The 72,089-nt window shown below is 41.3% G+C and overlaps 1 gene segment (V, D, J or C); it reads left to right on the top strand.

The window, feature by feature from the left end:
• Positions 1 to 19,534: 19,534 nt before the first annotated feature.
• LOC125081784 (immunoglobulin lambda variable 1-40-like) lies at positions 19,535 to 42,122 on the top strand. The segment is given in 3 exon segments: positions 19,535 to 19,657; positions 19,770 to 20,092; positions 41,949 to 42,122. Coding segments are annotated over 3 exon segments (558 nt in total).
• The last annotated feature ends 29,967 nt before the right edge of the window (positions 42,123 to 72,089 follow it).

Raw genomic sequence — 72,089 nt, 5'->3', positions numbered from 1 at the left:
ATAAATAAATAGAATCTTAAAAAATAAAACAACTTGGTACCACTCATGGTTTGAAATGCTACAGTATCCATGACCATCACAACTGATTGTGCCCACATCTTACTTATGTGTTTGGTGTGTGTGTGTGTGTGATAGAGAGAAAGAGAGAATGAAAGATAGAAAGAATAAGAAAATAGTATGCTTTTCTGAAGATTTATTTATTTATTTATTTATTTTTTTGAGAAGTTGTCTGTTCACAGTCCAGGGTGGCTGTGCAGATTCCCACACCTCCCATATGACACCTTCTCAGAACAGACCATCATCAAAGGATCTTTCAATCTCGTAGACGACCCATGTAATTTTCTGACAGTCCCCATGGGGATAGAAGAAAGTGTGAAACTCCCTTATTTATGTCACTCAGCCCTGCTCAGCCTCCCAAGGTCCATTTTCAGGGTCTCTGGGAGTGCCATCCCCTTCACTCCTCAGTCTCTCCTTCCACTGGGGTCCCAGCACCATCCTGACCCTTTGCATTCTTCATGGAGACCCCTCCCTTTCAGATTAGACCTTCACCACAGGTCCTACTTGGACAGTTGTGCAAGAGGGGTCATAGGGAGCTGAACTCTGTCTTTCTGATGGTACAGAGCAGCCTGTCCTCAATCCCTTCCTCTATTGTTCTTGTTGTTAGACCCTTGCCTCCCCACCAGGGTTGGATGGGAAAGGAACAAAGGGATAGGCCAAGGGTCTGAACATGCATCAATGGAAAGTGAGGACAGAGGATGGAGTAGCTCCCTAGCCTTCCCAAATAATTTGAAGTGGCTTTATCAGGCCTCTATACTTCTTCAGTCCTGACAGCTAGACACATACTCTTCGGGGGCCATGTCTCTGGGCACCACCCCACAGGAAGCCACTCTAGGAAACAGAGAGATACATGTGGTGAGGAAGCAGAAGTCTAGTGAGAGGTGAGGGATCCATCCCATTTGTGAGAAGGGGGCAGTGGAAGTAGCAATTGTCAGAGAGGATCTGTGCCTTCCCTGGCAAGATGCAGACATAGTCTTTCACATGTAGTGCAATGTGCACCAGGGTCAGCAGGTGGTGCTGTGTTCATGTGTCTGAGCCATGTAAGTGAGACCTGAGGGGTGGACACAACACCTGACTGCTTGGCTGGTGTCTTCTGTTCAGATTGGTTTCTTTTTTCACAAGGGCTTAAATGTTCCCGCAGCAGAATTTCACCAGCCTTATACCTTCAGAATGCAAACTCCAAGGTAGAGGGAAAGTATCACTTTTGATTGCTTTGATTTGATTTGATTGATTTTGATTGATTGATTGGGGAAGTCAGGGGGGGTGAAGAATAATCTGAATAAAGAGTCCAGCACCCAGCAGACCGAGGGAAGGGATAAGAGAGGTTTGGACATCCCTATTGTAGCTGGGAGTGGAGGGGGCAGAGAGAGACCTGTTAGTCCTTGCTACCATGCCTAACACTACTTTTCTCCTCACCCTTCTCACTCATCATAAAGACCACTTGGCTCTGGCATTAGCAGAGGTTCTGTAGGATGATACCTGGACTTTTCCTTCTCCTTGTTCCTCATGTGCTCATGGGCTATGGGCAGTACCCTGACTCTCTCACTCTAATGTCTGCCCTTCATTTCAGGGTTCTGGGCATAGTCTTTGGTGACACACCCATCATCAGTACTGGGGACACTGGATGAGATCTCCAAAACCTACTGTCTGAGTAGCAGGAACACTATCTGATCACATGAATGAGTTCAAGCTCTTAGTGCTACTGTTGTCAAATACCAACTCTTGGACGTACCAGCCCCACAGGGATCCAAGATTGATCATCTGACTCAAAGTCAGATACAAATTGATCATCTGACTCAAAGTCAGAAAATGATTGTCATTGTCTCACAGATGACAGAGATGCCAATGCCCATACAGTGCTGTGTCCCCAGGAGTGTCTGAGACATAAAATAACTCTGGGGCCCTTGAGCAGACCATCACTGCCCTGCAATGGCCACCATCCTGTTACCAAGACGTGTGGTTCTGAAACTTATCCATGCATCTATTGATATGAGAGTGCCACCTCCATGGATCCCATCCAGGCTTGAGACTGAGACATTTCTTTGATCCTTGCTCTTCCTGGCCATGTTCACACAGTCAGGAGCTCAGTGTCTCTTGAAGACAGAGGTGAGGGAAACAGAGGTGGTGAGTGGTCAATAATTGTGAAGATTCTTGGCCATGCACTGGAACTGAACAATGCGGTCAGTGATCACAGATGCTGAAAACAAATGTTCTCTATTCAGCAACAAAAGTTCATGCTTTGTGAGGGTCTCAGACTCTCCATAATCAATGATGTGTCAGACCTGTCCTTGTAGTTCTTATTATGACTACAAGTTATTCTTCATCTAGAGCTCTCAGAACGTTTTGAAAAATAAATATTTATTACTTACAGGACCTAGGAAGAGCACAGCACACCTGGGGCCCCAGACTAAGGTCATGGGTAGAGAATGAGTGAGATTGTGCCTTCACAGACAAGAGTGAGGGCATGGTTTCAGCCAATAGAGGAAGGACTTTAGGGTGAGAGACAGAGACAAAGACACACAGAGAGAAAAATCTCAGGTCCCACACAGAGTCCAAGGGTGCAGGGGGCACTGAGACCCTTGTCCTTTTGCCCTCTGCACTAAAGATGGGATTTGGCCCCCAATATCACCCATTAGAAACAAAGCACTGGAGCAGTAAAGACATCTGGAGACAGTCCTCAGTGAGGAGCCACAGCTGGTAATTCTGAGATAAGTGAAACCATGAAGCAGCTACCTAAGTAAGGCCCAGTTGTGGCCCATTGTCTATGAAGAGTAGGCAGGGGGGGTGGCCCACAGTGATAAAGGCAGGGTTAACTGTGCTTTGGGCTCCTGACCCCTCATCTCTGTCAGGGGACCAGGGCTGAGCAGCAGGGTCACTGTGAGTCTGTCCCTAGGTTCCATGGGGCTATGGCAGCTAGAAAAGCAGCCTCTGGCCTAGTCAGGGCCCAGTTCCCAGCTGCCTTCACCCTCAGGCCCTGAGAGTTAATGTGGGTCCCTCCCACCCACTCCCCATGACAGACACCAAGAAGAGGACATAGGTGTGTGGAATAGTGACCAGGACGCAATCTCCACCCTCAAATGGCTGAAGTGGATGAAAGAGAGCCTACAGCTCTGCCTCCCTGTCGTTAGAGTCCTGGGATGTGCAGGTGGAGTGATAGCTTTGGGTTTTTCTCTACCGTCACCTCTTCATGACACCCACTCTCCCAAGTACTTCAGCCTTACCTTGACCACTGTACCATCATGTACTTTCATGACCTTTCTTGAGAAGTCAGTCTCAGGTATGAAGGTTTGCAAATTTCTCCACCAAAACCTTGTCCAAATTCTTGAGAACTCCCTGTAACATTTTCTCAGGAAGCAAAATAAGGGTGGTTCACTCCTGCATCCTACACCCAGCTCTGCACTAGACATCCTGAGCAGAAAGAAATATGTCAGTAACATACATGCTAAAGAGATGATGAAGAGACTGAACATGAAAGCCAACCTGCACAGACAGAATCTCTTTCTGAGGTCCCATTACCCATTTTCTACAAGGGGATTGTGTCCAGCATTTTGTCGCAGACTCCTGTCTCTGTTACACTCCCATACACACGTACTGGGGACTCCTCAACCATATTTGGACCCAAGATTGCTGGCCATGGTCCCTGATTGCTGCCACACAAGGTTAAGTTTCACCATTTCTGGGCTTGTAATTCAGTATTTCCAACTGCTTATCAGATGCTCCACTATTTTGTGGGTAGTCCAATAGCCCTATTTTCTACTGCATTAAATATACATAACTCCTGCCTATTTTTCTAAACTGAAATATCAAATTCTTAATTCACTTGTTATGTTTTATTTCTCAGAATTCCTTGTGGCCCACACTCCTTTAGATTCTACCTCTGAGACTGGCTTCAATGCAATTCCTCCTCTTGTTTTCCCTTCTAAAGTCTCCTTTCATATGACATCTTCCCTAAGGCCTGCTCTGCTCTCCTTACACTCCTGAGTGACAGTCTTCCTATGTCACCCATGGCTCTGCCAGTGTGTGAGATTATCATGTCCTCCCATGGACTGAGCATTGCCACTTCTGTTGTCATATCCCTTCTTTTCCTCCAAGTGGAAAACACCCTTGCTCCTGCCTTCAACTTCAGATGCCAAAATATCCCAGTAGTAAGAGTGTCACATGTTTATGTGTCATAGAGATTCCAGGGTCCACAGGATTGTCTATTTCTTGACAGCCTTCTCCTCTGCATTAGAAGAGTATAAACTCTTTAAAAGACATATTAACACGTGTTCAACTGGACATGAGCACAGGATTCCTCCAAACACCTGTCACTGTTTAAAGTGGTGACACATTTTTTCTCATTAAGGTATGGACAGTGAGGATACCACAAATTTTCATTTAACCAAAGGATAGTTCTGTGCATATCCCAGCATTCTGAAGTAGGGCCCTCACTGCTGGGGGAGAACCCTTGGCCTCAGGTCAAGTCAGAGGCTGAGCTGCCCTAGGAGCTACATGATGAATTCCAGCACCCTAGTGACCTCAGGGCCTGGCAGAGTCTCCTGTCAGGATCTTTCATTTGTTCCCACAGCTATTCCCTCCAACTATCCCTGGTTCCTACTTAGAGCCATCCCTGATCTCAGCTTCCTATCTCCTCAGGTCCCCTCTCCTGTTCTGAATCAGTGATCAGATGGAATCTGAGAGAGTCTGCATGTGCAGAGGGGAGAGTTGACGTATACAAATTTGCATAAACAGTTCATCTATTTCTTTGGGGGCAATAGGAAGGATGAGAGAAGCCTGAGTCAATCCATCCCCACACTGAGGGACAGAAATTATATCATCATAGCCCAGACACATGTCTTCCTAGGGCTCCTTTCTGTCTTTTCATGTAGAGACAGACCTTGGAGACAGGCACAAACTCCTGTTTAATAAGCCTCTGTGACTCACATCCCCCTGACTTTACTCTGGCCTCTGCCCCACCTCCCATGTATGCCTCTGCTTTCAAGTTCCCTCTTCAAGTCTATGCTGAGTTAGCTGTCCTCCCTCACTGCATCCTTGGGAAAGTCTTCCAGACATACCTGCACCCTAAGGAATGACATCACTTTTGATAAAATATGTATACTTGCACAATCACAAGTCAGAGAGCCCACCCCAGGATCTACTGAGATTCAATCCCAACTCAGATAACCTCCAGGTATCCACAGACAAAGTTGTTTTTCTGGACATAAATTTGGTGTCAGCTAATTGTTTTTCCCCCTCATCTCTGGACTCCAGCAGAAGGTTAAGATGACTATTACTATCACATATGGCAACACAACACCAATGCATGGGGTGCTCCAGACTCATAAGGAAATCAACAAAGTCTGCCTCTATACTCCAGTACTGGTGACACCAGGTATCAGGAAGTTCAAGGGTGACTTCTTTTGTCTGATTTTCAACTGCCCCTAATTTCCCTGTAACCAGTAGATTCGACAATGTGATATGCTTTGACTGAAAACGGTCTCACTATGTTCATGTTTTCAGTAAATTTTCCTGGTTAGAGAGAAAAAAATTACTCAGTGGAGATGTCAGAACCTAGTAGGTGAAGATTTCAGCTCTGATTCTCAAGTGGCTCACAGATGATTCAATCTGGGCTTCAGGTTATAAAATCAACATGCAGAAACAAATTGTATTCTATATAGAACCAATAAAATGTCAACATTATTTTTTAAATTATTTATTTATTTGAGGGTTAGGGAGAGGCAGAGGGTGAAGGAGAGAGAATATTATGCAGACTCTGCCCTCCAATGCAGAGTTTGATCCCATGACCCTGAGATCCTGACCTGAGCTTAAACCAAGAGTCAGGCACTTAACCAACTGTACCACCCAGGCACCCCAAACATCAATACTTTAAAAACAAAGACAATACCAAATATAATTTCATGATTATGAAATTCCTAAAGATAAATGTGAAAAAAATCAAGGGCTGTATATTGAAAACTACAAAATATTTTAAGAGAAATAAAAAACAACTTCCATAAATGAGTATATATTTCTTACCTGTGGGCAAAAGTGCAAAACTCATCTAAGATAATGATTTTTTCTAAATTTTATAGTCAGTGTCTCAGGCCAATAACTTCCTGTCACAAAGCAAAGTGAGTATCACTTACAAATAGAGATACAAAATTCTTAAGCATATGTGAGAAACATAATTCAGTTACACATAGAAAGATACACAACATGACCAAATGGAGTTTATTGGAGGAATGCAAGGCTGGTTTAACAGGCAAACACCAGCCGATGTAAAGACATGGGTTAACAAGCCAAAGAAGAAAAATTCCTTAATTGTATACATCATTCAAACAGACAAGTGAAAAACATTTGACAGAACTCTGAATGAGAATGAGCAAATACATAAAATCTGAAAAATAACCAGAGAATAAAAAATAGACTGGAACATTCTCAGCTTGATAATGAAAACTAAAAGGAAGTCGGTGTTGCTTGGTCAGCTGAGCATTTTCCTCTGTCTAGGGTCATGATCTCAGTGTTCTGGGATTAAACTATGCATAGGGCTCCCTGGTTAGTGAGAAGCCTGTTTCTTCCTCTCCCTCATCCCTTCTACCCCAGGTCTTTCTCTCTGTTGCTCTTGCTCTCATTCAAATAAATAATAAAATATTTTTAAAGAAAAATATAAATCATTTAGAGCTAACACATATGGAGGTGAAGCACTGAACACTTTTCGCTCAGGGAGGGACCAAGGCAAGCACATCCAGTAACACCAGTGTTGATAACAAAGGGCTGGGCATTCCAGAAAGAACCAAAGACAAGAAAAATAATGAAAGATATACAAACTTAGAAGAGCAAGAGAAAATCCTCCCTATTTTCATGTGAATAATATACAAGAAAATATAAAGGGAGCTATAAATATGTATATAAATATATAAGTTCAAAATGTAATAAGTATTTTCAGGAAGAGTACAAGTTCAACATGGAATGATCATTTAGATGTGTGTATGCTAGAAGAATCATGTAAACAGTGAAGTAAGCTACAACTTAAAATCACTGAACAATGAAATATTTAGTGCATATTTAAACAAATCATGTACAGTCACTGGATGTTGCAATCTGGACAAGATTGGTAAAGGTAATTAAATTAGATTTCAACCAGGTGAGAGACATGTTCTCTCCATTGATTGTAACACTCATTTAGGGAAGATTTCATTTTTTCTCACATTAATATAAAAGTTTAGTTTAAATTGTATCATAACAAGACAGAGTGGTATGGATGGAGGGATAGACACATTGGTCAATATAAAAGAACAGAGAACCCAAAAATAGACTCACAGGTTCACAGAAGTATGGGCCATTATTTTTGAAAATGTTCCAAAGGATTTTCTGAGGAGGAATGACTTAAAAAAAAAAAAAAAAAACCGGCCATAGAATGTTTGAACATCCTTATCAGGAAATAAAATGAGCTAAGCTAAGTCTCTCATCTTATTAAATAATTCATTGAATGAACTATAGACTTAACTGTAAAACATAAAGGTATACAACTTAAAGAAAACATAAGAGAAAATCATAAGGATCTAATGTTTTTGTAAACATTTCTAGAAAAATACCAATACATAATCCTTAAAAGAAACAAAAAAACCCTAATAAATTGGAGTCCATCAAAGATTTCTTTCTTTGTTTTATGAAATAGACAAAGAAGTTAGCTAAAATTAGGGACCAAAATACAATAAATTTATGGGAGAGTAGATAAAATCCATTGCTTTAATTCACATGAGTTTTTAAACACTCAAAATGTATGCCTATTTCAAATAGCATACCAGTGAAGGAAGAGAATGTCTACAGTATCTCTCTGGGACACTAAAACCTTAAGTTTTCATTTAGGCAAATGGTTGTATCTCCCATAGACCAGGACTCCATCTGAGTGAAAATGTTACAGTAATCATGGGCAGCACTATGGTATCACTTCATCCATGATTCAGATTACTGAATTGTGAATGGACAGGGATCTTGTGAACTGAAGAAAACAGCAAAACTCTCAGGACTTTGGAACATGATGAGACTTGTGCCCTGCAACAAACAGGGATACTGTGGGACCATGCTATGGTCCCTAGATATCTGCTCAGTGAGGACTCTTCATTCAAGGGAACCTGGCCTGGGGACTGGGCATTGTGATCTCTGATGGAGACTCAGCAGCTGTGTCTTCTATGGTTCTGCAAAGTCCCCTGAGCAGCGACTTGTGTGTGGTCTCAGCAGGGGCTTCCACCAGGGCTCACCCCATGGCTGAAGTTAATCACCATCTTCCTCAGTGTGTGGGATGACTTAAGCTCCAGTAGCAGGGCTCATAGAGGGGCTGGGCAGTCACTGGATAGAACCTATTTGCAGCAACAGCCTCTCTTGTGACAAATGGTGAAGAAGAAAAGAATGAGTGGGACAGCCCAGGCCACTGTGGTGAGCAAGAGTTCTGTTACAATGGTCTGGACTCTTCTCCTCATTATGCTTCTTTGTCCCTACATAGGTGGGGGCTTCAGGTTCACTGGGCATCTGTCCTCCCTTCCCCAGCCCCTGTTCCTCAGACTATGAACTTCTTTATCCTGGTCCCTGCCATATCACCCAGGAGTGATTATATGTGAAGATTCTTTATCCCAGATGGTGATGAACAAACCATTCTCCATTTATGCATTAATGAAATGATAGTCAGACTGATATGATGCCTGACGAGTGGTTTCAGTGTTGTCAGCCCTGGCATAAGCTAATACCAGCAGGAATCAGACAGGTATCCCCCATATCTCCTGTACTACAAATCAGATACAGATAAACACCAGGCTTTCAGGGTTCCCAGCTGCCCCTTTGAGTCCAGAGAAGCCTTGGCCAATGAAGGACTTATGTTCATCTCTGGGCTGCAGACTGAGGATGAAGCTGACTATTACTGTGTGATCTGGCACAGTGGTGCTGGTCACAGTAACACACACAGATGGGGAAGTGGGACAAATACCACAGCCTGTTCAGACCCTTGCAGTATGACATTCCAGCAATTTTTAAATAATTAGAAAAAAAACACGTAGTGTACTTGGAAGTAGTTTCTAGATCACAATGTCCTTCATCCCAGTTTCCTAATGCAACCTAAGTGAATTCTCAAGTGGGGATAGGGGTAGGCAACAGAAACCTCATGGTAACACAGAAATTTTGCCTGGTGATCCAAGTGTAAAAATCAGAGCTCGTTGAGTTGGAGTTTTTTTTCTCCCTTTATAAAGACACACAAATTTTCCTTAGTTTTCTTGATCAGAGCCTGCACACCATCCAAGCAGGTGGATAGTCCTCCACAGCATGGATCCTGTTCCTCAACAGGTTAGAACAGAGACCCTCCTTCCTGCCAGGACTCTGTGTTCAGGGTTGGCTGAGCAGCTCTATGTCTCTGGAACAAAGCACAAAGATTGGTGCTGAGTGAGGACTCAGAATAGGAGGCATTCCGGGCACACAGCTGGCCTGGCACATGGGTTGGGTTCTATCATTTTAGCTATGATGTCAGGATAGGGTAGTTAGCTCTGGAGGAACTTTAGTTTTCAGTTAGCAAGCCTCTGTGTTGAGCTTATGAGGATAAAACAGATGCTCTAGCATTGCTATAAAAGGCTGAGCCTGCTCTAGGGAAGGTGGTGAGGTAGATCCTGCAGATATGAGTTACCCATGAATGACAACATCAGGATCCACGGGAACCCCTGTGATAGTTTTCCTGAACCCTCAGGTCTTGACTGTGTCCTTCTCTCCTCTCCTGTCACATAAAGGCTTGTTAATGATCAATCTGCTCTTGGGTGTGGGGCATCAGGAGCAGCATCTCCCCATTTGTACACAAAGGATTACTACCCCATAACCCTTTGCAGGAGGAAGTTCTTCCATTTGTGATGATGTGAATTAAATTGTTATACTTTACCCTAAGTGAAATAAACCCTACACAAAAACATAAATGCTCTTTATACATGGAATCTACAGGAAAAAAATAATTTAAAAATTACTGTAAATGCTTACTGATGAGGATGAGTTAGAATATGGTAACATATCTAAGCATGGGAAGCATATTTTGAGTGCAGCTTCTTAAATATAATTTTGATTTTCAACTAGAATTTTACCCTTGTTATAATAAACATAACAGAAAATTTAGAATTTTAATCACCATTTAATGTGCAGTCATTGGTATTAAGTATATTGACAATGTTGTGTAACCATCACAAATCTCTATTTCCAGAACTTTCTTATCAGTCAAAGCAATAATTCCGTACCCAATAGGGGAATGAAAAAAATTGGATATGACAGAAAACGAGGGCTCAAGGATCCCATTCCAATGCAGGAAGCAGCAGAGAACTACCTATATAGGGTCTCTTGATAGATGTGGCCTGACCCAAGTAAAACCATTTCTTGTGCTGTGCTTCTTATCCCAGATGGAACATATTGATTCACACTGACCACCATGGCATAGGTATCAATGTTTTCATCACAAGGTGCCCAGTAATTTTGGCTTTCTCTTCCACAAGGTGTCATGAAGCATCAACAAGAAGCTATGGATCTCATTTGGGGCATGTGGTGTATGATTAATATATATTCTTATCTGAACTTCTTCCAAAATCCATGTCAGCTGTACTCCAGATCTGTCAGAGGACCGATTTTCAGTTTGCATGCTCCATGCTTGTTAAGGGAAACCTGTATTTATTTATACCCTTTTAATCTGTGGCATTTACCTATGTGTCTGTTTCTTAGCCAATACCATACTATTTATATGTAATTTATATAATGTATTGATGAGATAACTCTAGGTTAGATAGATAGATTGATAGATTGATAGGTGTGTAGCTAGCTGATAGATAGATGATAGATAGATAATAGACGATAGATAGATAGATGATAGATAGATAGATAGATATAGATGAAAGATAGATGATAGATAGATAGATGATAGATAGGTGATAGGTAGATGACAGATAGATAGATGATAGATACATACATACATAGATAAGTAGAATAACCATGTAATATATATCCTTGCAATATCATTACCAGTACAAAAATAGATTAGATAAATCACCAGCAAAAATAATTGTGTTAGTATTCATGGCATGATTAGAGCCATGTATGACACAAAGAAAGCACTAGAAAAATATCTGGTGAGTAATTAAAATACATCATACACAGGGAACAGAGAGCTTAGGCAGCAGAATCTTCTGTGTCATGAGACTGGCTCTGTCCTTGCTACTCCGACCCCACTGTGCATCACTAAGTATGAAGTGGCATCTGATGAATTATCTGTCTATTGTAGGAAACCCATACACCCATGATGTCTCCCCTTAGGACTGGGGGTTCTTGACTGCATTCTGGGAGGGCTGTGTTGTTGACCATATCCTATGGGTGTTTTCAGGGGAAGAGCCACTGAAGAACCACATCACGCTTATGTATAATTTTTATCTCTCCTCTAAGAATTCCATGTCCCTTGTTATTTATTGGCCCTGCCCAATAAAGGATGATGAGGCGAGCAAGTGCAAAGTGTTCTGAAGTCTTGCATAGTAGAGGGGGAAATGGGTGGGGATGGAGAAAGACTGGCTCTCCCCTCAGGACTCTCCTGACAAGCACAAGTGCAGCTCTTTCAGAACACTGTCTGTCCCTGTGCCATTTTTGCACTGAAAACCACCTTTTTGCACTGAAAACATCTCAAGAATTTTTCTTGACCCTTCATTCCAGGGCCACATCACATAACATCAATATGAATTCATGACTCTTAATGGATTTGCTGGCATGTTTTTTAATGTGGGTAGGCCATATGCTCCAGGAGAGTTTCATCCTTCACTCCTCAAGGCCAGTTGTGTGCAATCCTCAATGAAAGTAGGGCATTTCTGCTACAACACAGGGGACTTAGGTCAGTAAACAAGGAGTGCATAAGCTTGGAGTAAGTTAACCCTTAAGACCAGTGGGGGTGCTATTACATGAGAGGAAGCATCCTGAGATGTGTGCAATCTGTATGTTTTTGTGAAAATTGTAAAATTTCAAGAATATGAAAGCACAATTGAAAAAGAAATGGTGACAAGAGGAGAAAGAATCAACCTAACATTGTCCCCATATAGACATAAAATTGGCTGCCATGCTCCTGAAGCTTGAATCTCATTCCCCCCATGCCTGAGGCACAGGAAGGGTAGTGGGACCTTTTCATTGAGCTGGTCAGTTTCATTTAGCTTCATCCTTAAGGTGCAATCAAAAATGACATGGTGGGGCCCCTGGGTGGCTCAGTGGGTTAAGCCTCTGCCTTTGGCTCAGGTCATGATCCCAGGGTCCTGGGATCGAACACAGCATTTGGCTTTCTGCTTAGCAGGGAGCCTGCTTCCCTCTCTCTCTCTGCCTACCTCTCTGCCTACTTGTGATTTCTCTCTGTCAAATAAATAACTAAATCTTAAAACAAAACAAAACAACAACAACAACAACAAAATAAACCTCCCATAAACAAGAGTCTAACACCTGGGGGATTCCCTGGGGAATTCTACCAAACATGCAAAGAGGAAATAATGCCTATACTCCTAAAGCTATTTCAAAAAAAATAGAAACAGGAAAAAATTTTAAAAAAGGAAAATATTCATATCCAGACTTTATCTATGAAGCTAGCATTACCCTGATGCCCAAACCAGGCAAAGAACCCATCAAATAGGAGAATTTCAGACCAGTAGCCCTAATGAATACAGACACCCAGATTCTCAACAAGATTCTAGGTAATAAGATCCAGCCATATATATATATATATATATATATATATATATATATATATATATATATATATGTGTGTGTGTGTGTGTGTGTGTGTGTGTGTGTGTGTGTGTACACACACACATACATACATATACATATATTCAACATGTAAATATTGAACCACAGTTGCATCCCAGGGATAACTTCCACATGGTCATGGTGGATATATATCCACCATGACCATGTATACACACACACACACACACACACACACACACATATGTATATGTATATATGTATACATATATGTATGTATGTATATGTATCCACCATGACCATACACACACACACACACACACACACACACACACATATATATATATGTATATGTATGTATGTATACATATATATCCACCATGACCATGTGGAAGTTATCCCTGGGATGCAACTGTGGTTCAACATTTGCAAATCGATCAATGTGATAGAACAGATAAATAAAAGAAGAGAGAAAAACCACATGGTCCTCTCAATTGGTGCAAAATAAACAAAAACAAAAAATTTGACAAGATACAGCACCCTTTACTAATTAAACCTCTTCAGAGTACAGGGATAGAGGGAACATTACTCAGCTTCATAGAATCCATCTCTGAAAAAACTCACAATAAATATCATTATCAATGATAATTATATTGATAAATATTAATGAGAATGATATCATTCTCAAAGGGAAAAGCTGAGAGCCTTTCCACTGAGTTCAGGAACACAACAAGGATGCCTATTCTCCCCACTATTGTTCAGCATAGTACTAGAAGTCCTAGCAACAGCAATCAGACAACAAAAAGAAATTAAAAAGGTACTCAAATTGATAAAGAATTCAAAATATCTCTCTTCACAGATTACATGATACTCTATGTGGAAAACCTAAAGGACTCCACGCCCAAACTACTAGAACTCATACAACAATTCAGTTGTGAGGCAGGATACAAAATCAATGCACAGAAATCAGTTGCTTTCTTATACACTAACAATGAAAATATAGAAAGGGCAATTAGACAATTGATTCCATTTACTATAGTACCAGGAACCATAAGATACTTGTGAATAAACCTAAATAAAGAGATAAAGGATCTGTACTCAAGGAACTACAGAAAACTCATGAAAGAAATTGAAGAAGACACAAAAAGATGTAAAAGCATTCCATGTTCATGGGTGTGAAGAATAAATATTGTTAAAATGTGTATACTGCCTAGAAGAATCTATACTTTAAATGCCATTATATCAAAATTCCCCCAGCATTTTTCAGAGTGCTGGAACAAACAATCCCAAAATTTGTATGGAACCAGAAGAGACCCTGAATTACTAAAGAAATGTTGAAAAAGAAAAACAAACCTGGGGGCATCACATTTCCTGATTTCAAGCTTTCCTACAAAGCTGTGATCACCAAAACAGCATGGAACTGGCACAACAATAAACACACAGATCAGTGGAGCAGAGTAGAGAGCCCAGATATGGACCCTCAAATCTATGGTCAAATAATCTTCAACAAAGCAGGAAAAAAAAAAGTCCAGTGGGAAAAAAATATAGTCTGTTCAATAAATGGTGCTGGAGAAATCAGACAGCTATGTACAGAAAAATAAAACTAGATCATTTTCTTACACCATACACAAAGATACACTTAAAATAGGTGAAAGACTTCAATGTGAGAGAGAAATCCATCAAAATCCTAGAGAAGAACATAGACAGTAACCTCATCAACTCCAGCCACATCAAATTCTTTCAAGACATGTCTCCAAAGAAAAAGGAAACAAAAGCAAAATGAGCTTTTGGGAGTTCACCAAGATAAAAAGCTTCACCAAGATAAACAGCTAAAACAAACAAACAAACAACATCAACAACAACAACAAATAGTCAACAAAACAATGAGGCCACCTGCAGACTAGGAGAAGAAATTCACAAATTAAACTACAGACTAATGTTGATATTGAAGATCTATAAAGAACTTCTCAATCTCAACACCCCAAAACTAGATAATGAAGTCATAAAATGATCAGAAAGCATGAAGAGACACTTCTCCAAAGAAAACATACAAATAGCTAACAGGCACATGAAAAAATGTTTATCATCATTAACCATCAGGGGAATTCAAATCAAAACCACATTGAGATACCACCTAACACCAGTTAGAATGGCAAAAATTAACAAGGAAAAAACAACAAATGTTGGAGAGGATGTGGAGAAAGGGGAACCCTCTTACACTGTTGGTGGGAATGCAAGTTGGTGCAGCTACTTTGGAAAACAGTGCTGAGATTCAAACAAACAAACAAACAAACAAACAAATAAAATAGACCTACCTTATGACCTGGCAATTGTACTACTGGGTATTTACCCCAAAGACACAGATGTAGTGAAAATAAGGAGCATATGTACCCCAATGTTCACAGCAGCAATATCCACAATAGCCAGACTGTGTTCGAGCCTAGATGCCCTTCAACAGATGAATGAATAAAGATGATTTGGTCTATATATACAATGGGATATTACTCAGCCATCAGAAAGGCTGAATACCTAATATTTGCATCAACATGGATGAGACTGGAGGAGACTATCCTGAGTGAAATAAGTCAAGCAGATAAAGTCAATTATCATATTGTTTTGCTTGTGGAACATAAGGAATAGATTGGAGGACATTAGGAAAAGAAAAAAAGAAAAGTGAAGGGAGGGTAATCAGTAGGGAAGATGAATCATGAGTGACCATGGACTTCCAGAAACAAACTGAGGTTATTAGAGGGGACGGGTGTTGGGGGATGGGTGATCCTGGTGGTGGGTATTAAGGAGCACACATATTGCATGGAGTACTGGGTGTTATAAGTAAACAATAAATATTGGAACACTACATCAAAAACAAGTGATATATTGTATGGGGACTAACATAACACAATAAAAAATTTTTAAAAATTAGACATTCTAACTGGTGTTAGTGGTATATTGTAGAATTTTTTTACAGTTGCTAATATTTCAAAATATCACAGATTTTTTATTATTACCTGGGATATGTTCATTCTATACTGGTGCCCAGAAGAAATCTTACAGGACATTAAACAAACAAAAAATCTTATCCACTGTCCCTTGGTATGTGACATCAGGTGTGACACATATGAGTCCTTTAGTTTTTTCCTAAAATCTACTGTTGAATTCACTGGACACTTCAGGTGTTACTGTGTACCTTAAAAATAAACCCGCCAGTAGAAAATTATCATATGATTTCACTCACATGTAGAATATAAAAGACAGTGCAGAGGATCATAGAGGAAAGGAGGGAAAACTGAACAGGAAGAAATCATAGAGGGAGACCAGCCATGAGAAACTCTTAAGTATAAGAAAGAAACAGGATTGCTGGAGGGAAGGTGAGTGGTGGTATGAGGTAACTGGTTGAAGGGCTTTAAGGAGGGCAAGCCATGTGATGCAACTAATGAATCACTGAACTCTACATCTAAAACTAATGATATACTATAAGTTGGCTAATTGAATTTCAATTAATTAATTAATTAATATTAATGAAAAAAACCCACTGGTTATTTTTACCTGTGACAATTGGTTTATTGAGGAATTGTAAGAAACATAATCCAGGACAGACAAACTATGGGAATACCATAAGCAATTCCAAGAACAGAGGAGAGGAAATCTCATTTATGAAGCAAAGGCTAAGGGTTGTTATGACCCTAAGGTCCATGGGAGTAAACTAGGGATTCCAGGTATAGTCACTTTTTATAGCTGAATTTTGACAATCTTTCACTGGCTGGGCTGTTCCTGTGGGGAGGAGTAAATACTTATTTCTCTTGAGGAAGTGGCAAGTTAGTGGCTACAGTAGTGTAGACTTGCAAGTTCTATATTCTGTTGGGTGTGCAGTTGAGGAGTGGTAGACATGAAAGCCCCCCCTACTGCTCTCTGAGCTCCATTCAGGAAGTTTGTGGGGTTTTGTTTGTTGTTTGTTTGCTTTGTTTTGTTTTGTTTTTCTTTTAGTAATGTTCATGTTCTATATGTACATTCCTATAGAACAGCATCCTTTCTGAGAGTGAGACCCTACAGAATCATTGGCAGGCTTAAAGGATTACAGCATCTATAAATCAGACATGTTGAGCTGTAGGCACTATCTGGGCTCTCAGGGTATAGGGGCATGGTGAAGTGTATGCCCTGTGACCAGCAGGTGGTAGAATGAGATTATCCTGTGCTCCTTAGACCCCTCATTAGTGCGAACCATTCAAAGGAGACTGTGTCTGGGGTCTAGGTAAGGTGCTTCCTGATGGGAACTCAGCAGCTATGTCCTCTCTGGCCCCACAAAGTCCCGTGAACAGGGGCCTCTGTGTAGTCTCAGCAGAGGCTTCCTCCCAGGAATGTCTTGAGGGATGAAGTCAATGGCTCTCTTCCTTAGCATGTGGTGTGAGCGGAGCTCCAGGACCAAGGCTCAGGGAGCAGCTGGGCAGTCACTGGGTGTACCCCATGTACAGAAGGTGGAGAAGAAAATAGGCCTTAATCAGCCCATATTAGTGTCACAATGAGGGTTTGTGTCCAGACCAGGGCCTTGATATCCATCCTCCTTATGCTCCTGTCTCACTGCACAGGTAGGGACAGATTTCAGGGACACAAGACAGCCCACCATCCTGTGTCAACCACTCTGTCTTAGAGACACCAGGAAATTTACCTTGCTCCTGTGCCATATCACCAATTAGTGTCTGTGCTTGCAGTTTCCATGTCCCAGCCTGTGTCTACCCAGGCACCCTCCCTCTCTGCATTCGGGGTCATCAGCCAGACTCACCTGAACCATGAGCAGGGCTTCAGTGTTGGCAACTATGCTATAAGCTCATTCCAACAGAAGCACAGGAGCCCTCCCCTGTATCTCCTGTACTAAACAGACTCATATAAGCACCAAGTCTCCAGAGTCCCAAGTCACTACTCTGTATCCAAAGATGTCTTGGCCCAAGCAGGCTTCATGGCAGTGGGAGCTGTCACCATTACTCACAGTGTCTCAGACAATGAGAAAGTGAGACATAAATCCCTATGCAGACAGAAAATGGCCATGAGCATTTTTTCAGTGAGAAAGTAACCTGAAGAAACATAAGGAAAGGGGACTCACCTGCAGAAAGATCTGTCCTTAAACAAAGGAAACACACTTGTGTTTCTTGAATAAATGAACACTCTTGAATCAGCCATCATAGGAACATACTGATGGAACAGGTAAAAGAGAACAAGTGTAGATCACCACAGGGTCTGGAAAATGAATAAAGATACCCAGCAAATATTTATCCAAATCAGTTACACAATCTTATTCCATAAAGTGTGACCTTGTGTTACTACTGTTGTATCCACAGCTAATATATTGACAAGGATCCAGGTCACAAACATAGTCAGCTGTCTCTAAAAGAGTACACATGAACTTGTACCAGATCCTACAGACTCTCAATGGCACACCCTCCCTCCACTTCTCTTTGATCCCCTATGCCTCAGGCCTTCAGGCTCTATCTCTGATTCTTTTTTTTTTTTTTAAGATTTTATTTATTTATTTGACAGAGAGAGATCACAAGTAGACAGAGAGGCAGGCAGAGAGAGAGAGAGAGAGAGAGAGAGAGAGAGAGGGAAGCAGGCTCCCTGTTGAGCAGAGAGCCCGATGCGGGACTTGATCCCAGGAGCCTGAGATCATGACCTGAGCCGAAGGCAGTGGCTTAACCCACTGAGCCACCCAGGCGCCCTCTATCTCTGATTCTTGAGGTCTGAATTCATTCTCCACACAGGATTTCAGAGAACACTGAAAATGATTTTTCTCTAGTTTCCTGTCTCCAGGTTCCATATCCAGGGAGGAGAATGACCTCGAAAATAGAACTTCATGCAACCTGTCATAGTCTTCCTCCTGCTACCAAGCCCAGAGTCCGCATTTCAGCTTCCAACATGCCCAGTCAGTCCTCTTTAATATAAAAATAAAAATAATATATTTTTTCTAAAAGTGATGTGTTTATCCACTTTTCAGCATTTGCACATAGACTCTATTGATTTTGCTCCTCCTTCACAATTAGCGGATACTGTAATTATGATGAGGATTGAAAGAATCCATGGAGACAGGATCACCTGCAGATTTGGAAATATAAAATAATTTTTCTTATGTCCCTGTCTCCTTCATACTGAGGGAACTTTTGGGAAAGGAGAACTCTGGAAGCCAGAGAGGAATTAGATAAAAGGGAGGAAATCAGGTACTTTATAGAACTGGCCATGTTTCACTGTGGACCCATCACTGCTCTGGACCTGATCTTCATCTATGTGGTTCTACAAGTGTCAGCACCCCACTCTTGCCCCTTACACAGCCAAGTGAGCTGTGGATACACTCACCATGTGGAGGAAGAGTAGAGCAAAAGTGTGCCCTGATTTGGAAGTTTCTATATGGAGGCACATGGCCTGGCCCTTAAGAAGGAGACAGTGAACAGTAAAGTGGGGAGGCAGGAGTCTCTCTGATAGGTCCGTCACTATGTCACACAATGCTGTGTCTGGGACTGGACACCAGTGGGTGCCACTCACCTATATCTGAGGAGCCAGGGTTGAACAGCACAGGGACTTATCATCTGGAAAGTCCTGTTCTTTCTTTTTCATGACTCGCAACTGTAAACACCTCACCCCCTGACCCCACACAGCCCCTCCCCTACATACTCCCCTTACATGTTCAAACAGAGGGAAACAACCCAGAGTCTATGAGAGGTCAGAAAGCAGTGAGTTTCATTTGCATGTTTGCTCCCTCCCTCTCTCAGAGGATGAAAAAGGGAAAGGAGAGATTAGGGGAGGTTCTGCTCAGCCGCGAGGTCACAGAAGGCAGAATTGATGATGGTCTCCACAATGGTCTGGTACCCTCTCTTCTTTACCCTCCTCATTCACTGCACAGGTGACTGGATGCAGGGACGGGGGAAGAAGCCCTGGGAGGATACATGGGAACTATTTCCTCCTCTTGTCTTCAGAACTGATCATCACTGACTTTGTGTCTCTCCCCCTTCCAGGGTCCTGGGCTGTGCTAACTCAGCCACCTTCAGTTTCTGGGGCCCTGGGCCAGAAGGCAACCATCACCTGCTCTGGAAGCTCATATAACAGTGTGTTAGGTGTGAACTGGTACCAACAACTCCCAGGAAAAGCTCCTAAACTCCTCATATATGCTGGTAGCAATCGACCCTCAGGTATCCCTGACCGATTTTCTGGTTCCAATGCTGGTAACTCAGGTTCTCTGACCATCACTGGGCTCCAGGCTGAAGATAAGGCTGATTATTACTGTCAGACCTATGAACTTAGCCTCAATGCTCACACAGTGCTCCAGGCCTGTAGGGAAGTGAGACAAAAACCTGCTTTCCCACAGCAATGGGGCTCCCTATGCAGCTCGGTACTCCTTTTTTTTTTTTTTTAATATAAACTGGGGTCTGAGACCCACCTCAAGGAATTTATCTACAAAGTCTTTCCACATTCTCTTATTTATCTTTTCCTTGAAGCCTGTCCCTAGGAGCAAAATATTCTGTGATTTCCTAAAGTAAGCACAAATTCCTCAGTTCCAGGGGCAACCTCTCCTGATGAGAGAGTCCATGACAACTCAGGGTAGAAACAGAGTTATAGAATTCAGTTATGTCTGAGTCAGGACACATCAGCCCTGTTCAGTATGTGTCTTGGTACCAACACTTCCCATGAATGATAGACCAGAACTTCATCTATCTGATGGTTAGACCCTCTGAGGATCCTGATCAATCACTGATTCCATGCCTGGCAAAACTGGCTCCCAGATCATCACAGGGCCGAGGTCTAAAAATGAGGCCATTTATCATTTCTTTTCTTGAGACAGCATGTCCGGGCTCATCCAAGTCCCTGATCAATGAGAACTGAGGCCAGAACCCCTTTCTCATCTGCTGGGAGGGGGAGGTCCACAGGCCAGACTGTGTTTTCTGCTTCTGCTATCCCTGTTTTTTGTTTTGTTTTGATTTGTTTGTTTGTTTTGTTTTTTAAGATTTTATTTATTTATTTGACAGAGAGAGAGAGAGAAAGAGAGATCACAAGTGGGGCGGGGGGAGCGGGAAGCAGGCTCACTGCCAAGCAGAGAATCCAGTGCAGGGCTGGATCCCAGGACCCTGAGATCAGACTTGAGCTGAAGGCAGAGGCTTAACCGAAGCCACCCAGGCATCCTACTGCTATACCTGCTTTTGCCAACATGGGTCCATGTTCCATGCAGGGGAACCACCTAGGAGTGAAGGGCTCTCTTTCACACTGTACTTAAAGATACTCACAGTGGCCCCTTCCTACACAAATTGTATCAAAGACACAGAAAGTTTATCTAAACCACTATGTTTGGGCACAGAGTCTCTTTGCACTGAAGTGAATGGACAAGGTGTAGCAGGTCCAGAGTGATGATGTCACTCTTGTACATCATCTGGGGAATCCAGTATTTCCATTCCTGGTCTATTACCTATTTCTAGAAGTATTCATATGTATATAGTCCTCTTAATAGTCTTCAGTAAGAATGTCTTACTGAATGACTTACATCAGTCACCTTTTTGCTCACTGGGGTAATTTCTTCCATCCCGGTAGCACGAGCTCCTGAGTATCTATGGGGAATAATATATTTGGGTCTTTTGAAATAACTCCAAGTCTATTCCCATCATTACTGAGATAGAACCAGTAATTTTCTTATTCACTTCCATTGTCAAATACTTGCAGAAAGATGTTGAATAATAAAAATTAGATCACATTTCCCTGTTCCTGAAGTTGTAGCAATGTCCTCCCTCTAGCCACCCCATTAGCTAATTTCCTCACAATGGAAGTGCATTTTATGTATGTGGAAGAGATTGTGTTATCACAGTAAGAGTATCTGTTTGTTTCATTTTTATGTGGTTTTAATTAGGCTTTGATTCAGCTTAGTCAAAGGAACTTACAAGCCTTAGTGATACCATTTTATTTTCATTTTTTGTTTTATTAATAGACCTTATCTTAGATCATTTTTTAAAATTTTTTTTACTTCTTTTCAGCATAACAGTATTCATTGTATTGGCACGACACCCAGTGTTCCATGCAATCCATGCCCTCTCTAATACCCACCACCTGGTTCCCCCAACTTCCCACCCCCCACCACTTCAAACCACTCAGATTGTTTTTCAGAGTCCATAGTCTCTCAGGGTTCACCTCACCTTCCAATTTCTCTTAACTCCCTTCTTCTCTCCATCTCCCCTTGTCCTCCATGTTATTATGCTCCACAAATAAGTGAAACCATATGATAAGTGACTCTCTCTGCTTGACTTATTTCACTCAGCATAATCTCTTCCAGTCCCACCCATGTTGCTACAAAAGTTGGGTATTCATCCTTTCTGATGGAGGCATAATACTCCATAGTGTATATGGACCACATCTTCCTTATCCATTCGTCCATTGAAGGGCATCTTGGTTCTTTCCACAGTTTGGCGACTGTGACCATTGCTGCTATGAACATTGGGGTACAGATGGCCCTTCTTTTCGCTACATCTGTATCTTTGGGGTAAATACCCAGTAGTGCAATTTCAGGGTCATAGGGAAGCTCTATTTTTCATTTCTTGAGGAATCTCCACACCGTTCTCCAAAGTGGCTGCACCAGCTTGCATTCCCACCAACAGTATAAGAGGGTTTCCCTTTCTCCACATCTTCTCTAACACATGTTGTTTCCAGACTTGCTAATTTTGGCCATTCTAATTCCTGTAAGATGGTATCTCAATGTGGTTTTAAATTGCAGCTCTCTGATGGCTAGTGATGATGAACATTTTTTCATGTGTATGAGAGCCATTTGTATGTCTTCATTGGAGAAGTGTCTGTTCATATCTTCTGCCCATTTTTGATATGATTATTTGTTTTATGTGCATTGAGTTTGATGAGTTCTTTATAGATCTTGGATATCAATCTTTTGTCTGTACTGTCATTTACAAATATCTTCTCCCATTCCATGGGTTCCCTCTTTGTTTTGTTGATTGTTTCCTTTGCTGTGCAGAAGCTTTTGATTTTGATTATTTTAATATTTTAAAATATTTTACATTATCAGTAGCTTTTTAAAAATTCCTTTTAATTTCCATTGTTATAGTCATATTCTGTCCCTTCATCATATTTAATTTTATTTTTGTATACACATGTGTGTTTTTTCTCTAAAATTTTGGAATACAGTTTCTTCTAACAGATCAAAATATACACAAAATCTAACATATGGCTTTGTTTTAGTCTCCAGCCCAATTACATTCTCTTCTTTTTTTTCTTTTTACTTTTTTCAATCAACTTCTTATCCTATCAATTCCTTTTTTAGAGTCTTTTTAAGTCTCCATCTTTACAGTCATATCCCACCCCTTCATCGTGTGTGTGTGTGTGTGTGTGTGTGTGTGTGTGTGTGTGTAATTTTCTTCTTTCTCCTATCTTCTAACCCAAGTTTTGGACATCTTCTGACTTGGTTCTTGTGTATTTTTCTGGGGTCATTTCAATCCATTTAGTATTTTATTCTCTCATTCATCTATTCTTATCTGGATAATGTGACAAGGCAGAAAAACTCACCTTGAAAAAAGAGCAAGAGACAGTACTGATATCTAGGGAATTAATCAATATGAACATTAGTAAAATGTCATAACCAATGTGCAAAATGATGACTATCAAGATCCTAGCTAGACTTAAAAAAAAAGCATAGAAGATACTTGAGAATCCCTTTCTGCAGAAATAAAAGAACTAAAATCTAACCCTAGTTTCTTCTAAGAAGGTACAATAAAAAATGGAAGCTCTTACTGCAGGGATAAATGAGGCAGAAAGACAAATAATAATATCAAAGACCAAATGTTGGAGAATAAATAACCAAAAGAAGAAAGAAAGAAAGAAAGAAAGAAAGAAAGAAAGGCAAACAACTACTAGGCCACCCGAGGAGAATTCAAGAGATAAGTGATACCATAAGATGAAACAATATTAGAATAATTAGGATCCCAGAAGAAGAAGAAAGAGAGGGAGGAGCAGAAGGTATATTGGAGCAAATTATAGTAGAGAATTTCCCTCATTTGAGGAAGGGAACAAGCATCAAAATCCAGAAGGCACAGAGAACCCTCCTCAAAATCAATAAAAATAGGTCAGCATGCCATCATTTAATAGTAAAACTTACAAGTGTCAGTGACAAAGAGAAAATCCTAAAAGCAGCTTGGAACTATAACAATCAGTAGTAAAAATATTAGATTGGCAGCAGACCTACCCACATAGAGACCTGGCAGGCCAGAAAGTACTGGCATGGTATATTCAGAGCACTAAACAAGAAAAATATGCAGCCAAGAATACTATATCCAGTTAGACTGTCATTGAAAATAAGAGGAGAGATAAAAAGCTTCCAGGAAAGGAGAGAGGTGTCACGATGGTGGAGGAGTAGCTGGCTGAGATGACATCAGGTCACAGGAACTCAGTTAGATGGTTATCACCTACAAATCCAACAGGAGATCAAAGAGAAGAAGAGAAGCAATTCTAGAAACAGAAAATCCACCACTTTCTGAAAGGTAGGACATGCAGGGAATTGAATCCAAAGCAATGGTAAGATAGACCATGGGGGGAGGGACTGGCTACTGACAAGTGGTGGAGCAATGGAGCACAAAATCAGAACTTTAAAAAGTTTGCTCCACTAAGGAACATCACTCCAGAGGATAAGTGTGGATGGAACCATCATGAGGACAGTATGGTCTTAGTTCCCCATGGGTCACAGAAGGATCAGGGGTGTCTGAGTGTAGCAGAGCTTGCACATATTAGAGCAGGGAAGCTGGCTACACAGAGTGAGGAGTGAGCTCTCAACTTGGGGTTACCTTAAACTGTAATCCATGGCACAATGAGGCCACTAATCTTTGAGCAGGTACCCCAAAAGTGGCACATCCGGGAAGACTCACCTTCCTTCTCTGGAGGCAGGAAACTTCTGGGTTTGGAGACTTCAAATGGGACAGTGTGCCAGAGACAGAAACAATCAGTCACAGGCCAGGTGAGCTCCAAGCGCAGCTGGAGACTAGGGAGATGGGAATGATTGATGGTTTTTCTCCAAGGGCGCACTGAGGAGTGGGGCCCTGAACTCTCAGCTCCTCCAGGCAGGAGACTGGGAGGCCGCTATTTTCATTCCCGTCCTCCAGAGCTCTATGGAAAGTTTTCAGTGAACAAAGGGTCCCAAGAGTGAAACTGAGCAGATTACTTAGCCCAGCCCCTTGCAAGGGCACTGCAATTCCACTTTGGGCAAAGACACTTGAGAATCACTACAGCAGGCCCCTCCCACAGAAGATCAGTGAGAACATCCAGCCAAGACCAAGCTCACTGATCAAGGAGAACAGAATTCCAGAGGAGGGGAAAGCAAAGCATGGAATTCATGGATTTCTCCCCATGATTCTTTAGTGTTGCAAAGTTAATTAAGTTTTTAAATTTTTTTTAAAGATTTTATTTATTTTTTTGACAGAGAGATCACAAGCAGGCAGAGAGGCAGGCAGAGAGAGAGGAGGAAGCAGGCTCCCCGCTGAGCAGAGAGCCTGATGCGGGGCTCGATCCCAGGACCCTGAGATCATGACCTGAGCCGAAGGCAGCGGCTTAACCCACTGAGCCACCCAGGCGCCCCTAAGTTTTTAATTTTTTTTTCTTATTCTATTTTTTTAACTTTTACTCTTTCCTCTTTTAACATTATTAACAAGTTTATCTTAATAATACCTTTCTTAAAATCGTTTTGAACTTTTATTGTTATATTCATATTTTATACTTCATTGTATCTTACTTTTTTATTCATATAGGGTTTTTTTCATCTAAAAAAATTTGGGATATGACTTCTTCTAATAGATCAAAATATACCATAAATCTAGCACAGGGCTTTGTTCTAGTCTCCAGACTGAGCACATTTTCTCCACTTACTTTTTCTTTCTTTTCCAAACCAACTTATCTTATCAAATCATTTTTTAGATTTTTTTTTAAATTTTCATCTTTACATATTCCATCCCTTCATTGTGTTCACCCTTTGTGTGTGTGTGTGTGTGTGTGTGTGTGTGTGTGTATGTGTGTGTGTGTGTTTCACTCTTTAAAACTTTGGGATGTAGTTTCTTCTAAGAGACCAAAACACACCCAAAGACAAGTGGGTGGATCTGTTCTATTCACCAATCTAACATATGTATGGATGGATTTGAACTTCTTTTTACCCTCTTTCTTCTCCCCATGATTTGGGGTCTCTTCTGATTTGGTTAATGCATATTTTTCTGTGGTCTTTGCCACCATTTTAGTATTTTATTCTCTCATCCATAGATTCTTATCTGGATAAAATGATAAGGTGGAAAAATTCACCACACACACAAAAAGAACAAGATGCCATACTGAAAGCAAGGGACCTAATCAATACAAACATCAAGAATACGTCAAATCTGTAATTCCGAATGACAATTCTCAAGGTGCTAGCTGGGCTTGAAAAGGGCATGGAAGATATTAGAGAAACCCTGTCTGGAGAAATAAAAGGCCTTTCTGGAGAAATAAAAGAACTAAAATCTAATCAAGCTGAAATTTAAAAAGCTCTTATTGAGGTACAATAAAAAATGGAGGCTCTTACTCCTAGGGTAAATGAGGCAGAAGAGAGAATGATATGGAAGACAAAATGATGGAAAATAAAGAAGCTGAGCAAAAGAGAGATAAGCAACTACTGAACAATGAGGGGAGAATTTGAGAGATAAGTGATACCATAAGATGAAACAATATTAGAATAATTGGGAAGAAGAATAAGAAAGAAAGAGGGGGGCAGAAGGTATATTTGAGAGAATTATTATAGATAATTTCCCTAATATGGCAAAGGAAACAAACATCAAAATCCAGGAGACACAGAGAATCCCCCCTCAAAATCTATAAGAATAGGTTCACACCCCATCACCTAATAGTAAAACTTACAAGTCCTGGCAATAAAGAGAAAATCCTGAAAGCAGCCCGGGACAAAAAGTCTGTAACATACAATGGTAAAAATATTAAACTGGCAGCAGACTTATCCACAGAGACCTGGCAGGCCAGAAAGAACTGGCATGATATATTCAGAGCAAGAAATGAGAAAAACATGCAGCCAAGAATACTATACCCAGCTAGGCTATCATTGAAAATAAAAGGAGAGATAAAGGGGGGCCTGGGTGGCTCAGTGGGTTAAGCCACTGCCTTCGGCTCAGGTCATGATCTCAGGGTCCTGGGATCGAGTCCCACATCGGGCTCTCTGCTCAGCAAGAAGCCTGCTTCCCTCTCTCTCTCTCTCTGCCTGCCTCTCCGTCTACTTGTGATCTCTCTCTGTCAAATAAATAAATAAAATCTTTAAAAAAAAAAAAAAGAGAGATAAAAAAGCTTCCAGGACAAACAAAAACTAAAAGAATTTGTAAACTCCAAACCAACTCTACAGGAAATATTGAAAGGTTTCTGCTAAGCAAAGAGAAACTAAAAGTAACAGACCAGAAAGGAACAGAGACAATATACAGTAACAGTCACCTTACAGGCAATGCAATGGCACTAAATTCATATATTTCAATAGTAACCCCAAATGTAAATGGGCTAAATGCCCCAATCAAAAGACACAGGGTATCAGAATGGATTAAAAAAAAAAACACACACACACAAATATGCTGTCTACAAGAAATCATTTTAGAACCAAAGACACCTCCAGAATTAAAGTGAGGGGGTGGAAAACAATTTACCATGCTAATTGATATCAAAAGAGAGCTGGGGTGGAAATTCTTATATCAGATAAATTAGATTTTAAGCCAAGACTATAATAAGAGATGAGGAAGGACACTATATCATACTCAAAGATTTGTCCAAAAACTTCTTGTTGTTGTTGTCTAACAGTTTTAGTTTTAGATTTAATTGTTGTTGTCTAACAATTTTAAATATCTATGCCCCTAACATAGGAGCAGCCAACTATATAAACCAACTAATAACAAAAATCAAAGAAACGCATCAACAATAATACAATAATAGTAGGGGATTTTAACACCCCCCTCACTGAAATGGACAGATCATCCAGGCAAAAGATCAACAAGGAAATAAAGGCTTTAAATGACACACTCGACCAGATGGACATCACAGATATATTCAGAACATTCCATCCCAAAGCAACGGAATACACATTCTTCTCTACTGCACATGGAACATTCTCAAGAATAGATGACATCCTGGTTCACAAATCAGGTCTCAACTGGTACTAAAGGATTGGTATAATTCTCTGCATTTTTTTCAGACCACAATGCTTTGAAACTAGAACTCAACAACAAGAGGAAAGTTGGAAAAAACTCAAATACATGGAGACAAAAGAGCATCCTACTAAAGAATGAATGGATCCTGGCCAAACTTACAAAGAGAGAGAGAGAGGAGAGAGAGAGAGAGAAAGAACCCAGATTAAAAAAAAATCATGAATGAAAGAGGAGAGATCAAACCAACACCAAATAAATAAAAACAATTATAAGAACATATTTTGAGCAACTATACACCAGCAAATTTGACAATCTGGAAGAAATGGATGCATTCCTAGAGACGTATGAACTACCAAAGCTGAACCAAGATGGAATGGAAAACCTGAACAGACCCAAAACCAGTATGGAGATTGAAGCAGTCATCAAAAATCCCCCAAGAAGAAAGAGCCCAGGGCCAGAATAATTCTCAGCGGAATTCTGCCAAACATTTAAAGAATTCATAACTATTCTTCTGAAACTATTCCAAAACATAGAGATGGGTGGAAATCTGCAAACACATTTTATGAGGTCAGCATTGACTTGATCCCAGAACCATTTGAGGGCAAGGAGGTTGTTGCATGTGTTCTCCTTAAAAATTTTGATAGATTAGAGTCTCACACTAAGATGTTTCACCCATTTGGAGCCTATTTTTATGTGTGGTGTTAGGAAATGGTCCAGTTTCATTCTTCTGCATGTGCCTGTCCAATTTTCTAAACACCATTAGTTAAGAGGCTCTCTTTTAAAAATATCTTCTCCCATTCTGTGGGTTGCCTCTTTGTTTTCTTTACTATTTCCTTTGCTGTGCAAAGCTTTTGATTTTGATGAAGTCCCAAAAGTTTATTTTGGCTTTTGTTTCCTTTGCATTTGGAGACATATCTTGAAAGAAGTTGCTGTGGCTGATATCAAAGAGATTACTGCCTATGTTCTCTTCTAAGATTCTGATGGATTCCTGTCTCACGTTGAGGTCTTTTATCCATTTTGACTTTATCTATGTGGGCTTGGGTCAGTGTGTGGGTCATAACCCCATATTTGGTTGACTAGGGAACCATCTGTATCTTCTGCCCCAGAGCCCTCTTTCATCATTGCTGTGACCCTGGGTACATTACTTAATCTCTCCCAGTTTCCATGCCCTGCACCATATAGTCTTGCCCCACAGCCCCTCTCCTGCCAACTCCATGGTGCTGATGTGAGCAGAACAAGAACTAACAGCCTCTACACTGTCAGAAGTCAAGTATGTATGTCTCCAACCATTACTGCTGAGAGTAATGTACTCTGTACCTTTCCTCATTTCACTCTTTCTGGGTCATGTATTTTGGGGCCCTCTAATTAAGTGTAAAATGACCATAATCATCTCCATGAAGAGGGTCCTATTTTGTTACTATTAATTTTCCTTCCTTGTGTAAAAAATGTCATAACAAAACTGGCCTAGTTGCTTTGTCAGATTAAAATCTTTTTGGAGCCTATTTTCCCATCATTTAACCCTCAACCTATTTGTGTCCTGGATGTAAAGGTTGACTCTTGTAGACAGCATTGAGTTCAGAATTTTATCCCATCTGTCAGTCTCTGCCTTTTAATGGAGGGTGTAATCCATGTCAATTTAAATTAATTACTTTTCAGGGAGCATTTAAATGTGTCTGTTTTCCATTTTATATATATATATATATATATATATATATGTGTGTGTGTGTGTGTGTGTGTGTGTGTGTGTGTGTGTGTGTATATATATATATATATATATATATATATATATATATATATAATATGATTTTTTTTTAGAATTCTTTTTTTCTATAAGCATATAATATAATTTTATCCCCAGGGGTACAGGTCTGTGAATCACCAGGTTTACACACTTCACAGCACTCACCATAGCACATACCCTCCCCAATGTCCATAACCTCACCCCCCCTCTCCCAACCCCCCTCCCCCCATCAACCCTCAGTTTGTTTTGTGAGATTAAGAGTCACTTAAGGTTTGTCTCCCTCCCAATCCCATCTTATTTCATTTATTCTTCTCCTACCCCCTTAAACCCCCATGTTGCATCTCCTCTTCCTCATATCAGGGAGATCATATGATAGTTGTCTTTCTCCGATTGAATTATTTCGCTAAGCATGATACCCTCTAGTTCCATCCACGTCGTCGCAAATGGCAAGATTTCATTTCTTTTGATGGCTGCATAGTATTCCATTGTGTATATATACCACATCTTCTTTATCCATTCGTCTGTTGATGCACATCTAGGTTCTTTCCATAGTTTGGCTATTGTAGACATTGCTGCTATAAACATTCGGGTGCATGTGCCCCTTCAGATCACTACATTTGTATCATTAGGGTAAATACCCAGCAGTGGAATTACTGGATCATAGGATAGTTCTATTTTCAACATTTTGAGGAACCTCCATGCTGTTTTCCAGAGTGGTTGCACCAGCCTGCATTCCCACCAACAGTGTAGGAGGGTTCCCCTTTCTCCGCATCCTTGCCAGCATCTGACTTTTCCTGACTTGTTAACTTGAGCCATTCTGACTGGTGTGAGGTGATATCCCATTGTGGTTTTGATCTGTATTTCCCTGATGCCTGGTGATGTGGAGCACTTTTTCATGTGTCTGTTGGCCATCTGGATGTCTTCTTTGCAGAAATGTCTGTTCATGTCCTCTGCCCATTTCTTGATTGGATTATATGTTCTTTGGGTGTTGAGTTTGCTAAGTTCTTTATAGATTTTGGACACTAGCCCTTTATCTGATATGTCATTTGCAAATATCTTCTCCCATTCTGTCAGTTGTCTTTTGGTTTTGTTAACTGTTTCCTTTGCTGTGCAAAAGCTTTTGATCTTGATAAAATCCCAAAAGTTCATTTTTGCCCTTGCTTCCCTTGCCTTTGGTGATGTTCCTAGGAAGATGTTGCTGCGGCTGAGGTCGAAGAGGTTGCTGCCTGTGTTCTCCTCGAGGATTTTGATGGATTCCTTTCTCGCATTGAGATCCTTCATCCATTTTGAGTCTATTTTCGTGTGTGGTGTAAGGAAATGATCCAATTTCATTTTTCTGCATGTGGCTGTCCTATTTTCCCAACACCATTTATTGAAGAGGCTGTCTTTTTTTCCATTGGACAGTCTTTCCTGCTTTGTCGAAGATGAGTTGACCATAGAGTTGAGGGTCCATTTCTGGGCTCTCTATTCTGTTCCATTGATCTATGTGTCTGTTTTTGTGCCAATACCATGCTGTTTTGATGGTGACAGATTTATAATAGAGCTTGAAGTCCGGAATTGTGATGCCACCAACTTTGGCTTTCTTTTTCAATATGCCTTTGGCTATTCGAGGTCTTTTCTGGTTCCAAATAATTTTAGGATTATCTGTTCCATTTCTTTGAAAAAAATGGATGGTAATTTGATAGGAATTGCATTAAATGAGTAGATTGCTTTAGGTAGCATACACATTTTCACAATATTTATTCTTCCAATCCAGGAGCATGGAACATTTTTCCATTGCTTTGTGTCTTCCTCAATTTCTTTCATGAGTAATTTATAGTTTTCTGTGTATAGATTCTTAGTCTCTTTGGTTAGGTTTATTCCTAGGTATCTTATAGTTTTGGGTGCAATTGTAAATGGGATGGACTCCTTCATTTCTCTTTCTTCTGTCATGTTGTTGGTGTAGAGAAATGCAACTGATTTCTGTGCATTGGTTTTATATCCTGACACTTTACTGAATTCCTGTACAAGTTCTAGCAGTTTTGGAGTGGAGTCTTTTGGGTTTTCCACATATAGTATCATATCATCTGCGAAGAGTGATAGTTTGACTTCTTCTTTGCTGATTTGGATGCCTTTAATTTCCTTTTGTTCTCTGATTGCTGAGGCTAGGACTTCTAGTACTATGTTGAATAGCAGTGGTGATAACGGACATCCCTGCCGTGTTCCTGACCTTAGCAGAAAAGCTTTCAGTTTTTCTCCATTGAGAATGATATTTGACGTGTGCTTCATAGATGGCTTTGATAATATTGAGGTATGTGCCATCTATCCCTACACTTTGAAGAGTTTTGATCAGGAAGGGATGCTGTACTTTGTCAAATGCTTTTTCAGCATCTATGGAGAGTATCATATGGTTCTTGTTCTTTCTTTTATTAATGTGTTGTATCACATTGATTGATTTGCGGATGTTGAACCAACCTTGCAGCCCTGGAATAAATCCCACTTGGTCGTGGTGAATAATCATTTTAATGTACTGTTGAATCCTATTGGCTAGTATTTTGGCGAGAATTTTTGCATCTGTGTTCATCAAGGATATTGGTCTGTAGTTCTCTTTTTTGATGGGATCCTTGTCTGGTTTTGGGATCAAGGTGATGGTGGCCTCATAAAATGAGTTTGGAAGTTTTCCTTCTCTTTCTATTTTTTGGAACAGTTTCAGGAGAATAGGAATTAGTTCTTCTTTAAATGTTTGGTAGAATTCCCCCGGGAAGCCATCTAGCCTTGGGCTTTTGTTTGTTTGGAGATTTTTGATGACTGTTTCAATCTCCTTACTGGTTATGGGTCTGTTCAGTCTTTCCATTTCTTCCTGGTTCAGTTGTGGTAGTTTATATGTCTCTAGGAATGCATCCATTTCTTCCAGATTGTCAAATTTGTTGGCGTAGAGTTCCGCATAGTATGTTCTTATAATTGTCTGTATTACTTTGGTGTTCGTTGTGATCTCTCCTCTTTCATTCATGATTTATTTTATTTTATTTTTTTTATTTTAAGATTTTTTATTTATTTATTTGACAGAGAGAGATCACAAGTAGACGGAGAGGAAGGCAGAGAGAGAGAGAGAGGGAAGCAGGCCTCCTGCTGAGCAGAGAGCCCGATGCGGGACTCGATCCCAGGACCCTGAGATCATGACCTGAGCGGAAGGCAGCGGCCTAACCCACTGAACCACCCAGGCGCCCCTCATGATTTATTTTAATTGGGTCCTCTCTCTTTTCTTTTTGATAAGTCTGGCCAGGGGTTTATCAATCTTATTAATTCTTTCAACAACCAGCTCCTGGTTTCTTTGATTTGTTCTATTGTTTTTTTGGTTTCTATTTCATTGATTTCTGCTCTGATCTTTATGATTTCTCTTCTCCTGCTGGGTTTAGGGTTTCTTTCTTGTTCTTTCTCCTGCTCCTTTAGGTGTAGGGTTAGGTTGTGTAGCTGAGACCTTTCTTGTTTCTTGATAAAGGCTTGTACCACTATATATTTTCCTCTCAGGACTGCCATTGTTGTATCCCACAGATTCTGAACCGTTGTGTTTTCATTATCATTTGTTTCCATAATTTTTTTTCAATTCTTCTTTAATTTCCTGGTTGACCCATTCATTCTTTAGAAGGATGCTGTTTAGTCTCCATGTATTTGGGTTTTTTCCAAATTTCCTCTTGTTATTGAGTTCTAGCTTCAGAGCACTGTGGTCGGAAAATATGTAGGGAATGATTCCAATCTTTTGATAACTGTTGAGACCTGATTTAGGACCAAGAATGTGATCTATTCTGGAGAATGTTCCATGTGCACTAGAGAAGAATGTGTATTCTGTTGCTTTCGGATGAAATGTTCTGAATATATCTGTGATGTCCATCTGGTCCAGTGTGTCATTTAAGGCCTTGATTTCCTTGTTGATCTTTTGCTTGGATGATCTGTCCATTTCAGTGAGGGGAGTGTTAAAATCCCCTACTATTATTGTATTCTTGTCGATGTGTTTCTTTGATTTTGTTATTAATTGGTTTATATAGTTGGCTGCTCCCACGTTAGGGACATAGATATTTAAAATTGTTAGATCTTCTTGTTGGACAGTTCCTTTGAGTATGGTATAGTGTCCTTCCTCATCTCTTATTATAGTCTTTGGCTTAAAATCTAATTGATCTGCTATAATGATTGCCACTCCTGCTTTCTTCTGATGTCCATTAGCATGGTAAATTCTTTTCCACCCCCTCACTTTAAACCTGGAGGTGTCTTCGGGTTTAAGATGAGTTTCTTGTTGGCAACATATAGATGGGTTTTGTTTTTTTATCCATTCTGATACCCTGTGTCTTTTGATTGGGGCATTGAGCCCATTAACATTCAGGGTAAGTATTGAGAGATATGAATTTAGTGGCATTGTATTGCCTGAAAGGTGACTGTTATTGTATATTGTCTCTGTTTCTTTCTGATCTACTACTTTTAGGGTCTCTCTTTGCTTAGAGGACCGCTTTCAATATTTCCTGTAGAGCTAGTTTGGTATTTGCAAATTCTTTCAGTTTTTGTTTGTCCTGGAAGCTTTTAATCTCTCCTTCTATTTTCAATGATAGCCTAGCTGGATATAGTATTCTTGGTTGCATGTTTTTCTCGTTTAGTACTCTGAATATATCATGCCAGCTCCTTCTGGCCTACCAGGTCTCTGAGGTTAAGTCTTCTGCCAATCTAATATTTTTACCATTGTATGTTACATACTTCTTTCCCAGGCTGCTTTCAGTATCTTCTCTTTGTCACTAAGACTTGTAAATTTTACTATTAGGTGATGGGGTGTGGACCTCTTCTTATTGATTTTGAGGGGGGTTCTCTGAACCTCCTGGATTTTGATGTTTGTTCCCTTTGCCATATTGAGGAAATTCTCTCCAATAATTCTCTCCAATATACCTTCTGCTCCCCTCTCCGTTTCCTCTTCCTCTGGAATCCCAATTATTCTAATGTTGTTTCGTCTTATGGTGTCACTTATCTCTTGAATTCTCCACTCGTGGTCCAGTAGCTGTTTGTCCCTCTTTTGCTCAGCTTCTTTATTCTCTGTCATTTGTTCTTCTATATTGCTAATTCTTTCTTCTGCCTCATTTATCCTAGCAGTCAGAGCCTCCATTTTTGTTTGCACCTCATTAATAGCTTTTTTTATTTCAACTTGGTTCGATTTTAGTTCTTTTATTTCTCCAGAAAGGGCTTTTATATGTCCCAAGAGGGTTTCTCTAATATCTTCCATGCCTTTTTCGAGCCCGGCTAGAACCTTGAGAATCGTCATTCTGAACTCTATATTTGACATATTACCAATGTCTGTATTGATTAGGTCCCTAGTCTATGGTACTGCCTCTTGTTCTTTTTTTTGTGGTGAATTTTTCTGCCTTGTCATTTTGTCCAGTTAAGAGTATATGAAGGAGCAATAAAATACTAAAAGGGTGGCAACAACCCCAGGGAAATGTGCTTTAGCCAAATCAGAAGAGATCCCAAATCGTGAGGGGGGAGAAAGGGGATAAAAAGAGGTTCAGAAAGAAAAAAAAAAAGAAACAATAAAAAAGAAAACCAATAAAGAAAACCTATAAAAAGAAATATATATATATATATATATATATATATATATATATATATATATATATTAGATAAACTAGTTAAAAAACCTTAAAAAAGAAAAGGGTAAAAGTTTAAAAAGTTTAGCAGAAGAAGAGAAAAAAAATTGAAAAAGAAAAAAAAATTAAATTAACTGCATGGCTAAAGAATCCTGGGATGAAAGCCATGAGTTCCGTGCTTTGCTTTCTCCTCCTCTGGAATTCCGCTCTTCTCCTTGGTATTGAAACTGCACTCCTTGGTAGGTGAACTTGGTCCTGGCTGGATTTCTTGTTGATCTTCTGGGGGACGGGCCTGTTGTAGTGATTCTCAAGTGTCTTTGCCACAGGCAGAGCTGCACCGCCTTTACCCGAGGCTGCTCTGAGTAATCTGCTCAGGTGTGCTTTCAGGAGCTTTTGTTCCCTGAGCACTTTCCATAGAGTTCCGGAGGATGGGAATGAAGGTGGCGGCCTCCCGGTCTCCAGCCCGGAGGAGCCGAGTGCCCGGGGCCCCACTCCTCAGTGCGCCCTCAGAGAACAGTGCCCAGTTACTCCCGTCACCCTGGCCTCCGGCCGCACTCTGAGCTGACTGAGCCTGCGACCCATTCAAGGTAACCCCGAGCTGTGAGCTCATTCCTCAGCTCTGTCTGTGTAGCCAGCTTCCCCGTTCTAATACCTGTAAGCTCTGCGACACTCAGACACCCCCGATCCTTCTGTGACCCTGCGGGACCTGAGGCCATGCTGACCCTGCGTGGGATTTACCCCCGTTAAGCCTCCGGAGCGATGTCCCTCAGCGGAACAGACTTAAAAGTCCTAATTTTGTGCTCCATTGCTCCGCCGCTTGCCGGGAGCCGGCCCCTCCCCCCCGTGTTCTATCTTCCAGTCGCTCTGGATTTATTTCTCCGCCAGTCCTACCTTTCAGAAAGTGGTTGATTTTCTGTTTCTAGAATTGCTGTTTCTTCTCTTCGATCTCCTGTTGGATTTGTAGGTGTTTGCAATCCTCAGATAAGCTATCTAGCTGATCCCCCGCTACCTGAAGTAGTCTCAGCCTGCTACTTCTCCACCATCTTGACTCCTCCCCTAAATACGATATTTTTAAAAAAGAAAAGAAAAGCAATAATGAAGACATGTGGGAAATATATATATATGTAATAAATAACATATATAAACAAATAAATATATAATAAATAAATATATAAATATATAAATAATATAAATAAATATAAATAAAGTTTTTTCATATTATATATATATATATATATATATATATATATATATATATTTCCCATATGCCTCCAATACTGCTTTTCTTTTCTTTTTTAAAATATTTAATTTTAATTAAGTAATTAATTAATTTATTTATTTATTTGACAGACAGAGATTACAAGTATGTAGAACAGCAGGCAGAGAGAAAGGAAGAAGCAGGCTCCCCATGGAGCAGAGATCCTGATGTAGGGCTTGATCCCAGGACCCTGGGATCATGACCTGAGCTCATGACAGAGGTTTTAAACCACTAAGCCACCCAGGTGTCCACTGCTTTTCTTGATGTTATGTCCCAGAGTAGTAACTAAATCCCAATACTGTTTCCTTTCCTCTATATTCTGGCTTATATTCTTTATAGCTTTCCTGGGCATTAGAGTTACCTCTTTGTTTATAAAATTTCATTGGATTAATATCAGATTAGTTTCCAAGGCATACAGAAACTTTAGTTGACTGATGGCCCTTCCTTTCCCCAACGTTGCCCTATATACTACATTTCAGCATTTTGACATTGTGAGGTGATCAACACCAATTTATATTGACTTATTGTAGTCTTCTTGTAAATGAGAAGAAAATATTTTTTTTTCCTTTAAAGTCAATTAAAATATAATTAATCATTGGTTTTTGATATAATGTTCAATGTTTCATTAGTTCATCGGTTTTCTTGTAAATGAGAAGAATGTTATGTTATGTGTTTATTCCATATGCATTTTATGCATGTGTGAATTTAGACTTGCTTATATAGTCATCTCTGTGACTATTTCTCCATGGAGAATTGAGTTACTCTGTTGTCTTTTCCTTTCATCTTGAAAGATTCTCCCTAATATTTCTTGCAGGTGACAGCAAGGGGTTCTCTCAGGTTTTGTTTATCAGGGAATGTCTTGGTATGTCCTCGTTTCTGAAGCATGTCTGTGCTAGATGCTCATTTATTGCTTGACAAATTTTCTCTTGCAGAAGCGTTCATGTGTCACCATGCTGCCTCTGTGGTTTCTGATTGAAAATTAGTCATTCACCTTATTAAGGAGGCTTGGTACATGATGAGATCCTTTTCTTGCTGATTCCATGATTCTGCTTTTGTCTTTGGCTTTGAACCATTTTACTATGCGATGGATTTATCCTACTTCATCTTTGTTGAACTTCTTAAATTTTGAGATGAATGTTTTGCGTGAAATGTGGTGAGAATTGGGCTATTATTCCTTCATGTATTCTCATTATCTCTGTCTTTTATTTTTCTGGGAACTGTTTTGGTTCCTGTGTTGGGATGCTTAGTAGTAGGACACAGGTCTCTGGGACTCTGTTCATTTGCCTCCCCTGCTCTTAGTTTTTTTAAAATTTGCTGTTCACAAGACTGAATGTCAGGTGAACTATCTTCAGATTTGCTGGTTCTGTTTTCTTCCCATCCAATCCACTGTTCAGTCCTTTTCCAGATGTAAGTTGTCACCCCAATTTATATATGAGAGCTGTAGGCCACAGTAGCTATAAGCATGTTCTTGTTTAGAAAGTAGGTCTTTGCAGAGATAATCTAGTTGAGCTACAGTTACACTGGATGAGGGTGGGGCCAACTCCAGTGGCTATTGTCCTTTCAGGAGCAGGTAGGTTTGGACACAAAGAAAAGGGAGGGGAGGCCAGGGAATGACAATGATGGCGGCACAACAGGTGTAGGCCAAGGGAAGCCCTGAGTTTCCAGAAAATTCCAAAAGCTAGAAAAAGGCAAAGTCAGCTAATTTCTTAGTTCTTTCACAGGGAGAAGAGCCCCTCCTACAGCTGGACTTTGCTGTCAGCCATCTACCAGGCAGGCCTAGGTCAAGAAAGCAATCTCACTTCCTTTCTCTCTCTCTACCTACCTCTCTGCCTACTTGTAATATCTGTCTGTCAAATAAATAAAATCTTAAAAGATAAAATAAAAAGAAAGCAATCTCAGTCCTGCCTTGCCAATACTTTTCTGTACATAGCCAGACTTCCTTTTTTCCCTTGGAGATCTATTATCATCATCATCATCCCAGGGGCAAAGGAGTAGATACTGGGCTTAAGATAATAGAACATGGCAACCCTGGAAATCAGATTCCTATGCTTTCCCAGGTTTGTTGTTACTGTTTTTTTTTTTTTTTAATCATTGTTCTTTTCTTGGGAATGACACTTCTGAACTACTTTTCCAAGCCTGTAATCTCACTCATGGGTGACTACTGTAGGCCCTGCTTGGCAGCTGGGTGGTCCCCAGTGGCTGAGTAGAGACTAAATAAGTAGCCTGGAATTCAGGAGTGGCTCAGCCTATCATGAGGGCTCTGCAGGCATGTGGGGCTGTGTCTTCCACACTGAGCTGGCAGCTGATAATTCTGGTGAAACCCTGCCTGTCTGCTTGTGCTGATAATTCTGGTGCAACCCTGCCTGCCTGCTTGTCAGCCAGAGGGGCCAGCGTGCAACCTTCCCAGGTCTCTCCTGAGCATCCACACAGCTCTGCACTGGTACACATTCCAGATTCCTGAGAAGTAGGAGTTTCTCCAAGCCCCTGTGGAAACCTAACTGCTCAGATCGTCTTTTATGGTTTTTCTTAATCTATTGTTTGATCCAATTGTTGTCTCTCCTGTTAACGACAGGTTGAACACTATCTGTATTTTGTTGTTGTTGTTGTTGTTTTACGTCATTTTTTTGCCAATTTGCCAGGGAAAGGCTTTTTATTCTGGGCAGGTTCCAAGTCAGATTAAATATAGACCATTGAATATATGGGTCATGGAGACCCATCAGATGGGCCCACAAGAGATCTAGCTCTTAGAAGGGAGGCATTGAAAATTGGAAGGGGAGGTGAACCATGAGAGACTATGGACTCTGAAAAACGATCTGAGAATTTTGAAGGGGTGGGGGGTGGGAGGTTGGGGGCACCAGGTGGTGGGTATTGTAGAGGGCACGGATTGCATGGAGCACTGGGTGTGGTGCAAAAATAATGAATACTGTTATGCTGAAAAAATAAAAAATTAAAAAAAAAAGAAAAAAGAAAAAAAATCTTTAAAAAAAAAAAAAAAAAGGAAGGGAGGCATTGAGCCACTCCAGCCCTGCTGTGCTCCCTCCAACAGCTGCCACATTGTTCACTTTCAATGTGAAAGTGGCGCTTAGTTTTCTAAACTGCCCTGGAGACCTGCAGGGCTGGGACTGAGACCAGGGCAAGATTCAACCACAGAAATCTCATGTTTGTAACTGTGATTCCACTGTTTTGGGGGTTTTGTTTCCTGGAGTTGACATCCCTTCTACTGCTGCAAGTTCTAGTTCATTGTCAGAGCTCTGAAAATATGGATGGGAGTGATTTTTGCCAGTTTCCTTTGTTGCTTTTTTAGAAGAGTGGATTTTTGGAGGTCTCTGAATGCAATTGTCACTTTAGTCAGTCACTGCATCCTATTCTTTTGAATATTCTCAGGACATGCTCATGACTGATGATCCCGGGGTCAACAGAACTCGGATCTCAGATGAAACTCTTCATGCAGTCATGTGAGAGTGTTAGGTCACATCTATGGCATTCAACATAAAAATATAGGTGAGTATCTGTTTAAAAGAAGTCTTAGGGGCACCTGGGTGGCTCAGTGGGCTAAGCCTCTGCCTTCGGCTCATGTCATGGTCTTAGGGTCCTGGGATCGAGCCCCACATCGGGCTCTCTGCCTGCTTCCCTTCCTCTCTCTCTCTGCTTGCCTCTCTGCCTACTTGTGATCTCTGTCTGTCAAATAACTAAATAAAATCTTTAAAAAAAAAAAGAAGTCTTAAAAATCCTATACTGAATGTTATGACCAAAGCCCTCTAGATGATAGTGACAATATCTAACCATTGAAATTACACCGTTAGACAGAGTTTTGTTGTGTTGTATCCCTCCTCCAACTTAAAAACTTTTTAACTTATTGTAAGTACAATTTTAGAGCAGTGCTGTTTGATGCTTTGTTTTTGTATGATTTTTTTTGCGGTATAGATTTATTTAATTCATCCTAAGAGTCAAAGAACTATTTTGGAATATATCTGAATAACTATTTCTGTCCATTGATGTTTCTTCAAATATTATGTTGATAAGCCTTACACTTTATGGGAAACAAACAAGAATGCATGCAGAGATTCTAAGACATGATGTAAAGCTTGCAGTCATTGTAAATCCACATTGTATCTTTCAAATACATTCAAAATTGTCCCCAATTGTCCAAAGGCTCTATCTAGCCATCAAGAAGATTTGGCTAATGTTTGTCCTCCTGTTTTCCTGGAGACCATTGTAAATATCAGTATCATTCAGATGTGTGTGTGGCATGTGGTTGGGGAGGACTTGAATTGTCATAGAACCTCATGTCATGGAAGTCTGAGAGTCATGACAGCATTCTTGTGGATTTGGATTGACTCTGCACCCTGAGTTCCACTAAGCATTATACACATCCTACAGTTTTCTTCCCCTTCCCACCTCCTCAAACTTTCTTATCCTCCTGATTCCACCCATGAGTTGTTTCCTAGGCAGGAGACATCCTCTCCCCTACTGGCTACCTCAGTTATGAACTAGGTTGTACCCCAATTACCCTGCATGTGTTCCTCAGATGGGGACTCAGTCACCACTCTCCCAGAGAGCAGCCGGAGATTAACTGGTTCTGAATTATGCCCAGGTGATCTGTTTCAGTTATCTCCCAGTGGGCTAAATTTTTATTGTGTATCATCCCCAGAATAATTAGGATTAGTCCCTTGTTACCCAAATTGAAGTTTCAGGGGCTTTACAGCATTTGTTTCATGATTGACAGGAATTATGTACAAATAAAAAGCCTACTTTGGCTATTTATACATCATCAGCTTATGGCAAACATCAGAGGAAATGCTAAAATGCCAAAGCACACTGCATGTTAAATTTGGATTCTTGATATTGATTTGATTATAATTAAATCTTTTTACAAAATGTGTTTCAAAATAATCAGCTCTAAGAGTCATAAATAAAATGTCCATTTTGACAGAACATCAGAAATCCATCCACTGTCATCCATCATAGACTATAAGATACTCTTAATATCTTTATCTGTATACACATCACCACCAAGAGAAAAATCCTCTCAAAGCCATAAACTAAAATCAGTTGTTATATGACATTTGCCAACATAACAGAGATTAGTTGATAATATTATTCAAAAATTAAATTCTTAAAAGTATACATTTTAATGACATAATTAATAAAGCTTTATATAACTGTTGGAAAATGATCAGTGTAGATATCATTGGGTAAAATGGTATGACTGCATTACCTAAAGAAGCAAAAAGATTGTTTTGTAATGTGTAAATTTATGCTGTTACTCCTGTTTGTTTTTTTTTTTTTCAATCCTATTATGTTTTTTAAGCCATAAAATATTTTAAAGTAAAACACGTTGTATTTACTGCCTGGAACTGCCTATTACTTCCGGTGTTTTGCTGAAGGGGTTCTGAATTTTCACTTTCCAGGAGACCACACAGCATATGGCCAGTTCCACAGGGGCTTACAATGATGTGGCCCCCTGCATGCCAGCTCAAGTGAGTGGATGGACACGGGATGAAACCAGCAGAGAGGATTTGGGTCCAAACACACAGAGTGCACATATTGACCTCAGCAGCCAAGAGATTTCTGCCCAGCTGTGACCTGCCTCAACTTATGAGTCGTGTAAAGACACCTCCTGTGTGCAAGAGTAGCCTAGCCCTATGACCTGCATGCACGCCATGGGAGGCCCCATTCAGTGTTGGGGAGGATCCACTGTTCACATAGAACTACCTTCATTGCAGACCGGAAACTAAGGATGGAGAGCAGAGGAGAGAGAGGTCAATGCATGAAATGCCTTTAAAATCTGAAATACAGGAGAAATCCACTGTTTTTGAAGAATATTTTTCTGGCCCCAGCATAAAAGGAAACTTCAAAATAAAATTAATGAAAATTATTGGAAAATGAGGGAGATATTTTTGCATCCATACCTTGTGGCTCAGGCAGTCTGCCCCTGAGACAACATTAGGAATTGCCATCCTTGCTCCAAGGGGCTCGTGGAAGGAAAAGAGGGACTTCATGGGGGCAGGAGCCCTGTAGAAAGGATTTTTTAAGGGTTTTGCTTATTTGAGAGAGTGAGAGGGACCACAGGAGTGGGATGAGGGGTATAGGGAGCAGTAGACACCCCACTGAGCAGGGAGGTTGATACTGGGTTAGATCCCTAGACTCCAGGAGAAGGAACTGAGCTGATGGCTGATACTTAAACAATTGAGCCACCCAAGCTCCCCTGGAAAGACATTTTGAAACAATGTCTTATTAATAAAAGTTTTACAGAATAGAAGATGTAAAGTGAAAATTTAGGTCTCCTATGTGCCCCCTCCATGAGTATTTTTTAATTATTTTATTTTATTATTTATTTATCTATTTATTTTATTTATTTTTAGTTAAATTACAGTGCAGTATTTGTTTCTGGAGTAGAATTCAGTGATTCATCACCAACATACAACACTCAGTGCTGATCACAACAAGTGCCCTCTTTAATGCCCACCATCCATCAAACCATCCCTGACCCACCCCCTCCATCAACCCATAGTGTGCAGAGCTGCCTTCACTCTAAAAATTCTATCATGACGTATCACCATGGTGACCTTATGACACACACCCTTCCTTCCATTTCAACTGTCACTCTGTGAACCGAGCCCCTTGCAGTTTGGTGAACAGGTGTGAAGGTCCCCACTATGGGAAATATGAATTGATGTTTTATGGTTATGCTCACATTGATTTTTTGAATTCTCCTCTCTCAAGTTGGCCACCTCATTTTAAGAGAGACTGGATACTTTTCTTTGGCTTTTCATTTCCACCCTCTGATTTCTCCTCCTGGTTAGATGGATGTATTTGCTAGTTTTTCTGTGTTACTTCATTTTGATTTCTCAGTGTAGTTGGATTCTTTACAAAGCTTCTAAATTCAAAAGTTTTACTATATGGATGCCAATTTCATGCACAGCCATACAGAAACACACAGGTCAGACACCACACTGTTGTCCCTGGATCAAAAGAATCTTGGTGCGACACCAGCAACACATTAGAGGGAAAGGAATGATGAGTGAACTCTTCTCAATGGAGATGGCAAAATCAGAAAGTAACTGTCAGTGGTTGAAATGCAGCTGTTTTTACAAGGAGAGAAACTGGAAGATCTTGGGGTGCTTTCTTGGGCTGATATGGATGTTATCACTGGCCATCTGCATGATGTGTGGGAGTGGATGGGAATCGACTGTGCCACCAAGTGGGTGGAATGAACAGTTGACAGTTGTGCAATGGGTGGGCTGTTAATCTCAAAGATAGTGCTGGGGTAGGTTTTCAAGGCCGTGTGTATGGAGGGGCTTCTCTAAGAAGAGACGGGAGACTATCCCCTAACCCTATAGTCTCTAGAGAGGATAAAGAGACCTGAGATTAGAGAATGGATATGGGGGAGGAAGGCAGTAGTAGGGAGGATCTTACTACAGCAGTGTAGTTTCACTTTAGTCCAGGCCCCTCAGACCAGTCCTCAGATCAAGAGTTGGGAATTAAGCATCATAGATTTCCTTCCTTTAACCAAACATCCCCAGCCCTGATGGCTATTTTTATATTAATTCCCATGAATTTCTCCTTGGGAATTGGTGAGTTGAAGACAAGCAAATTCCTGGCAGTTTCATAGTGTGACAGCTGGTTTGAAATGGCCTGGATTTTGAATTACCCTGGGAGCCAAGCAAAACACCCTTCATAGTGGGTGGTCAACTGGCCTTCAGGAAGGCCTTGGGTTATGGAGATAACATTTCAAAGAGCTGGGGAAGGTGTAAAAAGCTCAACATCCCTGGTCCTTCACTGGCCCTTGATCTGGAAGAACCTGCATTGTATTTATGTCAGGGACTCAAACACGGAGGTACGTTAGGTTTGAGATTGTTCTCGTGGCACAGACACCTCCTGCAGGGGACCCACTCTCTCAAATAAACACTGGCACAGAAAGATTAGAGATTGTGGGGGTAGTTCTTGATTCAGGGGTTCAGGAGACTTTCTCAGGAGTCCTAGGCAGGTGTCAGGTGCTCATGGATCTCTCTCCCAAGGGAAACAATTACATTCCTTTCCCAGAGCCATCACTCATCAGCATAACCTCTCTGGACAGTCACAGCAGCTCCTTACATTTCCATGCGCTTCACTGTAAAATGTGGGTTACAACCCCTGCTTCTCTTCCCAATGGTGCTGCCCTGGGTATTATAGAGTAGATGATACAGATTCTCTGTGAATTGCAAAGCATCATTCCCATTTGAAGGATAAAGATGAGCTCCCGTCCTCCCATGCAGTGGGGCCATCCAAGTCCCATGTCTGGATTCACCCATGACCAGGCGCCTAGCTGATTCTGTAGGCATTCAATGCCTGAACACCTACAGAGCAATTGTGAAGCACCAGGTCTTTAATATATCCAAGGCTTTCCTTGTAATAAATCACTTTGGGCATCATAACAGCACACTAATGTCTAGGCTGTATGAATATATCCACATTTCAGAACAGGCAACTAAGGCATAGAGGGGTCTTGGTAACTCTCTCAAGTTAGCGCAGCTTTTTTTTTTTTTTTTTTCCAGGTTAGCATAGCTTCTAAATGGGATGTGGATGCAGGCCATTAGGCATGATCACTGTGCTTTGCTGCATTTCTGTAATGTCTCTGCTAAATAACCGTAGTTGTCCACCAAATCTGTCTGTTGGGGGATTTCAGTGCACACCATGCTGCAATATCTACCCAAGTCCCACTTTGAGGAAGAACTTTCTGCTGGGCATCTGGAGAGTAGGGGGAGCCAAAGGTGGAATAAGTAAAGTATGTCTAATTCCCCTATGATCTTCTGACAAGATGCCAACACTGCTCTCTATTTCTATGCATTTCCCAGGACTTCGTGTGGAAGGGCTGCCTGAAGGTGTGGAGCCCCCCCCCAAAACCATGTTCGCCCCTTCCACACCAAGACAGAAAAGAGTGAGATTATGCTTCCATCACCAGTTGTACCCAACTGGTTACACAGAAAAAGGTACTGTGGAAATTTACTCTTTCAGTTGGCTTAAAAATATATTTTTTTTTTCATTCAGTGACATAGACATGACAGAAGAATATAAAATTCTTGAGACAGATTTTTCTAATATACTATGTTCAAATTTATATTTATTAAGTCCATCACCATTAAGTATAGAAGTCAAGATGCATTTCTCATTGAAACTGGATCCAGGTGTCATAAGAAAGAGTCTAATAGCTGAATGTACCTTAGTTATTTCCTGAACATAGGTCAGTACAGATATGCTCCATAAAACTTAGATTTTTATTAATTAAGAGACAATGTTTAGAAGCAATTAGATTAAAATAAAATTGGAAAAGATAATACATGAAATTTCCATATCCTGCATTTTCCTTCATTTACCAAATCTTATGTGAGTGCAGTGCATACCTTACAATTAGCATAACGAGGTGAAAACTTTATGAGCTAAACGCCACAGTTTACATTAAAATACACTCTGCATTTACCATTCTATAGGTTTGACAAATCCATTGTGTCAAATATTCCCATCCCAGTAACAGACTGAAATCTGTGCACCAGTGGTTGAGACACCAGTATTCCCAATAACCATAGATAGACACAACCCAAAACTCCATTATGTGAACAAAGGACACATTAAATGGCATACATAAACATCATGAAGTCCTATTCCGCCATAAGAAGAAATGGAAGTTTTCAATACTCTATGAAATGGATGGACCTTGAAAAACTAATATGCTTTCTGAAAGAAGGCACACACAGATAGACATATATTACATGATCTCACTCTTTGAGAAAACTAGAGTAGGGAAATTCATAGACTCAGGAAGTGAGAAATATGATAGAAGGAGGAAGGGGGAGGTGCCATCATCTCTTCATGGGTACAGATGTTACATGGCATAGAATAGGAATGTTTTGGATGTAGATGGTGGTGCTGACCACAAACCATTATGAATGCACATAGTGTCACTGAGCATACACATACTAATTAATAAAAGAATAAATACTACATAGATTCCATCACCTAAAAAACTAATACACCAAGGCAATAGAGGACAGATATAGTCACAGCAAAGATGCAGGGATGAAAGCTGAACAAGTCCTGTGACCAGCTGAAGAATTGGGAATATGGCAGGACTTCACAGTGGGCAGGAGGCACCAGGGGACTGCATCACAAAACACATTGTGCTTTGAGTGTTCCCCAAATTGACGCTGGTGACATCCCACTGATTACATCCCCTCAGCTTGAAAGCAAAGGACCATTTCCCTTTTCCATTCTGCTCACATCCTCTGTATTTCTATGTACATCAAGGAGGTTGGCCCAGCGCAGGTCAGGCCTTGCTTGGTCACCTTTTACATCCATTCACTCTGGTCCCATGTTAACATCAAGCAGAAGAACCCCCTGAGTCATTCCTGAGCAGTGCAGCCAATGTCCTGACAGCTACTCTGTGTTCTACTAGATCCTGTGGAAGGCCAGTCTGACAACCTTCCCAGCTATAGGACAGAAGAAGGGCCCCACTTATCTCTAAGGTGATCTCACCTCTCTTTCTCTGAGATAGAAATGTCCCTTCCTTGATTCCTTCTTCAATCAATGTACAATAAAAATCTCTCAATATATGTTAGAGATGGGGCAAGCAGTCTCCTTTGTTGGAGGAATGCTCAGTGAGAGTAGATTACTGACAGTGGACACAAAAAGGATGATAACACAGGACAGCCTCAGTTACAAACTGTATGGGATCAAACATCTTCTTTGACAGAAAATGTTTCTCCTTGAAAAAAAAATTAAGGCCATATATTTATATTTTTACTATATTCACTTAGCCACTGTATAGTACATGGTTAGTTTTTTTTTTATTTATTTAAACATTTTATTAATAACTCAAACAATGAATATTAACATTCATTCAAGAAATACCTATTTCTTTATTTTTTAATTTCTTTTCAGTGTAACAGTATTCATTGTTTATGCACCATAGTTAGTTTTTGATATAGTGTTCAGTGGTTTATTAGCTGCCTATAACACCCAGAGCTCATCCCTTTATATGACCTCTTCAATACCCATCACCCAGCTACCACACCCCCCCATTCCTCTCCCCTCTAAAACCCTTAGATTATTTCCCACAGTCCATAATATTTCATGATTTGTCTCCTTCTGTGATTTCTCCCCCTTCAGTTTTCCTTCCCATTCCCTATGGTCTTCAGTGCTATGCCTTATGTTCCACATATGAGGGAAACCGTATGATAAATATCTTTCTCTGTTTGACTTATTTAACTTAACATAATCCCCTCCAGTTCCATCCATGCCAATGCAAATGGTGCATTATTCATCCTTTCTGTTGGCTGAATAATATTCCAATGTATATACGAACCACACCTTCTCTATCCATTTGTCTGTTGAAGGGCATCCCTGCTCCTTCTACAGTTTGGCTGTTGTGGTCATTGCTGCTATAAACTTTGAGGTGGATGTGCCCCTTATTTTCACTACATCTGTATCATTGGGTAAATACCCAGTAGTGAAATTGCTGGGTCATAAGGTAGCTTTATTTTTCACTTTTTGAAGAACCTCCACACTGTTTTACAAAGTGGCTTCACAAACTTGCATTCTCACCAACAGTGTAAGAGGGCCCTCCTTTCTCCACATCCTCTCCAATATTTGTTTTTCCCTGCCTTGTTAATTTTGACCATTCTAACTGGTGTAATGTGGTATCTCAGTGTGCTTTTGATTTGTGTTTCACTAATAGCTAATGATGTTGAATATTTTTTCATGTGTCTATAATCCATTTGCATGTCTTCTTTGTCTGTTTATGTCTTTTGCCCATTTTTTTTAAATTTGATTATGTGTTTTTTGGGTATGAGTTTGAGAAGTTCTTTTTAGATTTTGGATATCAGCCCTTTGTCTGTAGTGTCATTTTTTAAAAGATTTTATTTATTTGACACAGAGAGATCACAAGTAGAGACAGAGAGAGACAGAGAGAGAGAGAGAGAGAGAGAGAGAGAGAGAGAAAGCAGGCTCCCTGACTAGCAGAAAGCCTGATGTGAGACTTGATCCCAGGACCCTGAGATCACGACCTGAGCTGAAGGCAGAGGCTTAACCCACTGAGCCACCCAGGCAGCCCTCTAGTGTCATTTTTAAAATATCTTCTCCCGTTCAATGGGTTGCCTCTTAGTTTTGCTGACAGCTTACATTGCTGTGAAGAAGTGTTTTATATTGATGAAATCCCAAATGTTCATTTTTGGTTTTCTTTCCTTGCTTTTGGAGACACTATCATGAAAGAAGTTTCTGAGGCCATTGTTGAAGAGATTATTGCCTATGCTCTCCTCTATGATTTTGATTCCTGTCTCACATTGAGTTCTTTCAGCCATTTTGAGTTTATCTTTGTGTATGGTGTAAGAGAATGGTCAAGTTCCATACTTCTGTATATAGCTGTCCAATTTTCCCAGCACCATTTTTGGAAGAGACTGTCCTTACTGTTGGATATTTTCTCCTGACTTGTCAATGAATAGCTGACCCTAGAGTTGAAGGTCCATTTCTGGTCACTCTCTTCTGTTCCATTGCTCTATGTTTCTGTTTTTGTGCCAGTACCATGCTGTCTTGGTGATCACAGATTTATAATATAGCTTGAAATCAGGCAAGGTGATGCCCCAGCTTTGTTTTTCTTTTTCAACATTTACTTCAAGATTCAGAATCTTCTCTGGCTCTATAAAAAAATTTAGGATTGCTTGTTCTAGCTCTTTGAAAAATTCCAATGCTACTTTGATAGGGATGGCATTGAAAATATACATTGCTCGGGGCAGCATAGACATTTTAACAATGTTTATTCTTCCAATCCATGAGCCATGGAATGTTTTTCCATCTTCATGCGTCTTCCTTAATATCCTTCATACATATTTTATAGTTTCTACCTCCTTGGTTATGTTTATTCCTGGTATCTTATGGGTTTTGGTTCAATTGTAAATGGAATTGATTTCTTTATTTCCCTATCTTTAGTCACATTGTTAGTGTTTAAAAATCCAACAGATTTCTGTGCATTGATTTTGTATCCTGCTACATTGCTGAATTGCTGTATGAGTTCTAGCAATTTCCAGGTGGAGTCTTTTCATTTTCTGCATTACATATCATGTCATCTCTGAAGAGAGAGAAATTGATTCTCTCTTTTCCAGTATGAATACCTTTTATTTCTTCTTGTCTGATTGTTGATGCTAGATCTTCTAGTACTATGTTAAACAATAGTGGTGAGTGTGGGCATCCTGTTGCGTTCCTGATATTAATTGAAAGGCTCTCCGTGTTCTTCCATTGAAAATGATATAGGCTGTGGGCTTTTGTAGTTTTTATGAAATTGATTAATGTTCCTTTTATCCCTACACTCGGAAGTGTTTTAATGAAGAAAGAATTCTGTATTTTGTCAAATGTTTTTTCTGCATCAATTGAGAGGATCATATGTTTCTTGTATTTTTTTATTATTAATGTGCTCTATCACATTGATTGATTTGCAAATGTTGAACCACCTTTACATCCCAGATAAATCCCACCTACTCGCAATGGATAATCCTTTAATGTCTGTGGGATCCTTTTGGCTAGGATCTTCTTGAGTGTTTTAGCACCTATATTCATCAGCAATATTGGCATGTAATTATCCGTTGTGGGGACTTTGACTGGTTTGGGGATCATCTGCTTTGATCTGCAAAGCTTCCTTCACCTGGGTTCCTCCTGGAAATGGAAGCCGGCATTGAGTGAGAAAATCTAGTTGTCCTGTAAAAAATCTAGGACCATGTTCTACAGTCCCTGGAAGTAAGTAGGTCATTTAGGTGGTGTGGTGTTGTATATGAGGGTTGGGGGTTGTTTATTTGTGAGTCAGTGCTATGGGATTTTGCATGTTGGTGTGTTGGGTGTGTGTGTTTCATCAGAAGACATTCCCCACTTATGTACATCAATCCAAGTGTTAAATTTCCAAAGGTAAACCTCATCACCACTGTGCACACTGCATAAGACACCACATTTCTTCCTGACTACAGGTACACCTGGAGGTTTGTTTAGTATTCTCTTTCCTCAGATGGGGTTGCGGCAGAAATGAAAGGCCCAACATCTCTCTATAGTTGGGCATATTTCTCATGCATGGTAAAGCAGAGAAGAATCAGGAAACTATTTTAGTCTATGATAACATAATCATTAGCCTTAAAAAATGGTATCTTGAAAGCACATCCTATAGGATCAGTGGCAGATGGGAACTCAAAGTAAAACTTCTTCCGTAGCTTGGTACCTACCACACTTACTGCAAATCCCCTGCATAACCAAATTACAGAGTGTCCATGCTCTTGCCAGGCCTCCCCTCAGTGACAATCTTGCCACTAGCTGTGATCCACTGATTCAAGGGACACAGACACATTGCACAGAAAAGGAAGGCTGGAATGAAAAATTACGTTGTTGATGGTGGCTACTTTGAAATGCAGGATTTCAGTATGTTGAAATCTTGTATCTCTGCTCTTCCTCATGATAAATGATTCATGAACAAATATAAAACTGTCGGGTAGTTTTCCTAGGATTGAATGCAACCCTGCAACACTGTGTTCTTTTAATAAATTGAAGTCGTATAGAAGAGATAGGATATAGGTAGGAAGAGCACATGTTTACCCTGACAAAGAAATTGTTTTGAAAATGTCCACAACACAGTCACAGTTTTGCTGATCTTCAAAGAGTCAATAGGATATGTAGGGCTCTGTCAGTAAAACATAGCATGAAATTTAGGGCTTACTTTCTTTCAGATTTACTATTTCACCCTGACTCAATTCCCTGTAGCTAAAATTCAGAGGCAGTGTTTCTCTTTACTTTCCTACTCCTCCCCCTGACTTTTCTTCATCCAGCGGCAGCTCAGTCCATAGTAATTAACTACCCATCTCCACACACTTGTGCACATGCTCACAGCAAGCAAAACTCCTTGAGCAATTCCTGAGTAGCCCCACCAGTGTCCTGACAGTTTCTGTGTATATCTACCTAGCTTCTCTGGATGGCCTGATGGGTGAACTTTCCATGTACTGCATATAGGGAGAGGACCCTCTATCCCCAAGGTGGAAAGCCGGCCTTTCTTCATGTGAGATTTACAACATTGCTTTATTTCTCTTTTAATAGAAGTCATATTTAAAATCTCAGCATGTACAGTTTACTTGATGCTGAGACTGTCCAGAGAGTCTATTACCAACTGATACATGACTCCAAAGATACTGAAAAAAACAATAGGATTACTTAAACTCTGCATTGTGCTGAGCTTTTTCACGGGTAACAGCCATCCTTCCATGCCAAGTATTTTGTCAAATGGACCCAAAAGATGCACCTATAGGAAGATTTGACGCCTTTGTCCATGACTAGGTTTGTTCTACTCTTTGGGTTTTGCTGGCCTCTGTCGACATGATTTGATGTTCATGGTTTCCTCTCTGAAATCACAGGTGCACCTGATGGAAAGTGAGAGCAGTTAGTATTATGTATTCTAAAGTCACTCAGTTGTTCAAAAGTGGGAATTGGAAAGTGGAAAGTGGGAAGTGTAGAGCTTTATTGCAGGCTCAATGTTGAAAGCCACCATGATTCCAGGTCCTGCTGGAATGACAATAAGGGTCATAGGAATAGAAAGGGATTTTCTGGGTAAAGATGTGTGGCCTAATGACCCTGTCCCTGGAAGCTACTGTTCTGCCCTTAGGCAGTGTAGGTTTCTGTGTGGGACAATAGGTGTGTCTACATGTGAATTCATGTGCCATGATTCTCAGGATCTGTGTGTGTGTTAGTTTGGTGAATGGTGTGTTCCTGTAGTTGTACATTCCCTTTAACATTGCAGTTAATGCTGTCAGCTTTCACAATGAAATTTCTAATCACAGTCACATCATGAATATATATGCATGTGAAAACTCTTCAACATGTACAATTTAAATATGTATTAATTACTTGCAAATACACATCAATTCACTGGGAAAACAACTCTCATCATTAACTAAAAAGAGGATTGCTACACAAAGATACAAATTTGTTTTTTCACAGTCCCTGTTACTGAGGTACATGGGTCTCTTTGAAGGAAGAAGGAAGGATGCTTTGTGCATTGCAAGGTGAGGAAAACAAACAAACAAACAAAAATCTCAACAGTGTGACAGGAGAATCACCACACACTTCCCTGTCCATTTGCGAGTGAAAGAGAGGCTTGTTTTATTCTGAAGGCTTTTGCAAGTTGCAAGTCAAGGTAGTTATTTTAAGTCACTATAAATGGAAACAGAGTCAATTTACACTCTGAGCTTTCTTTGTAGCATAAAGTTGTGAGAAACTTGTATTTTAATAGAACTTTATTTTCATACACATTTTTCTCAAAGACACAAGAACACACCGACTGCTTGATTGCAAAGTGTCATTTCTTTGCTCCAAAAACTGTCCCATTGAAAGAAGGGTGACCTAGAAGTCCTTAATCTGTACATAATGGTTTCCATTGCTGGAGGCTGACTGCACAGTTTCAACATAAGTAGCACCAGTATTACCTGAACCCACATCACCCACACATAGCATAATACTGAGCTTCTTCATGAATGGGGATGAGAAAGGACATGGCCACCTTGCTAGAGTCTTCTTCAACACCTGGATAGAGTAGATTTCAGTCATCCTCTCCTCCATCTACCTGGGTGACCTTTCCCCTCTCTCACACCCACCAAACCCTGTCAGTTCTTTCAGCTTCATACTTAAGATTATGTAGATTTCTATTGTGATATAAATGCACGTAACATTGCATCTACCCTCTTGATGAATTTCCAAGTGTAAGGCGCACTATTGTCAACTCTATGCATCTGGTCTGGCACCAGATCTCTAGATTCTTCCATCTGGCATGGCTCAATATCCACCAGTATGGAAGAGCGACACCACATTTCTTCTTCCCTAAACTCCTTGAAGCCACCCCCTGCTCTCTGCTTCCATACTCTGACAAGTTTAGAGCCCTCTTGTAAATGCAATCAGATGGTAGGGGTTTTTGGTGGGTGGCTTCTTTCACTTACAGTCATGTCCTTGATGACATTCATGTGTCCACAGTGACAGGTATGGTTCCTCTTCTAAAAGCTAAAGAAGATTGCATTGTATGGATATACCAATTTTTCCTTGAAATTCATCTGTCACTGAACACTGGGCTATTTTTTGCACCCGGGGGATTCTGGATAATTCTGCAAAGGAGATGGGATTATAGATGTATCTTTAATATAATAATTTAAATTCCTTTGGTTGTTTCCCCAGATATGCGAGTACTGGATTTTTGGGAATTCCTTTCACAACTGTTTGAGGACACTCAAAACACTTTCCCAGGGTAGTTGGCACCATTCTGCATTCCACTAGTAGCAAATAAAGTCTCAAATTTCCTGCACCCTTCCAACATGGGTTTTGGGCTGGAATTTATAGTTTGGGTCCTAACTACCCTAATAGATGAAGTCCTTTGGATTTACATTGCCCGCACAATGTGTTATGCTGAGCATCTTTTCACAGGTCTGTTGGCCAGTGATTTGTTTCCTTTGCAGCAAAGTCTATTTAGGTCTTTTCCCTGATTCTCTAATTTGGCTAAATGTCGTTCCTTTTTTTTTTTTTTTTTCCTTTTGTAAATGAACAACTTTTCTGATATAAGGATTGCAAATATTGTGTCCAATATATAGGTTGTCTTTACATTCTGTTTGTTGTTTCAGAAGGGCATGTTTTTTTCTAATCTGTAGTCTTGTCAAGGATCATTATGCTATCATGGTTGCATTTATTTGGGGGTCTCGATTTTGCTCCAACATGTTCCTTCCTATTTCTATTCCAGCAGTGCCCAATGTGTTTAGTGAAGTGATCTAATGTATTGGAAAGTTGCATCAATGGAGCCACCACCTGATTCTTCATACTCAAGAATGTTTTGGCTATTGGTGTTCTTTTGTGGTTCCATATATATTTTAGAATTTTTTCTGTTTCTATAAAATCACATTGTGTTGCATTGAATATGTACACCATTTATTCTAGGAACTGGAGGTTCACCTTACTTTCTTGGTGTCCAAAGGCCTCCAGCAGTGTCTGGCAGGTGTGTGTGAGCCCAGGAACTTCTTACATATATAATGGTTCTATCAGGCCAGCAATTAATGCCAGAGAAATGAGCAGGGGAGCAGGAATGATATCTAGCTCATTGTTGGCTTCCAGTATTGTGCTATCCAGGAAGGAATCTGTCTACAATCCATTTTACACAGTTACTCATTACCTAAATGAATTATACTAATATCATAAAAGAAAAGAAAACCTCCATTTCCTCACTCACAGTAGCCACATGTCAAGTGTCCTGTAACTGCTGGAATTTCAGATTCTGACATTTCAGAGGGGAGAGCTGTAAAGGGCATGTAGAGGTGACATGGAAATGATTCCTATAGCATCTCGGTCTCAGTAGAAGGACTGAAACTCTGATCCCTATCTCCTTGAAGGGCTCTGACTACACCAGCCCGGTGAACATCTGACAACATACCAGAAAGGTTAGGCATATGCTGCAAGGCCCAGAGCCATCTCAAGTAAAGTGGGAGGAATGGGTGAGTCAGTCTCTCTAGTAATAGGATTGATCCTGTTTTAGTTACTATAGATTTGTATGTGGTGATCATACAGGACTCCAGCAGTGATGAGGGCTTCTCTTTAGGTAGGGAATGGCACAGAGGAAGGGAACAGTGGGGTATGGCTCTGGGGAACATGGGGTTGCCCCTGCTGCTCTGGAGGATGAAGAAGGTGGATAAGAAATTAGAAAAGAAAGGGACACATTGGTGACAGGTCTGATTTGTTCATTTCAGATTTTCTGACTGAAAAGAACAGAAATGGTGTTCATGGGCCCTTCGTGTATGCTGTGTTTGAAATTACCACTCTTTGGTTGGCTATTTTAATGATCATTCTCATAAAATTGATACTTCCCTCCCTTTGCTGCTGCCCACTGTCAAACCTTGGTTTCACTGGTCACTGGCACTGTGGGATTGTGCATGAAAGATTCTGGAACATTCTTGACATGGCCTACAATGGACATGACTTGGGGACCACAGCAACTCTCTCCTGTGGAAGAGAAATGGATACTAAGTTCTAGTGTGAGCCAGGAGGTGAAAGACAAGTAAACTCTCTTCCTTATAACAGCCAGGACTTGTACCAAGCATTCCTGGTTCTGTCATATTTGTTGCACTTTCAAGAGGGTGCCTAGAGCTGGAGAAGGTAAAGCATACTTCCTATGGGTTCACTACATAGGCTTCTGTCAACCTTCACATCCCACTCTAGTCTGACCTATGAATGTGCTTCCAGAGGAAAAAGCCCCACATGCAGCTGCCCTGGAGAACTTCTGTGGTGATCCCGGATTCTAGAGGACTGTGTAAAGGTGTTAATGGGCCTGCTTCACACACCTGTTGTCACATCCCTATTGACACTCTCTTGGAAGCAGGGCCAGGGAGTCACTGCTCCTTTCATAACCCACCTCTCCAGCACACAGCACTGGCCATGCTCCCCACCAGTCATGCTGATCATGTGAACTTTCCTCAGGCCTTCCCAGGGCCCTATGTGCCCCCCCCCCATTACTTTTCCTGCAAAGCTCAGCAGGAGCAATGGCAAGCACCCTGTGTTTCAGTGGCCACACCACTGGGCATTTTTCAGGGATACACTTAAAATTGGGGGGAAATTGCCACATTACTGTCCCCTCATTTCCATTCATCTTCTATAACACTTCCGGGAACAAATGACATTGTTTCACAATGTTGTTTCTCAGCTCACACTGTCTGAGGGGTCTCAGAAAAGGAGGCTGGGCCTCAGGGCCTCAGGGTGCCCTGAGTTGGCTGTTTCCTACCTGGGGAGACTGTGGTCATGCTCAATTCTGTTCTTCCTTTCATCTCTCAGGAGGTTTCCCTTCAGTGGACTTGAGAGAAAAACAAACAAACAAACAACAACAAAAAGACAAGGGAATCAATCTGACAATCAGAAAAAGAGGACTTAGGAATGGGGTGGGTTTGGCAGAAAAAGGGGCAGGCAAGCATCCATACATGTTCTCTATCATGACTTACTTGTTGGTACCTCAGGAAGCCACACAAAACCTGAGGTGCTGCCCTAGTGTTTTCGCACAAAGAGGAGATGAGAGGAAGTTCATAGTTCCTGCAGGCACTAGGATGCCCTGAGCACATCCCCTGAGGAACCTGAACCTGATCTGTAAAACTCTCTGTGGTGGTTGGGCTTTGTTATCCAGCAGCTCCTGAACTTGGAGGGAGGGTACTGCACCCCAGGAAGCATATCCAATGTGCTCTTCTGGAAAAGGGCTCTGAGGGCTGTTGATCCCCTCACTCTGTAGGATCCACTTCTGTGCTCCCAACCTCAAAGCCAACAGATTACTTCCCAGAACATCACTAATTGAGATGAAATATTGGTAGGATGGCCTAATCTCCTACTTCAGGCATCTGGGAAATGAGTAAATAAGACAAGCCCCTGGGCTCATGTGAGCAGGAGAACTCACCACACTGAGAACTGCATCCCTGTTATCAAGTAGGTCCCATTATCAAGCTCATACATGTATGACTGCCACTCCCTTGGGACCTACCCAACTCCTCAAGTCCCCTGAGCCTCCAAGAAGCCATGTTGGATGTAGTGGGTCACCTCATGCCACCATTTCCCCATGCAAGCTTGATATTCTGTCAATTATCATCCATGTGTAGCAAGACGATCAGGGAAAGGCCACTCTGTCTGCTCCTCACTTGCTCATGTCCTGCCCACAGTGTGTGGACTGTGCAATATCACTTCTCATGGGAGTCAGGAGCACATAGTCTCTGCCACACCACCTGCAACACTCATGTGTTCCTTTACAGAGAAGGGCATGTTGAGGACTCTCAGAGAGGCTGGGGAAGGGACAGTCAAGCATGAGGAAGACCCAGCAGTCACAGAGGAGGATACTCATGGAAAGGGCCCTAGTGACACTGGGAGTGTAGTCCTCATTCAGTCCTGGGGGCCCATGGGAAGCTTCACATTCTTCATGCTACACATTGGTCCTGCAAGAAAATCCCCATCTCAAGACCTCAGAAGGCACTTCCAACAATAACCCACAGGCCTTAGGTAAGAGCTGCCCCAGACTACATGTCACTTACTATATCATACAACTCCACCCACTGTCATGTACAGATACACAGCATGACAGTCTGCCAAGACCCAGATGCACCAGATTCTGCAGAGGTCCTCAGAGAAAGGGAGCCAGGAGCACCTTTGCATTCCATCTGCAGTTTGATATTGGCCCAGAAGAGTTATCCTGAAAAGGATCAACACTGAAAAAAGGAGAAAAAATATACATGGAGGAACTGTTCTATGCACCTGAACTTTGCAGGCCCCCAAAACAGAAGACTACTTCACCCAAGCAGAAGACATAACTGGGACCCCTGGGGGTCCTTTGAATCAACCACCACACCCATAGGTGGGTGTCCAGTCACTGTTGATAACTGGCACTCTGAAGAGGAAGCAGTGCTCTGGGCCTTCAATAGTCCATTGTCTTGTGAGATTGAGCCCACCTTGGACTGTGGGGTTAAGTGGCCTTCCAGTCTTTTCCCTTATCCGCTGCAGGGGCTGCTACTGCTCTGTCTTTCCAGTTCCCAGCAAGAATGCAAAGCATGAGAGATACAGGAAGAAGCAGGGCGGCCAGGGCCCTGTGACCACCCTGGCATCTAACTGATGCCCAGCAGCCACCCTAGCTGTATTACCCCATGGCACAGTCACTGAATTGCCTGTCACTCCCATGCACAAGAATGTAACCAGTGCTGGGCGTAACACTGGCACTGGCACCATAAAACAGAACCACTTCAGCCTGTGTATTTCTGCAGCAGAAATCGGTTGAGGGAGGAGAGGCTACCCCAAATCTGAGCTCAACCTCTGGAGCATGCAGACACCACAGTAGAGTAACTGTGGCTGCAAGCACCATGTTGCAACTTGAGGAAAACTTGGGCCTGAATGACTAGGATGCTAGATATCTAGGACTTACAGAAATGTGATAACACGTTTATTTAAAAGGAAGTTAAAGCATCTAACTTTTCTTTCTACCTGAACCCTCAAACTCAAAAGGTCTCAGTAAGTATTCTTACTTCCATGGCAATCATAGCCATTTGCATGACTTCAATCAGAATCTGTTCTCCTAGTAACAGGACATCATTGGAAACATGGGTTATTTTTACCAGGGCTGTGAGTGGAATGTCATCTTTCAGAGAGATATGGATAGACTCAGATAGGACCAAATGGATTTAAGGAACTAAGGATGGTATTATGAAACCTGGAGCCATCAAGCCCCTTGAGAATGTTGGCCTGGCACGTTGCTTCCAGATTCCCAGCAGCCTCACAAAATGTATAAAGAATGTCACTTGTGGCAGGTGCAGGAACCTTAGGATATATTGGGGACCTCAGGCAGAGTAATCTTCCCAAATCTACAGGTATTGCAGGCATGTCTGTTGGCAATAACTTCTCTCAGCTTCTGACCTGGAGAGACAATTGGAAGTTCAACCTAGAGATTACTTATAAAAGTTCCAGTACGGCAGATTCAAAAGGATCAGTATGATCCATCACTATTCTTGCTGAGCTATGTAAATAATTCAGCCAAGCAAGTTAGAACTGGACTTGTTTTTCAAATAAATCAGTCCTATTTTGGTTATCTTTGGAAATGGGTGTTCTTTTAAAGACAAATGTATGATTCCATAACCCACCATTGCTGACATTAAATTTTAACTCAGGTTATCTTTAACAACTTGTTGTTTACTTAAGCTAGACAACTTGAGGTCATCTTCAGAAAAATTACCACAGCAACTCATGCAATCTCCTGGCTTGTTACTCGTGGGGATAATAACAGGACCCCATGGTCTCAGGATTAGTTGAACAACTGGAAAACAGGATTGATTACACAACAATTGTATAATTCAGTTAGCACATGGCCAATTCTATGTGGCTGGGATGACAAAATCATTTCCTCAAAGCCTGAGCATACCCCACTCCACAGGGTTAACTATGGACTTATGAAGATAATGGATGACCCCAATTTCTTTTGAGCTGGATTGGATGAGGTAGTTGGGGATGCCCTTGTCTCTTGACAAGTTTTCTTCCACTTACCAGTGATTCCTTGTCATTAGGATATTAAGGCTGGACCTCAAACAAATAGGGTTCCTAACAGTTTTATCTCTCATAGTCATACTGATTCTAGAAGCCACCACTATTGAGATACAATTGCAAACAAAGGCTTTACCTGAGCATACAATTGCCCTCCTGGTAAAAGGAACCTCAGAGTTCACTTTAGGACAGTCCCTGACTGTAATGACTTTACATCAGGTCCAGAATGTCTCAGAGACCAAAGGCAACCAATAGATGATAGGAGGCTGACTTACCAATTATCAGTTTATGCTTGTAGATATGCCCGAACAATTGAAACCTGTCAAACTTTAAATCCAGCTATCCTTATGCATTGACATTACCATTATATGTCTATGAAGCATGACTTTTCAGAGGTTATTCAGTTTACCAGGTTTAAGATGCCCCTATGAAAATCCATATGGCAGTTGGTTTACCAGTGGCAATAGTTTCATGGAAAGGGGGTAAGAAAAGCTAGGTATGGGGGTAGACAAGATGGCGGGGAAGGAGGAGGAGGCACCCTTTCAACCTGTACCCTAAAGTGAGCTGATTACCTGCCAAAAAACTCCGATCACCCATGAAATCAGCCTGAGATCAGAATTATACACGTTTGGATCTCTACAGGGGTAGGAGACGCCAGTGGGCAGGTAAAGTGGAGTGGAAACATCAGACTGATATTGAAAGATAAACAAAAGGGGGGGGGGGGGAGGAAGCCACAAGAGGCGACTGATTGGAAAGTAATACCCCTAATATGATAGTGCCCTGCATTTGGGGACCAGAATTAACTTGGAGACTGGTTGAAAGCACTCAGAAAGAGCAAAGGCTAGTGGGGGGCATGAATTGTGGGAATCGGGGTGGCTAGGGACAGGGGCTTATGTCTCCGGACCCAGGACAGTCTCCCCTGGCGCTGAGCCAGAGAGAGTGTGGCGGAGAAACCAAGTCTTGGTCCCTGAGCCACCAGCGCGCCTGAGAACGCATGGGATCTGGCTCTTGTGAGGGGCTGGGAGCCTCACCAGATGTCAGAATGTTGATCCATGCTACAGAGCCTGAGATGCGTGCACCCCTCACCCTCTCTTGAGAGATTTGCACGAAGGCTCAGCCCGGCGATCTTAGACCCACGCCATTGTTTCAGAGCCTGAGACACGCACGTGCCCCAAATCCTCCCCTGAGAGAGGCGCGCAAAGGCCCAGCCTGGTTCTCTCGGACCTGCGCCCTGCTACCAGAGCCTGAGACGCCTGCATGACCCACAGCCTCCGCTGAGAGAGGTGCACGCAAGCCCGGCGCTCTTAGACCCAGAAAGACCAGGCACTCCCAGCCCGGGCCAGAGGGAAAATCTCAGTGTGCAATCACTGCTTGGAACCTCTCTGGTGGTCTGGAACTGCCCAGACAGCCACCACTGCCATGGTTTTGGGTACAAGCAGAAGACCCTGCATCCCCAGGGACCGCGACTCAGAACCTGCTCTGCCAGCGGCCAAGGGGGAATTTATATGGGCTCTGCAGCACCCACAGGGGACCAGGCTGAGTCTTCTTTCTGAGAGGGAGGTCAGGATGCAGTTTGCTTTCATCTAAACCTACAAAATCCATCAAAAGCGGTCAAGGCGAGAGAAAAAAAAAAGTGAAAACACATAAAAACCTCCGGAGAACAAAAGCCTGAAAAAAAAAAAAAAAAAAGGTTTCTTTTTTGTTTTTCAAGATTTCCTTAGCGATTCGGGGTCTCTTCTGATTCTATACAAATTTTTGGATTATTTGCTCCAGCTCTTTGAAAAATACTGGTGCAATTTTTATCAGAACGTCATTAAAAGTATAGACAGCTCTAGGCAGTATAGACATTTTAACAATGTTTATTCTTCCAATCCAAGAGCATGGAATGTTCTTCATTTTTTTGTGTCTTCTTCAAATTCATTCATGAGTGTTCTGTAGCTGATTTCAAGCTTTACTACAAAGCTGTGATCACCAAGACAGCATGGTACTGGCATAAAAACAGACACATAGACCAGAAACAGAGTAGAGAGCCCAGATAGGGACCCTCAACGCTTTGGGCAAATAATATTCGACAAAACAGGAAAAAATATACAGTGGAAAAAAGACAGGCTCTTCAATAAATCGTGCTGGGAAAACTGGACAGCTATATGTAGAAGAATGAAACTCGACCATTCTCTTACACCGTACACAAAGATAAACTCAAAATGGATAAAATACCTCAACATGAGACAGGAATCCATCAGAACCCTAGAGGAAAATATAGGCAGTAAGCTCTTCGATATCAGCCACAGCAACTTCTTTCAAGATATGTCTCCAAAGGCAAGGAAACAAAAGCGAAAATGAACTTTTGGGACTTCATCAAGATCAAAAGCTTCTGCACAGCAAAGGAAACAGTCCACCAAACAAAGAGGCAACCCACGGAATGGGAGAAGTTATTTGCAAATGACAGTACAGACAAAAGGTTGATATCCAGGATCTATAAAGAACTCCTCAAACTCAACACACACAAAACAGACAATCATGTAAAAAAATGGGCAGAAGATATGAACAGACACTTCTGCAATGAAGACATACAAATGGCTATCATACACATGAAAAAATGTTCATCATCACTAGCCATCAGGGAGATTCAAATTAAAACCATATTGAGATACCACCTGACACCAGTTAGAATGGCCAAAATCAAGTTTATTGGAATCCCTGAAGGGGAGGAGAAAGAAAGAAGTCTAGAACATATAGTGGAACAAGAAAAATTTCCCAGGCTCACTAATGGAACCAGCGTTCATGTCCTAGAGGCTGAACAGTCTCCACCCAAGATTATAAATTCCAAAAATACATCAAGGCACCTGATAGTCAAATTGAGGAATCACAATTGTAGATACAATCTCTTGAAAGCCGCAAGGACAGAGATGGTTTAAAATATATATTAAAATAAAAGACATGTAGTCTAAACTCATTGTGTCATTCGAACAACTCCCTGGAGGGAGCAAAACCCAACAGAAGAGTTTCAGATGTAAAAATTGCAAGAAGTTCTCATTTACAAACAGAGCTAATAGGTGCAGAAATGACTTAAAATATGAGCTATTAGAAGCCATATCATCACATGAAAAAAAATTGACCTTGACCTCCAGGGAGAATTGGGACTGAGGTTAGATTGTGTGCAGTCTCAGTGTTGAGAAACATAGAATGTGGGGGACCAGATATGAAGAGGCACTGAGACATGATTCAGATATTCCAATCAGGGTAGAAATTCTGATTTGGTGAAAATTTCCCTACTGGCACTCTGTGTTTCAGGTCACACAGCAGTCATTGGTGTGTGTAAGGTCCCAACATCTGCCCCTTTTAAGATCTCCCAGAGGACGTGTGGGTCGCCTTGGGACAGGGAGAGAGAGAAAGCTGATTTGCATGAAGCACCTTCTCCTCCTTATAGGTCTTGAGACATGAAAAATCCTGGGGATAACCCACTCCAGCCTAAGAGCCTATGGAGGCCACATACTCTCAGGGTCCCCACAATGGTCTGGAAGGTGCTTCTTCTTTGGCTCCTTTCTTATGGCTCAGGTCAGGGAAAGGTACTCTGCATCATGGCAGGGGGGGGGGCACATAAAAGCAGGGTCTCATGTGTCCCTTGTCTTTCATAACACCACCTCTCTCTCCTATTTGTTTGTTTGTTTGTTTGTTTGTTTTCCCCCTTAGGAGAAGATTCTCCGACTGTGGTGATCCAGGAGCCATCACTGTCAGTATCTCCAGGAGGCCCAGGCACATTTGCTTATCGCCTCAACTCTGGGCCTGTCCCTACCAGTAACTAACCTGACAGGTACCAGCAGATTCCAGGAAAGGCTCCCTGCTTGCTTATTTACTGTACAAACAGCTACCCCTCTGGGGTCTCTGATCGCTTCTCTGGATCCATCTCTGGGAACACAGCCACCCACACCATCACAGGGGCTCAAATTGAGGATGAAGACAACTATCACTCTTTGCTGTATGTGGGTAGTGCTACGTACACAGTGATTTAAATCTATGGGGAAGTGCAGGTAGAACCTCTCATGTGCTCAGAATGGCTCAACCTTAGAGGCAGAAGAGAAAGTTTGTGTGGGAATGATAGCAACACCACCATGGGAAAGGAGCCTCCTTGGTCCATTCCCCTGTCCAGTGACTCATCACCAAATGTACCTCATCCTGACTCTCCCATGGTGTGTCCATATCTCCAGTGTGACCTTCCAAATCTGTGCTTCCTTGCTCCCTCTCTGTCTAAAATGTTTAGGAGCGGGAAAAAAAATGTTTAAAAGTGGGCCTACCTTTCCTTATACATAAACCAATACTGAGACTCAATATACTGTTATCAGTAAGGCCTATTAAACATAGAGCATTGTTAAATAAATTTATTCATTAATTTTATCATCAGAACAAATGAAGATTTTCATATTTTGGATCTTGATAAAAATGTAATCCTCTATTTTATACTTCTAAATCTGAAACCAGTGTTGGTGTTCATAGATGTATATATTTTTTAAAATTTTATTTATTTATTTATTTGACAGAGAGAGAGATCACAAGTAGGTGGAGAGGCAGGCAGAGAGAGAGAGAGGAAACAGGCTCCCCGCTGAGCAGAGAGCCCGATGTGGGGCTCGATCCCAGGACCCCGGGATCATGACCTGAGCTGAAGGCAGAGGCTTTAACCCACTGAGCCACCCAGGCGCCCCCATAGATATATATTTTAACAAGCTTTCTAGGGGATTTCCATGAAATTTAGTGTTTAAGAAGCATCTGTTATTTTATTAATATGAAATTTTTCCTGGAAATGTCTCTTTAGAATGCAAAGGGAGTAATGTCTTCTGACTCAATTATCCTCCCAATCTCACTAAAGATCCAAAAACACTGAGAGACAAATTCAAAATCTCAATCCACTGGTGGTCACAAGACTCAGCTTTGATGTACTGACTGCTCAGAGATACAGAGCTGAAGGAAAATATGTGCCCAGTGGATGTGCATTTATAATTCAGCTGGGAGACAGTATGATCAGAGAATTATGGTTCTTGACTACTTTAGGCTCGTAAGGAAATATCTAGAGACACAGGACAGCATAATATTGTATATTATTTATTGCCCCCCTCTAAATAAGCTTCTGCAACACTTGACATTATATTCGAATGTTTTTTTTTATTTTTTTCCTAAAAATATATTATCTTTATTAAATATTGCTAAACTAACTTAATTCTGAACAAAAGAAAATTACAGCCAAATAAAATACAGCCCAGGCAAAATTTATGCCCTGTAGGTTTTGTGGAATGACAAATCACTTCTTGTTACTCGTGTTTTCCAGAACTTACATTGAAATTTTTCATCAACCTACCTGACAAGGATAACTTCAGGCCCAAAGGCTATGCTAGAGAATTATATCAAGTATTTAAGGAAAAAAAAATAATGAGAATACTACAGAGAACCAAGGAAGAATGAACAACCTGGAATATATATTATGAAGTCTGTTTTCCTGTTTTATTATAACCAGACAAAATTCCCCAAATAAAGGAAATTAAAAATCTATGTTTCATAAACATAGGAACCAAAATATAACAAAATATTTGCAAATTCAATCTAACAATGTATCAAAGGTGGTCTTTTTTAAGATTTTATTTATTTATTTGACAGACAGAGCACAAGTAGGCAGAGAGACAGGCAGAGGGGGGGGGCAGGAAACAGGCCCCCTAGTGAGAAGATAGCCCGATGCGAGTCTCAATTGGAGGACTCTGGGATCACTACTTGAGGTGAAGGCAGAGGCTTTAACCCACTGAGCCACCCAGGTGCCCCAAAGTTGTTCATTTTAAATATTTAAGGTTTGTGTAACATTTGAAAGTCAGTCAACATAATTCACTATATAAGAGAATTAGTTTAAAATATGACCATCTATATAAATGCACCAATATTCACCTGTAAATGTTCATAGAAAGGTATATAGAAGAGAAGGGAAAAATAAACCATTTTATTGTTAGGTGATGCAGTCCTTATGTAGAAAATACAAAAGAATTGACACAAAAGAAACATCTTGAAACTAATAAGCAATTATGATAAAGTTTCAGGATGCATGTTTAATATAGAAGACTCAATACTTACACATGAAGTAGCATTAAACTGGTGGAATATGAAATTTAAGTTAACACTCCAAATCTGAAATGCTTAGGTATAAATCAAACATAGAATGTCCAAGATTTATATAAGAATAACTTCAAAACTCTGATGAATGAAATCAAAGAACTAAATAAATACATAGATAGTCCATGTTCATTGATAAGAAAACTCATCACTTTCAAAATGTCAGTTCTTTCCAACCGGATGTATGCTTTCAATGCAAACCTAAAATCTCAGCAAGTATTTTGTAAACAGTGACAAACTGATACTACAATTTATACAGAGAGGGAAAACATGCAAATTAAAAACATAATATTAATGGGGAAGAATAATTTTGGGAGACTGAAACTTCTTGACTTGAAGATGCGTTATAAAACTACAGTAGTCAAGATAAATAACTGAAGAATAGAGAGACATGGATCACAACGTGCTAAGTTGTGTGTCTGCCCTGCTTTCAACAGATGCTCAAAGTTGCCAAAATATGTGTATTCACTATGATCTCTGGGTGAAGTCTACCTTCCAACAGATGGACAGGAGCTAGTGTGGAGAATATGGGAGGCACTGATCTCAGGGTGTCCAAGGACAAAGGAGGGATGAGACTGGAGCCCGGTAAGGGGTGTGGCTGTGAGGTAGGCGGAGGAATGGTGAGGTCAGAGCAAGAAGGAGTTGTGGGGTGAGAAAGAATTGAATGTAAAGCAGACAGCAGTGTGGAGTCCCTGAAGTGTTTAAAGCCAGGTTCTGACCTGCCTGAGGGCCTTGAAGAGAGGGTGTCTGAGGGGAGTGGGTGATCTTGGTCATAGATATTTTATTTAAGGTCCTGGGAGTCTAGAGTTCTGTTGTGACTATTTGCACATAAGGCAGATATGGTTTGGGGTCCAGTGAGAAAATGGTTTCTGTACTTCCTTTCCCAGGCATGTGGAAACAATAAAGCATCACACTCATCTTCCTACTGAGGGAAAGCAATGGGTACAATATTACAAGTGGAAAATAAATTTAGCTACAATATGAACAGCTTGTGAGGCAACAAAGAATCATAACAAATATTTGACAGAGGAAATACTCAGAAACCAATGAATTTAGGAGATACATCTCACTTCCAAACATAAAGAGATACATATACTCAGCAGTAAATGTTCAGTCAGGCAAATATGTTAGCTTTCACAAATCACTCTGTCATATCTGATCCAAATCAAATTGTAATAGGATCACATGACTTTTGAAATGTTTGCTGAGATGATATCCTGGGAATATGTCACTGGGTTTACTTCATGGAAAATTTCTGGTCTTTACCATTCCCTCAAGATCCCCTACAAGCCCTCGAACCATCTTCACTGTCCTCTGATCAGTGATATTTGATATGATACATTCACCTTTTGCAGTAACTTCTCTGGGGATGGTGAACACTAATTGGTTGTTTGTGTACACTTTGCCCTTTCCATACAGAGGTGCCCTTTCCGAGAGTGAGAAACCACAGTCATCATGTTCAGTCTATATGAATCATGGTATCTAGAGATCAGACATGGGAATGAGAATAGACAGATTTGGTCAGCTATTGAAAGCCACTGGGCTCTTAGGGCTTTGGTCCAAGGTGAGATGGGTGCATTGTGACCAGCAGGGGGCACTGTGGGACTGCCCTGTTGTCTCCACACAGCTGCAGTGAAGACCCTTCCCTCAAGGGAGTCAGGTCTTTGTGCTGGGTTTCATGCTCCCTGATGAGGATTTAGCAGGTGTGTCCTCTCTGGCTTGACAGAGTCCCCTGAACAGGGACCTGTTTATGTTCTCAGCAGGTGCTTCCTCCCAGGGCTCTCCTCAGTGTGTGGTGTGAGCTGAGCTCCAGCACCAGGGCTCAGGGAGGGGCTGCAAAGTCATTGGATGGAATCCATTTGCAAGAACAACCCCTCTGGTGATAGAGGGTGACAGAGAGAAAAGGCCTGGGGCAGCTCAGCCCACCCTGGGTGCGAGGGGTTGTGTCACAATTGCCTGGACTCCTTTCCTCCTTCTCCTCTCTCATTGCACAAGTACAGGCAGGCCTCATATGCCAGGTCCCAGTTCTGAGGCTCCATAAGCCCCTCTGGCTCAGATACTGGGAAGCTTTTCTCTGGCCCCTGTAGCACCACCCCTGAGTGTCTGTGTTTGCAGGTTACCTGTCCTAGCCTCTGCTGACCCAGACACCCTCCCTCTGCATCTCTGGGAACAGCAGCCAAACTCAACTTCACCCTGAGCACTGATTTCAGTCTTGGGAGCTATGACATATACTGGTTCTAGCAAAAGCCAGGGAGACCTCTCTGGTATTTTCTGTACAAATACTCAGACTCAGATAAGCACCAGGGCTCCAGGATTCCCAGACTCTTCTGTGGCTCCAGAGATGCCTCAGCCAATGCACAGTTTCTGCTTATTTCTTGGTGGCAGCCTGAGGATGAGGCTAAATATTACTGTGCTACAACTCACAGCAGTGGGAGCAGTTATTGTTACAGTGTCTCAGATAAAGGGGAGGGAGACCAAAATCCCTTGAGTTCATAGGCCTTGTGTTTGAGCCACTTTTATTGAGAACCTTCTGTGGAGGCTCCTGTAGGGGAGACTATTCTGTGGGGAGATGTGTCCTTGAGGAGAGAGGAGTGACACACAGATTATGCTGTTGCCTGAGACAGCATGGGTATCCCAAGAGCACACCTAGGTGAGGGAATACAGCCCAATTGCATACATCTTTTGGGGTTTGGAGAACACTAATAAGAATAAATACTGGGGTGCCTGGGTGGCTCAGTGGGTTAAGCCTCTGCCTTCAGCTCAGGTCATGGTCTCAGGGTCCTGGGATCAAGCCCCATATTGGGCTCTCTACTCAGCAGGGAGCCTGCTTCCCCTCTCTCTCTGCCTGCTTCTCTGCCTACTTGTGATCTTTCTCTGTCAAACAAATAAATAATTTCTTTAAAAAATAACATTTAAGAATAAATACTATTATAGAAAACACTGCAGTTTCTTTCTCCTCTTGTGTCTCCTTTACTACTCACAGACTACCTCACTACACATACTCTTTGTCATCTATTGTATGTTTGTTTGTTTATCTGTTTGCCCAGAACAAGAAATTCTCTGGTACACATGGGGATTGTCCTACAATTTAAATGAATTTAGCACTCTGTCTATCTGCCTGGAGATATTAACAGATCCCAAACTCAGGACCAAGGACCTAGAGACTGCTCCCTATTTTGATGCCAACAGTAATAGCTTACCCATAAGTTCTGTCCAACTTGGCCACAAACTGTGTATTCCCAAAAATCCCTCCTTCAGTTCCATTAATTTCCTAGAGTACTTTGAACTTTAATTTAATTTTATTTTATATTTATGAGAGAGAGAGAGAGAAAGAGAGACCAGGGGAAGAACTAGAGGTGGTGGGAGAGGGAGAGAGAACTTGAGGTAAACCTTGCACTGAGTGCAGATTCTAATGTGGGGCGACATGTCCTAACTGCAAGATCATGATCCGAGCTGAAACCAAGAGTCCAATGTTTAACTGACTGAGGCACACAGGTGCACCCACTGTCTTCCTTTTGTTTCAGTTCATTAAAGGACTTAAGGAAGGGGACAGGTGAAACCAAATGAAGAATCTGGTGAGAGTTCTGGGGGTGACCTGAGCACCAGAGCTTCTGTTCTCCTGGAGTTTAGGTACAACATGCTTCAGCTGTGGATGTGTTCACCAAACTGGAAGCTCTTCAAACACCGTCCATTGGAATTATTTGAATTGAGGATTTGGGTAGACATGATCAAGCTTTAGCTGCACTTTCACTCTTTCTATCCTTTCTTAATCCTGAGAGGGTCAGTATTCCAAGCCTCTGATCATGGTTTTGTATTTCTAGGGATCAGTCCCAACCAGGAGTGATCCAGGAGCCCACAGAGTCACCTCATTCAAACAAATATTCTCCTTGTCACTTAGGAATTGACAAGTGTTTCAGGAGCCAGAAACTGGGATGCAGAGACCCATGTATAGTTTCTAAGATCACAAAGTACTGTTGTCTGGAGTGAAAATGGTGACCAAGATAATCATGTTTATCCACAAATCTCATATCATAAAGTGTGATTCTTCTGTTACTGATGACACATCCATATTATACATGTTCATATGGACCTTTGTCCCAGATACAATTTTATCTTTCGATCATCTGATGAAACTCAGTCACAACTTCCTCAGACTCACCACACCCCACCACACCCATCCTCCTGAATCCCCTCTGCTCCTGTGTCCCTCAGGGCTTCAGTCTCTCCTGCTGGGCCTTCATACCTAAACTCCATCTTATGTTAGGATTTCAGAGAAAAGTGAAATCTCATAGTAGTTTCCACTCTCCAGGGTCCAACTTTAGGTAGGAGAAATCACAGAAATGACACCAGCCTGAAACCCCTTCATCATCTGATTCTGCTCTCATCCCCAGACTATGGGTCCCACACCTCATCAGGCTCAGTAAATCTCTATAATATGACAACATGATTTTTATATTTCCTACAAATAGAATGGTCATTCAGTCTTTGGACATTGAGTATTTACTTTTCCTACATCAGAATTACTGAGGTTCTGCAAAAGATGAGTGTGACACAGATAAAAAAAAAAAAAAAAAAGATTGCATATTTCAATTTCAAATACATGACAACTTCTCTTGTTCTTGAGAATATTTGTTTCTTTTTTTAAGATTTTATTTACTTGAGAGAGAGAGGGCAGAGAGAAAGCACACAAGCAGAGGGGAGGGGGAGAGGGAGAATAAAACTCACAGATGAACAGGAAGCCCACCATGGGGTTTGATCCCAGGACCCTGAGACCATTACCTGAGCCAAAGGCAGATCCTTAACCTACTGAGCCACCCAGACACCCCAACAATATTTGTTTCTAAGACCTTGGGTCCCTCACTCAGCCGGACACTTTTGTACCAATCAATAAAGTACCATGCATTCACCCTTTTCCAAAATAAAAGTAGGTTCATCCATGATGACTCTCAGAGAGTAATCAGGGTACCCTGGAGGTACAGTGGGGGATGCCTCTGATGAGGGGGTAAGAAGAAAGGGGGCATTTGGTCAATTATTTAATGTGCTTCCTGAGACCTAAGGACCCCACAGCTGTGGGCATGTGTCTGAAGGGATGAATATGGACAAAAGACACATCCACAAAATCCAAAGTTTTGATTCAGTGGAATTCCTATCAGAACTATTTCGGACCAGATTCTTCTTCCTTGTGCAAATTTCATCCCCATGCAAGGGAAGTGGTCTTCCATACACTGGCCTTCTTGAGCTTCTGACTCCAGAACACTGGATGGTCTTAAAGAAAGCCGGCCTCAGGTATGATTTGCATGGATCTCCACACGCAGGGTGTGGAGAGATAGCATAAGAGGAAAGGGGACAATTGTCTTCATGTTTGTCATCTGAAGGAAAGGCTTCCTGAGGACACATGGATCATATTCTCATTCTCTCTCTCTCTCTCTCTCTTTCTCTCTCTTCGTCACTGCCGTGCACGTGCCAACACACACACACAGACACACACACACACTCACATCTCTCCTCTCCCTGAGTGTATACTGTCCTGGATTCTGCAGTTTCTCACATTCTCTTTCTTTCTAGAAGTTAGAGTCAACCTGCGCTCACTCAGTCATGTTCAGGGTCAGAATCCCAGGATGCATAATGCCATTAGCAGGAAATACCAGCAACATCCATAGTGACTGGAGTCCTGTCACCAGGTCAACCAAGATGTGCCCTGAACACCTGCTCTCCTGGGACAACTTGATGATCAGGAAACCAAGGGGGAGTTTTTGTCCCTGTGGTCAGCTCAGCCTCTGACCATCTCTGTACTCCAGTCAGCACCTGAGGCTGATCAATGCATTGATTCTGGGATGGCGGCCTCAGTGCTGCTCCCACAGAGCTCAGAATCCTTGGGGAAAAGAAACACAGCCTTCCTGTGCTTTTAGGACTGGGATGACACTCCCTCAGTCACCCCATTGACACCGCCACCCAGGCTAGACCTCTGATGAAAATTCTTCTGTCCCAACCCAGGGACACAGGGCCTTTGAACAAAGGGACACAGATCTCCTATATCCACCTCTCCACCACTCACAGGTGGGACTCCTGACAGAAGATTTTAGGTCCATTTGACCTTAGGTAACAGAAATTCATTCCTCTAGTCATGGGTGGCTGGATGAACTATCACACTGTCCTAAACATACTAACCCCCGCCAAAAAAACAAAAAACAAAAACAAAACAGAGAGTACAACTGTGCCCACTCCAGAGATAAGTTTGACCCCAAAACATTCTTTCCTAGAAGGTCGGTCGGTATTTGGAAATTCCATCACTAAGATGCCTCTGAAGTTCTTGGGAACAGGGCCTTCAAGGAGTC

The sequence above is a fragment of the Lutra lutra genome, chromosome 12 (genome assembly GCF_902655055.1).
Source record: "Lutra lutra chromosome 12, mLutLut1.2, whole genome shotgun sequence".
Classification (NCBI taxonomy): domain Eukaryota; kingdom Metazoa; phylum Chordata; class Mammalia; order Carnivora; family Mustelidae; genus Lutra; species Lutra lutra.
This window is presented reverse-complemented; position numbering and strand designations above follow the sequence as displayed.